Raw genomic sequence first — 72,089 nt, forward strand, 5'->3', positions numbered from 1 at the left:
CTCTGTCACTCTTGGGATCACATTATTTATATCCACCTACATTCTATACGTTACATCTCTATCTGACCTTTTACTGTGATGTCTAAGCTTATCAAACCTGATGTCAGCTGTGTCAGAAATAGAAATGGTTAGGACATATTTCAAGATGTAACTGACTAGGTGCTTCATTACAGGCTTAAGTAAACACTGGAAAAGATTTAAAAGTCCCCAATTTCTTGTATAAAACATTAAGAACTTGGCACTTACTCTGTAATTGTAAATAGAAAAATGAATAATGTAGGTAGGTTGTTCTTTCCAAATCTGCTTGCTGTTCACTGCCTTTAGGTCTTCAGTGGAAGCAAAAGATAATTATGGTTCAGAAGATGGAGTTTGGGGCTTTAGCATTTTATTTGTTTGTTTGGCTTTGCATAAAAACAGTACAAGACCTTTGCAAATGGTGCCATGGTAGCCTACATAGAAACTTTAGAAAGTTCTGGAACTGGTTACTTAGTGTTTTTATATAGCTCAAGAACTGTTTTCTACTATAAAACCACTTTAATTTTGTCCCTCTGTTTTCTCTGATATTAAGTGTTTTTATTCATAGACATACAAAAGTATATCGTATAACCTATCTCTAGTGAAGAATTATTTTGTTTACAAAGAGAAATAAGTACCGATAAATAAGACATTCAATCAGGCCTACCAAACACAGCTGTCTTGACAGAAGACTCAACACTAGGTTTTTTAGTTTCCCAATAAATTCTACTGAAAATAGTACGGAAACTAACTTTAAATACAATGAGAATTTGTGCCTACTGATAAATGCTTTGCTGAAAATGTTCCTCCTCCCACAGCGTACAAAACTAGTGAATATATAGTCAGACTGCAAAATATGTCTGGTCAGCGACTCATTAAATGCTGCAATGGATTCAAGGAAAGATTATGGTAACATTCACAGGAGGCTTGGGTCTAGGAAGATGCACACATCTAAATTCTGATGGCGCTCAACTGTTTCAGTGCTTTATTAATCTGCTTGCGTGTTACTGACTTTGAGTCTGCAGCAGAGAAAAATATGATTGATTGTGCTGCAGGATATATGCGTTTTGCATTTCTGTTAACTATAAAACAAGCAGCATTTTAATTAAACTGCTTCCAAGCAGTTCAGGTGCTCCATAAAAATATAATGAAGCAATTAAGAGGCGTGCTACAAGTGAATGAGATAGCCCACTTCATTTAAAAATATGAAAGAAAAAGTCAGTGTGTGTTTTTTTTCTTTACTCATCCTCAAAGATTTTAAATGTATTATTTTGATTGAGCAGTCTTTCCTAAATTTGAAATAGGAAGAATTCTTTTTTTTTCTTTCCACCATTCTTCATGCTGGCCTCCATGTATGCTCTACACACAGCCTTTTGTAGTTATTATTCAAGTAGGACATCACTGACATTGCTCAGCTGGCATTGAACTTTCTTTGTAACCCACACAAGCTTTCTTTGATCTTCCTGGCCTAGTCTTGTGAGTAGATGGGGTTACTTGCTCTATCACTTTGACCTTTTCAACTGAAGAATAGCTACTCACCTGTAAAATTGATTACAATTCCTGTTCTATGGGTTTTCTAAATAATTTCATACATAATGCTACATTACATTATGGAAATGAATTGCATGCTTTCAACATCCTAATTTAAAAATCTATGACATTTATTGAACACTCATTAGGATCCTCTCCCATACTGCAGAAAAACACATAGAAGTCATAAAATATAGTAAAACCCTGAATCCCCTATGCATTTATCTTATGCAGTGAGCACATAGAGTTTGTGGTCACTGACTTCATTACAGATCCTCACCCAAAATAAAATAAAACAATAGCACATGAAAGGGGGAAAGAAAGGAAAAGGGAAAGGGATAAATCCAGCGTGTATGTGTGAAAGGTCTTGGAAAGGAAATAGACTATTGGTGGAAATTGGATTATTCAATAATTTATTGATAAAGGAAGAAAAATAATCATATTTTGGTACAGTCTCTTTGAGTTCAAATAAGTTTGATATTTTTGCCCTGATGCAACCAAATTAGGTTAAAAGATGCATGGACTGGTAAATATTGTGAAATGAGGAAATGTTTGCACAGCAAATTAACTTTAGTCTGAGAATTAAAGCTATAAGTGATATAGTTGGAAGACAGATGTAAAAAAAAATTAAATGTTGATAACATCAGTGGAGTGGAAATAATATTTATTAAGTAAAGTGATTAGTTCTCATTGACTTGAACTGTTTTCTTCTTTAAACTTTGAAAATTATTGAAATCTATCAAGTCTGGAGATGATAAAAATTGCCTACAAAACACCCTCATACATACAGAAAGATAACCCAGGAGGCTTCCTGTTGAATGTCTCCTTTACAGGTGGCTTCATACATGGGAAGTATACCTGAGGGTGAGAAGACGCAGGGGATCCCTGCTCATTGGACAGGCTGTAGAATTTGCCATCTGATTTCAGTGCTCAATTGGTCATGTACTGACTCCAATGACCATTGACATCTAATTGCATATATCTCTAGGCTTATTTTTTCCAACCCTATTTTGTTAAGTGTACTTAGATGCTTTAATCTACCTTCAAGCTTACCACCCACCATAGGTAGTGGAACGGAAAGGTTAATGGGGCAAAGGAGAATGTGAACCTGGAAATAGTTCTTTGCAGTGAATCAAATCTGCATTGCCAGGATATCAGCTGTTCAGTTCACACTAATCAGCAGCAGCAGCAGCTCTATACACCAAATAAACACCATTCTGGAGTCAGCAATTGAAGTTTGATCCAGAAGAAATCTCGAGGCTTTGCCAATCAGCTGAATCCTCGAAAGTGGCAAGAAGCCACCAGAACACTACCAGGTGCATTTCCCTCTAAGAGGACATAACAAAAATGACCAGCAAGGAATAGTAATGTAAACCAATACCACACAGTGTCATCCACTGCCTGTGGGACATAATTATACCCTTTCCAAACATCACATGTTTTCAGGAGTCCACTCTAGCAAAACATTACATTCCCTTTTTCCAGGCTGCTTCCAGTAAAACACCACATGTCTGTTCTCAGCAAAACATCTTCCCATGTGTCTGCTTCAGCAAAAACATCCTATTATTAGTTTCTAGAAAAATGTCACATGACACAACTGAGTCTCCAAAGAAACCAGAAATTTCCACTTCACATATATATGACTACATTTCTTTACTTTAAAGGGGAAAAAATGTTTATTAACTAAGGAAATCTTAGCCATTTAGCAAGAATATGGACTTACTAGTTCATAGATAGTTATTGTATTGGATTCCTAGTATATTTCAGTACATTGCAAATACTCAAGGATATAGATAAATAAAACAGTCTCTGCTATTGGAGACCTTGTATTATATTGATTTATTTGACATTATTGTTATTGTCGTTATTATTTCTCTAGCTATAATAATCTTTACAAAGCCTAGACATGTATAGAACAACCAAAAGTATCTTGAATGAGTATTCCATGTAAACTGTGTGAATGTCAAATATCACCAAGGAGGAAGTAGAATAAAGGTGGACAGAGAGGTAATGCTACTTCAAAACAAAACTTGAGAGCATAAAACTTTTTTACTGCGAAATTTACAGGAAGAGTATCTTTATTAGAATAGAATTCTACTTCTTGTTGGCAGATCCTACCTTCAGTATTGCTTTCATAAAGGCAGAAACATCTGACTCAGAGATGTTTTGCATTTTGTATAGTTGTTAAAATATGTCTTGCTTCTTTTTTACTTTATTGTTTGAAACTCATCCAGATTATTAGAAGGGCACATGTTCCTATTTTACAATCTGGCAGAGTAACAAATTAGATGTTGGTTTACTTTTTGCTAACTCACAAGTGCTAGAAGCAGTTAACCAGAAGATACTCCCAATTTAAAAATGTATTAGTGTTAGTCATCTTCAGGCAGACATTTCAGAATGAATTAAGAAATAGCAGCTCACAGTGTTAAGTGTGTCTAATACTATTAGTAAAAAGACAGAAACACTGCTTAATGGATCAATTCATTAGGGAATAAAAGCAAAAATCACAGGTGATTTTCTTGCAGAAATATAACAGCAAAAGTCAGTCACCCGCCTTGAAAGTTCTCTCCCTCCCTCCAAATGCTGTTTTTGTTCTGTCAGCATCATCAATATTTGCAGCTTCTGTGTTGTGGAAAGTAATTCTATTATATGGCAGACAAAACAAGGGGGTATGCATCAGATTATGAATAACTTAATTTTGCAAAGGAATTTTACATCTTAATCTGCAGGATGATCACTTTCACTTAGACTCTGAAACCAAATTATGTTATTGTGTTCTGTGATATAATTTAATAACTTACCCATAAGGAAATGTCAGGTCGCATTTGCAACAATCCAGGGACCATTAAGCCAGATGGAAGGTCATTCTGTTTGAGGATTGTAAATGAACCTGTCCAACAAAGTTTTGGTTAGGGACAGCCAAGGACTCATTATATAGTCAATTTACCCAACTGCTTGCAAGAACCAAGCCAACACCAAGGCTGTTCTGTCCTTTGAAGTTTAAAATGGATTTAAACATGCAGGGATTTTTTTTTTTTTTTACTTTGATCAGGCCAAAAAAGAAATTGCTTCTGCCAAAAGAAGTAATTTCCATATATTGGTTAGAAGACGAGAATAAAAATTAAATACATTGTTGGCATGCTATGTTTGAATTTTTAAAATTTCTTATTAACCTCCCATTCTCTTCTAAGCCTTGCATTTTTCTGGGTGGTAAAAGATAAACACACACACATACTCCCTGCTTCTTTTATACACACACACACACACACACACACACACACACACAAACTCCCTCTTTTATACACATATATACACACACAACACAAAATAAAATATAAAGAGCTCTCTATGATTACAAAAACTAACGATATATATATATATGTGTGTGTGTGTGTGTGTGTGTGTGTGTGTGTGTATTTCAAATACTTTCAATTACCCTATTTCACTAACATTCAGTTTTTTTATTCCACATGAGCTGAACATTTTTGATATGCTTTATTCTGTAATTTTTCCCTAGGTTTAAATTTTATAAATATAAAACATTTAAAATAATAGTGTCTCTACTACAGAAAATTTTAGTTTTTTTCTTTACTAAAATGCACAGGTAGAGAGAATTAGATATTCTGCTGAACCTTTATTTTAAAATTAGTGTATTGACATTTTGCATTACCTGTGGATTCTGTCCCTGTGAACATGTTTACATACTAATGCTCCCTTCTGCTGTCAGAATCAACACAAGTGGACCTTCTAAAGCAATTTGCAGACACAGGAGCAGCATGAAACATTTGAGTCAATTGTTTTATAAATTCCCACATGGAGTAGAAAAAGTTTTCCTGTCCTCATTCTCTGTGGGGATGACCAGAGGTTTGGAAAGGTAGAGGGCAAACCAGTGCTGGACAGGAAACTTTAGCCGGTGGCCAGCTGGAGAGTACAACAGGGTATAATCTCCACAATGCCCTCTCTTGGGAGCCAACATCACTGAAGCAATTTCACACTTCTGAGTCTCATTTTCTCTTGTGTAAAACAGAAAATACACTTTCCCAGAATTACTTGCTTTTGGATTGAAGATTATAAACTTACATATTTATTTGTTTGTGGTTTAGCATTTCCTGATTCAGACTAGTGTGTGTGTGTGTGTGTGTGTGTGTGTGTGTGTGTATGTGTGTGTGTGTTTTGTGTGTGTGTGTGTGTGTGTGTGTGTGTGTGAAACATGCCTATGTATTGCTCTGTAGAAACATTTAAGTTAAGAGTGCTAATTCCCACATGATAAAAGAGGTCCTGTATTTAAAAGACAGCAATCAGGTATAGGAAAGGGGTTGGAGGGAGGAATAAGAGAAAAAATAATGTAATTAGATTTTAATTGTGATAAAATAAATAAAATAGAAAAAGAGTATATGAGTAAAACTATTAGAATTAATTTGATTAAACAAAAAAATGTAATAAGTATACTTAAAAGTTACCTATATCCATCATTGTTCAACCAGAGATAATAAAGGTTATTAGGCATTAACAATGTGGTAGAAATTCTTGTTATGGTTTTTAACATCTTAATTCAGCAATGATCTAATGCCTCTTAGAAACTTTGTAAGGTAGCTAATTGGTGTTCAGTTCACCTTTCCAGTTTTTTTTTTTTATTTACTCCATGGGATGGTGCCATTCACACTCAGGGTATACCCTGGATTCTCAGGTAAAGCTCTTCATACATAGCTGCATAGACATGACCAGAGCTGTGAGTTCTAGACAAATAGACAGTTAGCAACTAGAAAGAGCTTGTTAGACAATTCTCCACCCATAAATGACTATGAAGAGGAATGTATTTCTATGAGCCCAGTGTCAATAGGCGACAATGCTATGAATTTATGATTTCCTTACCTGGGACATGTTTAGAAAAAACACTCAAATTATTTCTCTCTACCTTTTGACTGTTTTATTCTCTTTGTCCTTTTTCCTTTAATGTTGATGGAGCCTCAAGGGTTGATATGTCTTATTAAGGGATGAGCCTTCAAACATTCTTTATTCTCAGCATCTTGTGTAGCTATATCTTTGCATTATAATTTACTTACAAGGAATGGCTTCTTTGATTAAGGTTGAGAGAAACCTTTGTTTGGGGGCTAAAGTGGATAATTAAATGTTAGTGGATGACATATAAGTTCAGCTAAAATAAAGTAACAGGCTCCCTATTCCCCAGCCATGATTGGATCAACTTGCCTGACTAGTTGATACTGTAGTTTACAAAGTTCACAGCTTGATAAAACTGTTGATCTGTTGATGCCTTTACTTTACAAGAAGCAGCCTACATAGCACCATCTGGTACTATGAAAATGAACAGCAGGGAAGAAACTTCCAGCTAAGTCCCAGTTTGATTTCTCTATACTTTGCATCCAAGGTATGTGCTTTTTTCAGCAATAGGGAACTTACAGAATTGTTCTGGTGGAAAAATAAGAGGGATAGTAAAGCCTACAATAATTTGAATGCTTCTGTGTCATCTTTGACCAACAACCTTTCCATCCCACATGCAGTAGTGAGAGTTTGCTTTAGTGATCTGGTTCTTCTAGACTGTAACTATCCCATCTTATGCAGCATCTACCTTCAAATTCTGTCTTGTATTGTTTATTCAAATCACCAGATAGTAGAATTCTAAATGGTTTTTCTCTTATTCCACCATGATTTTGCTCCTTCCCATCCCCCTTGTTACTTCTATCACACAACTTCTCTTCCAGTTTGAACTTATTTAACTCTAATATTTCTCTTTTTGATCTTCATTTTGCCCATTATTAGTAAAAATAGTATTTCCCAAATAGTGAAATTTTTTTCAGCACATGCAGTTCAGAAGAGGAAGTCAGGTTTCCTGTATCATTTCCTTTGTACTAATTTTAGACAAGGTCATTGCCAGTACTTTTAGTTTGTCTCTCAATCTGGAGCTTTTGTTTTCTCAGAGAGCTGTGACAATAGCGAGATCCAGCTTTCCTCTTTCTCCTTGTGTCCACCCTCAGATCTGAGATTGCTGACATGAAGGGAGGCCTGACTTGTTACATGGCTATTTGTATTCATATTCTAGTTCTAATGCCTATCTAGCAGTGAACACTATTAAAACATGGTAGCTCTCTTCAGCACTTTTTGATAGAGTAATAGTGGTTTGATGTATTATGTATGGCTTCTTTAAAAGGCAGATTAATGGAGAAAAAGATTATTTGGTTCATATCTGGAGGTTACAGTCTATTAATATAGGGATGTTAATACAGAAGGAATTTGAGAGCAATGATTTACATTACATACCCAGGTTACAGTAGAGAACAATAAATTAATGTATGTATACCAAAGATTAATTTATTTTCTTATTTTCTTGCTTTTATTTAGTCCAGAGTCCAGCCAGTGATATGATATGGTACTGCCCACATTTAGGATGGATTTAGCAACCTAAATTAACTATAAATCAATAAATCTTTAAGCCCATCTAACCTAGTCAATTCTACACTGAAAGTTCTTTCTCAAGTGGTTGAAAACTGTGTCAATTTGACATTCAAAACTAGCCACCTCAGGTTCTTAATTCAGTTTATATCTGTGTATTCTTTCAATAACTTGTATAGCAAATGCAGTAAAGCCAAAAGAACATTGGTACCAATGACAACACTTGTAGATCATGAGGCTCACTGATCAGACCCATTTTCAATTTTAAATGAATAAAGAATAAAAAAATAAAGCCATATATTTCCTTTAAAAATATCTACTTAAACACTAAAATTTAGCCTAATCAAAGACTGAAAATAAAACAACATTCTCTTTGTCCAGAACTGGTAAGATTGGGATAACAGGAACCGAAGAAGAAAACACCCATTCAGTAAAGGTTAGACCATTTATGTATTTATACAAAGAAGCACCACAAATATTATACTTCCAGGTATCTAGATATCAGTGCAAAAACACAAATATGTACAACTCAGAAAATGTGCCTACTTAAGACATCTTATTGTACTAGGTCCTGAGAAAACCAATTTAGCTATAGCATTAGTAAAAAACTTTAAAACAGCAATTATGACTATGTATAAGGACTTCAAGGTGGAGATGAATAAATGTCTCTGTGATTATCAAACAGAATTGAATAAAATAAGGAAAGCAAATCAAGAAAAGATAGTGGAATTTAACCAAAAAAGGGAGGATGAGTATTATAGAAGAGTCAAACTGATATAATGCTTGAAATGGGAAACTCAGGAAGTCAAACAAAAGTTTGGAGGTATCAACAAACTGAAAAAATATTAAAAAGGAGAATTTCAGGTTTGAAGATAACGAAGAAAAAATGTATAGCATAGTCAAAATTTACATACACACACACACACAAACACACATATACACACACACTCACACCAGATGTACACACCTCCTCAAAACCATAAAACAAGTCTACACAGACACACACACAGACACACACACACACACACACACAAATTGCAGGAAATATAGAAGACTATAAAAAAGATTAAGCCTATAATTAATAGGTATAAAGAAGAAGAAACTAAGATTAAAGGTACAGAAATAATTTTTAACACAATCAGAGAAGGAAATTTTCTGAATAAAAAAATTGCCTATTAAAGTGCAAGGGTCATACAGAACATCAGTTAGGCACGGCAAAAAAAAAAAAAAGAAGTAGCCCATGACACATAATAATTTAAACACCAAATATACAAAGAAAAGAAAATATATTAAAAGGTCTAAAGGAAAAAGACCAACTCACACATTAAGGCAAGCAAATTAGAATAAAACTTGACTTTCAAGAGACTTTGGGAATCATAAGAACCTGGACAGATGTTTTACAAACTCTAAGAGACCACTAGTGCCAGGCCAGATTACTATACCCAACAAAACTATCAATTTTAGTCAATTAATGGAGAAAGAAACATTCCACAATAAAAACAAAATTTAAGCAATCTTTGTCTGCAAAATTAACTCTACAGGAATAAAAGGAAAATTTCAGTTTGAAGAAAAAGTTAACTACTTACACAAAAGCAACAGAATAAATAATCCGAGAACAGTTAATACAAAGAGGGAAGAAAAGCACCACAACAACAAAATAATAAGAATTAATAATCTGTGTTCAATATTAATTCATTATTAATGGTCTCAATTCCACATTAAAAAGATGCAAATTAGAAGATTGGATAAGAAACATGATCTATCATTCTGTTGCATCCAAAAAACACATGTCACAAACAAGCACAGATATTACATTAGAACAAAAGATGGAAAAAGATTTTCTAAAAAAAAGGAATCAAGAAGCAAGCAAGCATAGCCATTTTAATATTTAACAAGATATACTCTAACCCAACCAATCAAAATAGATGGGTAAGGACACTGTAAACACATTAAAGGAAAATTCACCAAGAGGATATTACAGTCCTAAATATTTTTAGACCCAAGGCATAGGAACTCAATTTCATAAAAGACACACTTCTTTTCCTAAAATCAGAAATTGATTCCTAAATAGAGATAGCGAGTTACATCAATATCACATTATCAGAAAAAACCTAAACAGAAAAATGCTGGAGTTAAATAACATCATATATCAAATAGACCTGAAAGACATATAAAAACCATAATTTTATGAACATATAATTTTCATTCTTTTGATAATACCATCATTGGCTATGCCACTCTAGTATTTTTGACACTTGCATTTGAATTTTAATTAAAAAGAAGCACAGTATATAAAAATAAATGCTGTCACACTTAAATCATGCTGAAAAATTTTTATTGTTTCCTTGAGTTTTACTGAAATTTCTGTAGTTATTTGCACATTTGTCAAGTTACATCCCAAGAAGATGTTTCAACTTGGAGCTTTATGGGTAGTAAATAAAAGGGAATGTTTTGTCTAAGGGTTTCAAACACATTAAATTATTTTAAATATCTCATGCTTAAATTTTTCATTCCTGTGATACAACAAATTTATTTTGTGGCTTATTTCTAGGTACATTTTAATGAAATGACTTTCAGATTTTATGAATTTTCTGAACAAATAGCCAGGTAGTTTGAAGTCTACATTCTGTTTCTAAACTGCTAGGCACAGTCTCCAACACTGAAAGAAAAAATATAAGCAACACATTTTGCTTATGTTGTAATATTACCTTAAGCTTAATTAGCCTTATTATGAAGTGAAAATTGCTCTTTCAGAAATAATTGAAAGTAATGAGAAAAAGAAACAAAAGGCTAAAAGACAACCAGTGCCATCATTTGGACTGTATCTCTGAGTGTGATTTTTTGTTATATACCTTAAATTACAATGCACCTATAATTTTGTGTCCTAACCAATCTCAAAATATAACCATAACATTGTGCCTTATGTACTCTTTGAACAATCTTGTTTATGTAATTAAACAGTAGAAAATATAAATTAAAAAATTCAAAATTGTAAAATCATATGTGTTTATAAGCATATATACACAATACAATATGCATATATGATGCATATATATTTATATCATATATATGATATATATGTATATATATGGAGAGAGAACTACATTTGTATATGCTCTTACTATAATTCAATCTGTTATTGAAAACAATCTCTACAAATTACTTGCTTGTTTCTCAGACCATAAAATCTTTTAAAGTCTTGGGTTTTGAAAATTACCCATATTTGTGAGTTAAGTTATTATGAAATACTTTTTCTGGATTGTTTTTGTTTAAAAATTATCTCTTTTAAACAGACCAAACACTTTCTTCTTCTTGATTTACAATCTTTCACAAAATAGAATTTCTCTTCTTTATTCACTTCTACATTCCAGTTTGTACCATATAAAAGAAATTAAAAGATTTAATTTAGTTAATTTTTAAGTTTAATCTTATAGTTTTGAGCTAATAATTAAGTAATATGAATTATTTTCCAGAAGTTTGCTTGGTTGCCTCTTCTTTTCCTTGAAAAATAAACTTCAAAATGTAAAACAAGTAGTCTTCTAAATGCTAGTTTCCTCCACTCACATAAGTTTCATTCCAAATTATTGTTTCTAGGATACTGAAGAGTTAAATGATTTTTTTCTAATGTTTTCTATTTATTAATTAGCATTATAGTCAACTACAGTTCAGAAAAATCTCATGGATTTTCTCTAAATCCCATGCAATTAATTCCAAATTTATTATTTTCATATGATAGCGCCTGGGCACTTGTGGTTCTAAGCTCTTCAACTGCTTCTGTTCTACACTGAGTTGTGTTGCATGTCTAACACATATATCATTTTAATTGTTGTTGTTGTGTTGTTTGCTTGTTAGAAGCCTTAAAAGGAACACTGTAATTTGCATGTGTGTATATATATACACACACACATATATATACACAAACATATATATGTATGTATATATAATAGTATATATATGTGTATATATTAGATATATTTCTATTATATAATATATATTTTTATTATATATGTATATATGTATTTATAACATTGATATAGATGAACACATTATTGTTTGTTCTTGTTTGCTCATTTTTAGAGTTTTCCATTGGTTAGGCTGACATTTAGCTTGCTGTGTAGCTGAGAATGACCTTGATCTCAGAAACCTCTCCTGTACATCTCTGAATCATAGTCATGCAACAGAATGGGTGGCTGAGCATCTGTTTTGATATAAAAAAAAAAAAAAACCCAAGTATACTTTAACATGCCAGAATCCTTAAATTAAGTTACTTTTTCTCATGATCCACTTGAAAAAGAGTATAACTAGTCAAACCCGGAGCCTAGACACCTTAACAGAGTAAAGCCTGCCATGGAAATTGGAAGCCTGCTGCTTGTTCTAGCTGCACACACTGATTTTTCAGTGCAGCAATAACGTCTTGGTTGACAATTTTCCCTAGAAGTTTCTGACAAATAGCACACACAGTTGTTTACATTTTGTGATTTAACGTCTCACTTAAATTACACAGGTGCACATAAATGTGTTCATTTGATCACAGTAATTCCACTGCCACTAACATTAGTAAGTAACTCAATATAAGAAACAAGCTGGAGCTAAATTTATTACTCTCTCCATGGCTAATGCATTTGAATGACTGTGCAGTGATTGGTAGTTATAGTTAATATTGCATTTTAGTATGGAAAGGAACAACAGCTGTATAATGCTTCTTTAAATAGCTTCAGATTTTCTTTTATCAATTTTATTCAGCTTTATTTCTCCACTTTTTTGTTGTTAGTTTTTATGTAAAGGTTGTTCCTAAAGAGCTACTTCTCATATGTCTGGACTTCTTTGTTTTCTTTACACTATTGAATGTACATAACAAAGTTTATATTATTTCAATTTTAGGATCATAAACAGTGTTTTCTATGCCCACCTACATAAATAGTTGTTATGAAAACAAAGAGGGGCAACACAGAGGATTTAAGTATTTAAATTAATCTACACTGTAATAATTTCTTACATGTATATAATACAGCACTAAAACAATTATCCATTTTTACTCTCTCTTACCTTTCTCCCATTCCTACCACCCACCCACCCATTCACTTGCTTCTCCTATTAAGTTCTCATCCCATTGTTGTCATCTCATTTTATGATATATGTGTATGTGTGTGTTTGTGTGTGTGTATGTGTATGTGTGTGTACTTTGCGACCCACTGAATTTAAGCATGGCTTCTGAGAAAAATATAAATGTGAAGCTATCTACCAGATTATAGGTGTCTTAGGGTTTCCATTGCTATGAGGAAACAACACGACCAATGTACCTTTTACAAAGGCAAGCATTTCACTGGGGCTGGGTTTTAATTTCAAAGGTTCAGTCCATTATCACTAAGTTGGATACCATGGCATTATGTGGCAGACTTGACTTTGTAGGAGCTGAGAGTACAACATCTTGATCCAAAGGCAGTCAGAAGGAGACTGTCTCCTTTAGGCATCCAGGGGGAGAATCTGGATCACACTAGACAGACTTGAGCACAGAGACCTCAAAGCCCACTCCTTCTGTGACATACTTTCTCTAATAAGGCCACACCTACTTAAATAAGGGCACATTTCCTAATAGTGCCACTCCCCAAGGGCCAAGCATGAGTTTATGTGGTTAAACCTATTCAAATCACCACAATGGGTAACTTACCAGGGGCTACATCACTATAGATCAGTAGTTATCAACCTTCTTAATGCTTCAACTCTTTAATATACTTCCTCATGCTGCGGTGACCCCCAACAGTTAATTATTTTGTTTATACTTCATAATTGTAGTTTTGCTACAGTTATTAATTATAATGAAAATATATGGTATTCAGGATATTTAATATGTGACTTCCAATGCTGTCACAGCCCACAGGTTAAGAAACATGGCTGCAGACAATGACTGCCTCTGTCTCTGGCAGCTCTTGACTGCAATCTACATCCCATGAGGGTGGGTTTCCATGATCCACTCTCCCATCTGTGACTGAGTGTTTACTGGCTTAGCCTTGTGCCAGCCCTATTCATGCTGAGGTAATTTTGTAAACCTTTAATTCCAGGACAACAATGAGAAGGAAGAATGTGTTAGGCTTGAAAGCTAAACTTTCAAGTTAGGCTTGAAAGCTAAACCAGACTTTGTTCCATTATGAGCCTCAAAGAGAGCCAAATCCACTACTCTTTCAGAGCCCAATAAGGAGTTGGGGACTCATGTACCAAGAACCCACGTATCCTGACCTTGATTCCTTTAAAGCATTATGTTTTTAGTATTTTTATTTTTATTTCATGTTTGTTATATTTTTTATTTTTAATTGCATGTATATGTTCTGTATTGATATCACCCCTATTTCTTACAATTTCTTCCAATCAGATTCTACCCATTCTGTGCTCAATTTCCTATCCTTTATCAAAGTTTGTTCCAAGAAAAATTGCTTTGGGTTTTAGTTGCTCACCTCACATGTGACCTTTAGTTGCAGGAAGGAAGTGGTCAAAAAGAGAATAATGACCCCAAGCAGTGATTAGCTGTCCTCAGAACATTCACTCCATGGATCAGCAAGGGTTAGAGCATGAGACTGAATATCTGTGAAGAACTTGACTCTGAGAACAGCAGTGGAGTAGACAAGTGGTCAATCAGTTGATGTGTCTGATAATCCCAGCAGATAATACAGGGAGCCAGATGGGAGAACTTCAGCTAAAATTCAGCAGTGAGGATGCTACCATTTCATACTCACATTCATATTCTCCCAATCTTTCTCTTCTTAATATTAATATATGCTATTAATCTGTCTTCTACTTAATAATTTTTGAATGTGAAAATATCTTATAAATACAGTGGACTATCAAGGATACAGCATTTTAACAGTGCAGTTTTACTGTAAATAATTCTCCTGTGTGTCTTGCATTTCTTCTCTTCTATTGAGTAGTAACATATGTTGTGACATTCACATTTTGCCTAACTACCTATTTGTAGGTGTTCTTTTCAAATTGGAGGAGATGTCATTAACAAAGGCACCTAATGTCCATATTTTGAGGTTAGTCTAAGTTTTCATTTCACTGTTATAAATGATTTGGTATACGTGTAATTGCCTGCTAAATTAATTGCGTGTTTGCATATCACTCCCAGCAGCTATTACTAATAGTCCCTCGGCTAAGGTTGGGGCTTGGTTCTTACTCTCACCCCCTTCTACTCTGGAATTTAGTCTGACTTGAGCTTATGTTATCATAACAAATGCGACTTCATATATTGCTCTGCTGTATCAGAAAGACATGATTTTTTTTTTGGTCATCTGCCTCTTTCTTTTAGATTCTTTTTTTTGGGGGGGGTTATTTACTTATGTACTTTATTGTGGGTGCAGTGAATGTTCTTGATCGTATACACAAGAAAAGGGCTCCCTAATCCCCTCGCATTTTTGTAGGGGTCTGGGATGGAAACTATGAGGGAGATGCTCAGTGTTGGGGACATTGTTGGGATAGGGACTCCTCAGCAGCAGAAGGCCTCTCTCTTGCTTTCCAGTCCTTGCAAAGGTGGGTGTTCTGGGACTTCTTATTTTTTGAAATCCATATAGGCCATGAGGCCCACCACCCGTTGCTGTAGTTATTTTCACTGCCATAACAGGAAGTAAGCTTTATGAAGTTGTCATTAAGAGCAATGCCAGTCACAGCATCTAAGGTAGAGGAGTAGAAGCTACTTTTGAAGTTGCAGAAGACAACCTGTTCCTCAGTGTAGCTAACGATCCCCTTCCATGAGTCCTCAGTTGTCTGTGTCAGCACAACCTTCTTGATGTAATCATGCTTGTCAAGTTTCTCCAGGTAGTATGTCAGATCCACCATGAATTTATTGGAGGGGGGTGGTTAGGAACACAAAAGCCATGTCAGTGAGCTTCATGTTCAGCTCTGAGATGATCTTGCCCACAGCCTTGACAGCACCAGTGTATTCTGTAAAGGTGTTCTGAGTAGCCTCAGGGCCATCACAACACAGCTTTCCAGAGGGGCCATCCACTGTCTTCTGAATGGTAGTGATGGCAGGGACTGCTAGGTCATGAGTCCTTACACGATGTCACGATGTCACAGTTGTCCTGGATGAACTTGGCTGGGGCGAGGGGCCTAAGCAGTTGATGCAGGAAGCATTGCTGACAATTTTGAGTGAGTCATCATACTTCTTGTGGTTCACACCTTTCACAAACCTGAAGATATTGGCAGTAAAGGCCGAAATGATAACCCTTTTAGTCCTAATCTTCAAGTGGACCCAGACTTCTTCATAGAAGTAAAGATGCTAGAAGACTCCACGATATACTGAGCACCAGCATCACCCCATTTGATGTTAGCGGGATCTCCCTCTTGGAAGATGGTGACAGGCATCCTGTTGATGAAAAGTTTCCTATTCTCAGCCTTGACTGTGCAGTTCAACTTGGCAAGGGGAGAGTCATAGTAGAGCATGTAGACAATGTAATTGTGGTCAATGAAGGAGTCACTGATGGCAACAATCTTCAGTTTGCCAGATATAGATGAGAAGGCAGCCTTGGTAAACAGGTACCCAATACGGACAAACCCTTTCACTCCAAACTTCCCCATCATGTCTAAAGAATGTGGCTGGCACTGTAGGAGCAGGAGCAGGAGCAACTGTCTCTGAAACAGAGAGCTGGGTTTATCTAATATATATATATATATATATATATATATATATATATATATATATATATATGTTTTCGCCTGAATGTATGTGTGTATATCATATCTTTGTGGAAGTCAGAAGAAGTCATCTGATTCCGTGGGGTTACAGATGTTGGGGAAATACCATGTGAACTCAGTACTCTGGAAAAACAGCCAGCTCTCTTAACCTTGAGACATGTCTCCAGCCCTGGCTCTTGCAATATTTTTAGCTCCATTTCTGTAAGAATCCATTAGCTGTAAGAGGGAGGTTATTATATTTGCATTTCATATCCCATTTAGAACTGGGCCACTATACAGTCTCTTAGTCTCTGCACCTTTAATAGTAATGGGCTTCTGTGTTAACCATTTTCTATTCTAAAAATTGACAAATTCACTTTGATATAACAATAATACCACATCCATTTAATCAAATAACCACAATAAATTCTCCCCTAGGGCCTATGGCAATAACTGGCAGACTATTGGCTTAATAATTTTGGGACATACGGGTTTCATCTTGTGGATTGTAACTTAAATCCACCCATAAGCTGTTGTTTTCTTCCATAATGTTTATACCACTACTGTACCAGTAATATGTCTTCCCATCTTACTCATCATATCCGGCACGTTTCAAGCTCAGTAGAATTGTTGATTTTCTCGTGATCACCCCTTCTGGTAGTATGCAAAGCACCTTTCAGCACTATGACTACTAACCAATAAAATTAAAGCTTGCAGATGCACACTAACTTGTTGCCTCCATGATCCATGACTGGAGTATACATCATCTCAATAACAGGTCCTTACTGTCAAGTTATGAAAGATAATTTGTACTATTGACAACAGTTTGTAATTTTCTTGGCTTATTATGTGGTGAATAAGTTCTAGTATAAGAATGAATAAAAATGTGGAGAAAGCATATTTTTGGTGTCTGTTCTGATTTTACATGGGAAAGTTTCAGGCTTTCATTAGTGTCAAGGATAACTGGGGTATTGTATTTATTATTAAATTTATGAAGTTTGCTTCTAATGTCACTTTTTAGGGTTAAGCATACATATTTTATATCTAAAATCACATTTTCCTTCATGATTTCTTTCTTCATATTTCTAATATGGTTTTATTATGACCTTGTTTTTAGTTTTCTATATAGAGAGTTCTACAATCATAAATCCCCCTTCTTTGCTATAGAAAATAAATAAATAAAATTTATAATAATACTTTAATAGGTATTTGTTACTAATCCCAATACCAATTTCTGGACAGATTTTTCATTGAAAAATTATGAATTAATATTTTTAATATTTATACATGTATTAAAAACTTTAGGCTTATGTTAAGTAAGTGTGATAGCATTTTCATTAAGGAATTGGTTTGTTTCTTATACTCAGGTTTATGCTGTGCTGAGGATTGGATTACAGGACTTGAGCATTCAGAGACAGGTATTTTACCAAGTCACAGTTTCAGACTTTACTGATGTATAAAGAAAAGCTATATTTTAGCCTAATGTCAGATTCCTGCCTGCAGCCCATTTCCTTGTCCTTGGACAATGTCATATTCTTGACAAGCAGCCCATTTTCTTGTCCTTGGCCCATGTCAGTTTCTTGCCAAGTAGCCCCAAAAGCACTCCAACTCTTCCTTTTTTTTTTAATTTCATTAACAAAACTGAGCCTATCTTAGGTTGTTCTGACAAAAATACCTTCCTTACCCATCATGGAATATACATTATCAAAAGCAATGCACTTTTGTCTTAGGTTGGTAAGGCTCTGTGCAGAATCTTACCTGCCCTTGGCTTGCCAGCCTGTTAATGTAATAATTCTGTCTGGGGGTCCATTTTCAGGTTCAAGCCATGTACTTTGGCTGCCAACATGGTGATGTTGTTAGAGACAAGCTTTAACATGATGGACAGGAATAAAAATATTCCCAGTACAAAAAAGGCTAGCATGGTCAACTATATATGCCATTCTTGAAGCTTGACCAAAACAAAAGTACTGACCTCAAACCATGGATAATTTTATCAGCATTATCTGTAGCATCAAAGCTCAGCAGAGCAGCATTCTTTAAATTCATAATCTCACTATGAAAAGTTAAAACATCTAGAGAGATGTTAGAATTATGTCAAATGCCCTACAAGTGTCTTTAAACTTTTTTCTAATTATAATAACTATCATTGTAAATTTTGGAAGTAACACACCTCTGTTGGTATTTGGCATGACACTCAATGGCTCCTGATGTTAGGCTAGAACAATGAAGTAATTTCAGGCAAGAATCTAAATCTTAGGCTAGAACAAAGGACTAATTTCTGGCAAAAATATAAATCTTAGTTTAAAATAAAGAAGTAGGCTTCAGACATGAAAATAACTTTGGACTAGGGCAGGGAAGTAGGCTGTCATATATTTTGTCAGATATTTTGGTCATCCTGATAAGCCCTTAGAAATAATGATCACGGGAGTGATCACAGGACTCTGTTTACTGCTATGCTTGTTCTTTGATTATTTGCATCTATTGTATTACTAGTTCCTCAATCTATAACTGACCTTAATACTTGCATGAAATTAAAATGGTATAAAATCAAAAAGGAGGAGGAGGGATGGGATAGGGGATTTATGTGTGGGAGGGGGTAATGGGAAAGAGGGATAACATCTGAAATGTAAATAAATAATATATACAATAAAAAGGTATGAAATGGACTAATTCCCCCAGCTTTTTAAGCTAAAATATTTATTCCATATAGTTGTTTGAATGAGAATGACCCCATAACCTAATATGTTTCAGTGTTTCTCTCACAATTGGAGAAGCTGTTTTAGAAGAATTAGGAGGTGTAGCCTCATTGAAAGAAGTATTTCACTGGGATAGGCTTTGAAGTATTAAAAACCAAAGTCATTACCAGTTGGCTCTTTTTGCCAAATGCTTGAGGATAAGGATGTGAGATCTCATCCCCTGTTTTAGAATCATGCATGCCTACCTGTTGCCATGTTCCCCACCATAATGTTCATGAACTCTAACTCTCTTAAACCATAAACAAGTACCCAATAAACTCTTTCTTCTATATATTGCTTTGATCATGTAGTTTCTTCACAGCAATAGAAAAGTAACAAAGATTCTGTAGAATGTTTGTCTCTGAACTCAGGAAACACCAGCAGTTTTCACCAGTGACAATCACTCAGTTGTAGCGCTGTGCTTGCCAGTGAGATCCAATGACATGAAAGGTTGTTTTAACTACTCATCTCAAATTTGCCTGTTTTCTATTTTGTTTTTAATGATTTTGGCTTGAATTTTACTTATGTGCTTTTTATGTAAAACTATTCTGCAGGAATCACAGTTTTAAAGTTTACTTTCATTTATTTTGCCTTATTGATTTTGTTGAGACAGGATGTCCTGATAGAGACCTGATTGGCATCAAACTTGCTATGTTGCCTAGATATGCTAGGGATTTCCACTAACCCTCTCCATTCTGCCTCTTGAGGACTGCAGAAATAGAGATATGTGTCTTTGCTTCTACTCTTGGCTAAATTTTACTTTTAAGTGATAAGATATGTGATGTACAATATAGTGTATGAATATACATCTATGAGTGTGCAATGAGTACATAATTCAAGTGACTTAACATATGCTATATATTCTTTATGGGGAGAATGCTTAAAATCTATTAGCAGTTTTCAGATACATCATTCAACTTTACTAGTCACTAGACTGTACAATAAGTCTCTTGAATTTGTTTTTCATTTAACTGCAGTTTCGTACCCTTCTCAAAACCTTACAAATTATTTCTGTCACTCACCAGTTCCAGCATTGCACTTGTGGGTTTGAAGTCTGAATATTTCCTGTATAACATGCCATTTATCTTTTAGTGCCTGGCTTTTACTACATAACATAACAGTGCATTGCCATTTCTGCATTTCCTCAAGTTTTTTTCTTTCAGTGTTCCATGAAGGGATGTCTGGACAGATGGAGACTGTAAGGATAAATGAAGAAGTAAAGAGTTGGGATGGACAGTGCTTTTTACTTGTTGATTTCTCCTTATAAGATGGGTCACCTAGTTTTTCACTTGTTTTTCTGGTTTCAACAACTCCCATGGCAGATGAATAACAAATATGCTCTTCTACAATTGCCTTTCTTGGCTAGTCTGCCAGAATGGTCTTCTGAATGAATCATTACCACGGAATATGTGAAAGTGCAGAGGGTTGGCTTTAAGGAATTTTGTAGGCATTCCTCTCAAAAAAATAAAAATAAAAGATCGAGTACAAGTGATGAGTAACCTCTGCTTGTGTAGCAGAATGGTCAGCATGAAAATTCCAGGTAGCCCTTAAATATGATGTATGTATTTCCTGGAGCAGTTTCCAGGGTTGAAGGACAAATGATCTTAACAACTCAGAGAGTACTTTTATATATTAAAGAATATATGCAGTATAGTTTATAGTCCTTTAAAAATGAACAAAATGCAAAATAAGAATTTCTGTGAGATAACACAATCTATATGAAATCAATTGTACTTCACGCATAGTTGTTTCTTCTCTAGGAATCTTAGACAGAGAATATTTGTGTTAATTGATATCTTTATCTCTGGTGCCATGGAATGTGGTTACAGCACAAGAGAAGAGATCCCTTTTATTGAGATTAATAGCCTTACAATAATAAACTTCCATTTATTTGTTACCATTCTACCATTGATGTTATGACAATAAGATCCATCAACAAGAAGCAAGATCTTCATAAAGACATATCTGCCAGAGTCATTCTGGGCATCCTAGTTTCTAAAACCGCAAGAAACACAATTGTTCATAAGCCACCCAATCTATATTTTTTATACTAATTCTTATGGGATAAAATATTAACTTAGTTAGTATCACAAAATAAATTCCTACTTAAAAATATTAGAGATCGTGTGTTTCATTTTAATGCTACAGCCCCAATTGTACATACTTTACATACCCCTTCATCGCTACTTTCATCCTCTTTGCAAGATTCAGCTATTGAGGCGAAAAACTCAGTAACTCACAGGTAGGATGTGGTACTGGCTTCTGTTTTGGGATCATTTCCCCTGATATATATTTTTTCTTTCTGAACCAATAACAGATATGAATTTTGTTTAAATGTAAGGTACTACAGAATAAAATCTGTATTTCCCAACTTCTTTAACCCTTAAATGAAGCCATATTCTTGAGGCCAATTTTATTGGTATAATATCTAACCAGAAATTGTATGCATTAGAGGATATATTCTTCAAGTTGAAGGCATTATACTGATTTTCTTCCTTTTACTTCACTTCATTATCTGTCTCTCTCTTTCTCCTGTCTCTGTCTAGTTCCCATCTTTTCTCTCTTTTACTGCCCCTTCTTCCTTCCTTCTTTTCTTTCTGTCTTTCTTCTGTTTAAAATTCAAATGCAAGGCATATAAATGAAACAATTATTTTATATAATAAAAGAAAGTCTTATGGCTTAAAGTGGTAAAGCAACAGTATAGAAGATTCTTCGTCATTGCCAGTTCCTCGGGCATTTTGATGAGACTAGACTGAAAATATTTAAGCATACTTACATTAAAATTACTATTGGCTTGGTTCTTCATTTGCAGCTTAATTAAACCATAAAATCCAAAGCCCTGATTCTTATTTCTATCTAGAATAGAGATGTTAGTGGGGACTATACTTTTATAAATTTAAATGCTATCCTGATACCCTTGAGTTTAACAATGATCACCTACACAAAACTCAGAAGTATTAGTACTTATTTCCTTTGCTTGGCTAGAAGGTTCTGAAGCACATTCATTCTACCCTGTAGCAATTTGAACTTACTTATTTTCTAAACAAGGGATGCTGTCATTTTTAACTAATTGTATCCCTAAAGCAGGAGCCTAGAAATGTGCTTTCCATATACCATGTATTCCCCAAATTACTAGTGACTAATTTTTCGATATCCATATTAATTTCTTGCCATAAGTACCTAATGATATAATGTCTTTGCCATCCAAAGCATATAAACATTGTACATTCAGGACAACTGATATTTAAATATTTGCAAGAATATTATTAAGGTGCAGTTGTAAATGAAATCTAAAATCATATATAATTACTAAAGAATTTTTTTAGGCATCATTACCCAGGGATAATAATAGGTTTTCCTCTGAAATGATCTTGTATTCTAGATCCCGGAGAGGCAATGTGATGTTCATGAAAGGCTGTCTTCATGTTTATTGTTGATGCTGTCTTTACAAGGGAATGAATGTGCATTTCATATCTGAAACTGTACAAGCAGTTTTCTAACTTAACATTGTGTTTTGGTTTCACTTATTCTCTTTCTGCACTGGAAAAGCCAATGTAGGATACTAGTAGCTATTTAAGACTGTTAAGCATCCTACTGTTTATGCCATTATTTACATATTTATGTATATAATATCCTATAATATCTATATATACACACACACATACACACACTGGGTTTTCCTAAACATGTTTGGTTGACTAGCTAGGTAATGTATCAGTAAGTACTTGTATCAGTTAGGGATATTTCAGTTCATGTGACAGAAAACACAAAAGTTAATCAGTAAAAGTAAAGTGATTATATAATGTCATGTTCTCAGAATTATGTCGGGATTTTTTTTGTGCACATACTTTCCTTGTTATAGAACAGCTATATGATGAAGCTGGCTGATCTCATAGTTGTAACAGTACTCAGAATCATGTTTAGATTAATAAAGTTCTTTGACCTTGTTCTTTAAGAAAAAGACCCCCCTGTGATAGTAGATAGAAAGCACAAATGGCATCTTTCTTTCTGTGCATGGGAGAAAGGGAAATATTTCTATACCTTCTCTGTGGTTGGTTAACTTAAATCACAGTAATATCCTTGGAGTAAAGGAGATAGCACAATCTACCTGGTCCTGATCAGTGTACTTCCTACAGACAGATATGATATTTAAAAACATGGAAGAATTAGTTTTCTTGAAAGAAAAAAAATGATGAATGTTGAAACAATCAATATTAATTAAGCAGTCTATAGTGCTCACTACGCATACTCTGACTTTCAGATCTATTTGTTCAATGAATGATCATTGAATGCTGCTCATTCCCAAAAGCTTGTAAATATTCAAGTTGAGGCTTGTAGAAAATAATACAAAATATTGATACTGCATAAGAGCCTCTTTCAGATAATCTTTAATCTCTTTATACATTTTCCAGCTATCTTTTGGAAACTAATACAGTCATTTTAATATTAAGTTATTTTTTTATTATTGTTTCAAGAACTACTCATCATCCCATCTAAAACTAAAGACTTTACAACTTATTTTGCCCCTTTTTGGGGAATTTGAGATACATTTAAAGCCATGCTTGTCTCTGAACCCACTTACGGAGTTTGAACAGTACTCTTACTATCCAATGACACCTCACATTGGAACATCTTGAAAGTCTTGTAATAGCATCCTTCACTATAGCACTATATCTTTATTCTCTCAGAAGAAATATTTTCTGCCTATGGCAATGCCTTGATGATCATAGACTCTGTTGCTACTAACTTTGTGTTTGGGGGGATCTTGCCTGCATTGAGGTAAATATCACCTTATGGCTTCTCATCATGATCTGGGATATATTTTATTTTCATTAAGACTATATAATTCCCTGGTCTTGTTGTTTTTCCTGACCCGAATGCACATCTCAAGATAACACAGCTTCCTTATAATTATGTAATTAGTGTGCTTCTTTGGGATTCCTTCTTTCAATTCACCTATATAATACATCTCTGATCACTTGCAGTCAATTACAAATGAAATGTCCAGTCTGTTCTTTTATGAGATTTACAATGAAAAATAACAACTAAAATATAATAAAATGAATCATGTGCTTATCAGTATCTATATGACCTAAAAAAACTTAAGTTATTTTTATTTTGACATGTTAGAATATACTCTGAATTATCTCTGAAATAGTATTCTGTAATGGGATGTTGATTGCTTGCAAACAATCAATATTACTAAGGTATGTGTCATTCAATATTATAACACAGAACACTGTAGTGATACACAAAATTGCTTGAGCTCAAAATACATAATGGCGTTTGTTCCCTATGTTAGTGAATGAGGTATTGAGTCTCATATCAAGACCATTGATTTGGCTATGGTAAGTATTAGAAATAAATCTTAGAGAAGACAGAAACAGCATATAGCCCACAGTAGGGAGATCAAAAACAATTTTAACGCAGAACTCTTACTAGAGTTTTATTTTGATTTGATCAAGTTCAAAGGCTTTGTGGAGTGTAACAGAGGAGTAATCGAGCAGAATACTGAAATTCTTATTGCAGATGTCTCTCCAGTAATACAGTCTAGGGGTCTTGTATAATTTATTTTCTCTGTCAGTTAAATTATTAAATGAATGGGGGGCAATCTGGAGCCCAGCAAGTAGGATCTGGGAAAGCTCAAACACTGCAAACAGGAGAGACAGAATCAGTAGGTGGAAAAGGTCATTTGTTGGGGGGTAAGTTGGAGACCTGGAGGTTTCAAGTGTCTGAAGAGTTCTCCTCCAATAATTCAGGTTTAGTAAGTTTGAAGAAAAATAGGATGATTAATTGGTTCATAATATGTTGTATAACCTGTCCTGATCTGGTCTGGAACTTGTTGAACCAGTCTCTCAACAGGGGGCTTCCTGGCAGGAGAAAAGAACATCTATAAGTACCATGTTTTAAGCTGTCTCATATCAGGAGAGTGAGAAAGACTCTGGCCATCTAGTTATGACTCCTATCCTCATCTGTCTGCCTTCCAGGGAGTTGGTCTAACTCTTATTCCATCATCCACCCATGCTTAGATAAATACATAAATGTAACATATATCTTATTTTTAGTGAAAACACTAGGAATCTGACAGAGGATACAACTATAGTATTTTTTTTTCATTTTAGGAAATCAAATTTGTTATAAAGAAAATACCTTCCAGGTATTTTCAAAATGTAATAGAGCAGTAGAACACAAACACAGAAACATGGAAAATACTGTACCATTATAGTATGTGTAGGAAATTAAAGTGGAAGAATATTGTCTTGCTTAGTTTTCGATTGTACTAAGACACCACCATCAAAAGCAGTGTGTGTGTGTGTGTGTGTGTGTGTGTGTGTGTGTGTGTGTGTAGGGGGGGTGGTGGTTTATTTAGCTTATTTACCCTGCTCAGGTGATAGCCTAGTGAGGGAAGCCAAGGCAGGAAGTCAAGGTAGGAACCTGGAGGTAGGGCCTGAAGCAGAAGTTATAGAAAATGCTTCTTACTGACATGCTTCTCACAGTTTGCTCAGGTTGTCTCTCACACACCTTCCTAAAAGTGGCACTTCCCTAAGGGGGCTAGGCCTTGATGAATCAATTATCAATCAAGAAAATAGCCATAGATTTGCCCACAGACAGGCCAATCTGATATATTTTTTTTTAATCTTCCTTTTAAGATGTCTCTGGCTTGTGTCAGGTTGACAAAATCCCAGACAAATACAGATACCCAGATAATTTTTCACTTAAAAGTGATCAAGTGATCGATAATCAGAAATGACATAAGTTTCAACCCAAAATGATGAATAAAGTATGGAGCCTTTAATATGGGAAGCGTACAGCAGCTTTGACATTAGCAAGTATGCTAATTAATTTTACCTGTTTGCTGACATTAACCCAATGAATCCAGCCTCCAGGGCGATCAGTAAGTGAATTAGAATGTTTGAGGAAGCAGTCTAGGCAGGACAAATGTCTTTTATATTACTTGTTTTGTATCACCCATGTTTAGTCTCTGTCCTTTGAAATTCATATATGCATATATGAATATTTATTCCAATTAAAAATTCTATAATTGAAAGTTTGCTGTCTTACGCCAGGCATAATGATAAAATGAAAAATATTTCTTTACTTGAGTGAATTTTCAAATCTGAACTTATGTATTTTTGAGCTCAATTTGCTCAGTTCACTCATCTCTGTCTTTAGCCATCATTTTATCCCTTCCTTCATTTTACCCTTACATGTTTTGCTTCAATACAAAAAAAAGAGGGAGAATATCCATACAAAAAATGCAACTCTTACTAAGAAGAATGTGTGATATTTTTTATTGTTGAAACAAATATGAGTAAATGTGCCTAGTGAATATGGATTAAGGTTACCTGAAATAATATGTCTAATATAGAAATGTCAGAAAAGGAAAATACAAATCAAGACATTTCTCAAATGCTTTGATGAAATAGGTGGGTTACAAAAAATAAAGAAGTCTGTTAGAAGTTTCAATTCTGCTCAGTAATACTTCCAATGTTCGTATTGAGGAAAGAAGACTAATTTATTACATACCCAAAAGCCTTTACCATACTGTCCCAAGGATACAGATGTTTCCCATCTTTACACTCCTAGTAAGGAGTGAGCAAGTTTTCCTTTAAATAGAACTCTCAGAACAAATGGTATTTTTCATGTTTGCTCGTTATTCTTTTTATTTGTATTGAAAGAGCACACAATGCTAAAACGTCTTTTGTTTCTCAACTTCCTGGAATCAAGAGGAAGGGCTGACATTTACAGCTCTAAGCGATCCAAGTGCCACATTAGCATCTATTTATTAAAGATGATCTTTCATGTACAGTACAGCTAGAGCGTTTGGCCTAATTTACTGTACTAACGTTTCCAATTTGGCTCAGAGTAGGGAGTTGTGCCAGCAGCGCTCTGTCCTATGGTGAAATAGTGCCTAATCAGTATTTATGAATAGGGTTTTAGAAGTCGCTAAAGAGCACAGGAAGAGATTTTACCTTCTTAAAGCACAAATATTGCTGAGCACTGGGAATCTGTAAGGCACATTAGGATGCAATAGCTTGCTTTTTTTTTATTTTTTTTAAACTTGCAGTTAAAAATGTGTAATGTAATACTGTCAGTAATTTAAATGGAGTGTACCTCTTTCTTTCAGACATTAATGCTATTTGTTAAACTTTGTAATTACTATGCAAATGAAGTGCTGTACTTAAAAAATGGCAGTGCCAAGAGTACAACAGAGAAAAACAGTTTGAAATTCAAACTAATACAATAACCTTCAAGCCTTTTAGAACTCAAATATTCTCTCTCTCTGTGTGTGTGTGTGTGTGTGTGTGTGTGTGTGTGTGTGTGTGTGTTCCTCTTCCTTTCAATGCAGCATTTAGGTGAAAGCAATGGAGATGTGTCTTTGTTCTAAATATGTTGATAGCAAAAGGCTTAGAGCCAGAGGCTTGAAAGCTTTGGAGACATTAGCTCCCTGATCTTCACAACAGGTGGCTGGTATTTTTATCCCTCCTTTAGAGATGAAAAAAAATCCAGTCCCAGAGCTGCTTAACTCATTTGCTTGGGGTCACTTAAACAAGCCAGTGACAGCCAGGGAAGGATCTGAGCATTTTCAAACTGAAGGCAGCTATGAGAATCCCCAGACAGCAATCACTTGAAGGGAACAGAGTTTATGGCTCGAATAATGATTTCAGAATATTAAACACCGTTTGAACCAGTGCAATCTAGTTTCTTTTCAAGCCAGGTAGATATGTGAGAAGCAAAGGAGCAAGTCTGCTTTCCTGAGAATTAGCTTCTGACAGGGAAATGTCTGTGAGCTTCTGAGCAGCTCATAGGTGACAAACGCCAGCTGATGAAGAATGGAACCACTGTATATTCTCTTGTGTCTCCAGGACTAGTGCTGTAGCTGACAGCCCTCTCACATGTGTTGGCTCAAACATCCGTAGGACCGTTTGTTATTTATGGGACTTACAGTCACAGTGGCCCTTTTTCCTGTCAAGTCATATTCTTACTATGAATTCCCAGCTCTGCAAAACAGACAAATGAGCAACAACAAAGGTTTTCCCTCCCTCCAGTTCTTCTCCTGGAGTGTCTCTTTCTACAACTGAACCTGAATTAATGGCCTTTTCCTTTCATAGCGTATCTTTACAACTCTGATCTTTTCTTGACTTAATATTATAACATAGTAGACTCAAGGAAATGGCCCTGTTGATGGGAAGGTGTTAGCCTCTTTAGGTTATGCTATTTGCATTTTCAAATGAAATCTATAGACTTGTAAGTCAGAAGAATGAGAAATTGAAGTCCAGATTTATCCTTGACAATTGTCTGTGGCAAAAGGAAAGCAGGTGCTAACCTGAGTTTTGGTGAGAGGCAGCTACAGTCAATTTGCAATGACAGAAGCACAGAGTGACCAGATTCTTGCTGGCTGTTGCAGTGTGCCCATCACCATAGTCAGGATATGTAACATGGGCTAAGCCAGTTGGCTCTCTGACCTCTTTCAACCTTGAAATCCAAAGACTTATTGAAGACCACACATTGGGGAAGGTGTGTTGCTGGGAAGGCAGGTACTTCAGATTTAAGGCAGTAAGAGTTTGAGATTGGTTTAGATAGGAAAGCTGCTTTCTAAAAGGGTGGAGTTCTAACTGGCAAGTGAGAGAAGCTTAAATAGGAATCCTGTGTGACTGAGTCATTTTACTGATTGCTTCCTGGCATGACTGTGGTTCTCCTGAGGGGCAAGGGAAACAAGCCTTCTTGCCTGGATATATTCTGTATATCAGCATGATTATACTCTTCTCATTTTCTTCAATTCTTGAAGGTTATTCTCTTCAATTTGTGAAGGCTCAAGAATTCTAGTGCATACAGCTGTATAATTAGAAAGATGTTAACTTTCAGGGCTCTGTACTCTTCATTACTAAAACGGACATTATATTTTCTCACTGAGGTTGATGCAAGAATTAAAGGAGATTGTACCTACACCTGCTTCTGAGTGCATCTGGCTCACTGTTTTGAAAATAGCTGCACTCAAAGAGTAAGTTGCTCTTTTTACTTCAGTCAAAAATGTATATTCACAGAGAATTGAGAATCAGGTCACATTATTTCTGCACGACAAGTTTCTTCAGAGATATGTTTGCCAAATCTACCAGCTGTCTTCACATCTTGTTCCCAGGAGGTTTCTGCATATTTTCCCTGCCCCTTTGGTGACTCCTGGGAAGCAAACTCCCTCAGGAAAGTATCAGGGTGTAGGCAGATGCTCCATTAATCTTTTTGTTGGCATTTTACAGCCAGTGGTGTGGATGACCCAAGGGAAGTCAGGAAGAGAGTCAGCTAGATAGAGCCTGAAGGCCACTGTAGAATACTCTATCGGAGTACAGTGAATGCCAAAACTTTTAAATAGCATTGTGATTTACAGGGAGTGAGGGAGGGGAAGGAGAGAGAAAGAGAGAAAGAGAGAGAGAGAGAGAGAGAGAGAGAGAGAGAGAGAGAGAGACAGAGACAGAGACAGAGACAGAGACAGAGACAGACAGAGGCAGAGAGACAGAGCGACAGATAGGCAGAGACAGATAGAGATAGAGATTGAGAGAGACAGGGTTTACATGTATAGACTGTGCCACTGGATGAGTCTGGGAGATGAAAGAAAGGACAGCTAAACAAAAGTCAGGCAACATTACAGAATTTTCCTAGGGGAAATTTTATTGTGCAATTCCAATACAAAATTTGAAATTTTAGGATTATATAACATTTAAATTTTTGGAGAAATGTATGAAATAAACAACATTCAATTTTTGACCCAGATACAACATGTGTTTTGATTTTGCATTTCTAGAAAAGATAGCTTAGATGTTAGATATTAGTACTCTTTGATTAAAATAGAGTTCACGGTTATTTCTTTTAAGTCTTTGGTTTTCATTTGTGCCACATGAATTTCATTAGTGTTACTTTGTGTTTGCCGTGACTCAAGGTCTCCTTATGTAACAGCCTGGGCTGGCATTTCAGTTCCTACTTACTTTTTAAGTACTAGATACTGCTTATGTATTGGAACTTGCAGCTAAGTGCAACTGTCACTATGCCCAGAAAGCATCATCTTTTATGGCTCAAAATATATTTTATAAATAATAGAAATATATTTCATTGATAACCAAATATCTATTTCTGGATAATATCTTTCCAGGTGCTTCTTATTACAAATAACCTTTGAATGATTCCTTTAAAGCAAATTCATCTGAGTTGATATTAGGCAAGTACAGAGATATTTTAAGTATATTGAACATAACGTTATGAAATTATGTTAATTTTAAGCCCACTCAATTTTCTTAGAAAATATTAGGAAACTTTATGTGTATGAAGTAGCCTTAAACGGTAAGAACATAGCAAATGTACAGCGTCTGTCTTGTACAAACGGAGACTCCCAAGTGTAGCATATTTAAATGATCTGCTTGAAGTGATACCCTGGAGTCATTCAGGGTAATGTTCCAAGGCCAACTCTAAGTGTCCACTAGTTTCAGATCAGTTCATTTGCCTTAGTCCACAGGATGGCTTTTGCAAACAGCTTGACTTCATTGCTCACAATCCATATACAGGACACATATAGCTGTCTCACAATACACTGCCAAACCCAAACCCTAAGGTGATATTTGTTCTGGAAACACTTCAACAGTCTCCAGGTCTGGAAAATGTCAACACCTTCTTAGCTGCACCGAATATGAACTAAAATACAGAAAGCCTAAAGAAATATGTTCTAGCATGATGGTTATGTAGCTGACTTCATTTATGTAGGCAATTCATGTTTGTCCCAACTACTTTATTGTCCATGCATTAGTTCAAATAAGCTAAAGGAGAACAGCAATTTGAGAGTTAAACTCTCTTGTTCTTCCTTTGATCAGCATCACTGGGATCATTTCAAATCATAGAGGCCTGAGCTAGTGCCTTCTTTACTGTTATCCCATAGAGGAGGTGTCATTAAGATTTTTAGCTCTCTGGCCTCCAGCAGCCCCACTATCTGCTTATGGGTCAGTTTCTTTTTTAACCTTGTAAGTAGTTCATTAGGACCTCTCACTTCCCAAGTGTAGTCTCATTAAACTTTTCTCAAACATGTAAGTTTGTTTCATTAGGCTTCTAGGCTCTATAGCCCAGACAAGTCTTGAACTAATTAGCCTCCTGATATACCTTGTCAGGACTCAGATATATATGCATAAACACATATATGCATACACACACACACACACACACACACATATATATATATTTGATCTCTATCCTTTCAATGACATATGCAGCTCATCTCAGTGACAACTGAAGTAAAAAATCTTTTTTATAGTTGCTCCTTCAGATACTCTTAGTATGGTGAGCAAGGAGGTCAGCAAAGACATCCACATCCCAGAACTCATGATTGTGTCTTAATTTACATGCAAAAGACACTGTGGAAGGGGTTTAGTTAAAGATTTTGGCATTTAATAAGGAGACTTTCCTAAATGTCTAAGTGGAAAGCAAAAAAAAAAAAAAAAAAAAAAGAAAAGAAAAGGAAAGAAATATCATGAGAGATACAGCAGAGACTGGAGTTCTGTGGCCACAAGACAACATATGCCAATAGCTTCTACACACAGGGGAAGAAGTGGACAGTTTTGTTTTTTTTTTTTTCTTGAAGTCTTCAGAGTAAATCAGCCCTGTTGACATGTTCACAAGGCTCATTTTGGAATTCTGACTCCCAGAAGATTAAGTGGGTTTTCATTTTATTTATATGTAGCCTCTAATGTTATGGCAATTAGATTTGTTACAAATAAACAAATTAGTAACAGATCTGGTAACAGATTAGTAATAGCTACATAACCCTCACTTTAGAACACATTTCTCTAGGCTTTGTGTTTCTTGGTTCATATTGAGTGCAGCCAAGAAAAAGGTGTTGACGTTTCCCAGATTTGTTACAAATAACAAATACATTTTCTTACAAAACAACAAATTTGTTACAGCAGGGACAATAAGCTAAATTTTAGGAGATTGTGCTTAGTATCTGCACGGTGCTGTCCATTTTAATATCCAGTATGTACTACCCCAGATCTGATGGCTGCCCTGGAGCTATTGTTTCTATATATTTGTAAGTATCACTTGTTCTAGGTAGGAATAAATAGAGAGTGTTTTAAACATGTAGTACCAGATGAAATTGTGATTTTATTATTAGAGAAGTACTCAGGTATAAGCAAGAACATGATTAAAAGATCTGAAAGCCAGCTTGGAATGCAGCTACCACCTGGGTAAATTCCTCAGCATCTCTGTAGTGCACATTTATACTTTTTGAAACTAGAGGTAAGGACTTAGGAGGTTTATGAAGATTAAATTACTCAGTACCCACAAATTCATTTAATGATAAGTGGGGCAAATTAATTTTGTCTAGCATGGATTAATATGGTTTTCTGAAATATTAATTACAATTTTATCTCTTAGATCAGTGTTTATTAAGTTCCCAGTGTTCAGGGCTGCACAGGTGCACGGCAATCCAAACAACAAATAACAATTTCCTCGAGATGCCCCAAACTAAAAAGTAGGAACACAATATGGCAGGGAAGTTATGCATATGTATTTGAATCTCTGTGTATATGTGTAAAATTGTATATGAGTTAAGGTGTACATGTGGTGATCAGAGGACAACCTCAGATGTGTACTCTCCTCCCACCTTCTTTGAGACAGGACTTCTCTTGTTCCCTGCCATATTCACCAGGCTAGCTGGCCTGAGAGCCTCGGTGTATTGTTTCCACCTTTCATCTTACTGAAGCACTGAAATTACAGATGTGCTGCTGCTCTTAGCAGCTTAACATGTGTTCTAGGAATCTGAAATCAGACCTTTCACTAGCAACAATACTTAGTGAACTTTCTTCCCTCTCCCCCACGTTATTTATTTAATAAGTAACCAGGCGAATCCTATATACAAGGATGTTTAGGAAAATCCACTCTAGAGCCGACAGTGTTGTTACCACACATACACACTTTGATATGTGAAAATACACGATATAATATTACTTTCCAAATATTTTATATTTTATATATTGATAATATCACTTATAATAAAAATAGCAACTATCTTTTTATAGACTAAAACTATGAACTTTGTACATGCATAGACTTGTAAAATTTCATATCAAGTTCAATTAAATTCAAGAAATGCCATCAGAACCATCTAAGTTCAGACTTTTTTTTGTTATACCCTTTTCCTTAACATATTTATTTCTTTAGGAAATGTACTTATGCTAGAAAACGTTAAAGATATGGGCTACACTCTGCATATCACAATAGTTCTTTCCTTAATCCATAATTTTGTTCATTTATCTCTGATATTTCTATATTCATTGATGGATCTACAGCATCACAACAGAGTTTGCATATACAATGAGCACAATTTAGGCCATAAAAAATGAATGAGGCTGCTGTCATTTGTCCCTCAATAATCTTTACTATATAAATAACTATCCTGTGCTAACTATTAGGTAGTATGAACACAATGTCCCCGGGTATGTAATGATGTGGAAATGACAGAAACATCAGAAGCAATCAGCTTGTTATTGTGCTTTAAGCATAATTGTTCCTTGGTGCTTATAAAATGACACTTTCCTCAATGATATTAAAGACAAATTATCAGCCAATTTGTGGGTACATTTATGCTTATAGTTAGAAGATCAGTGAAGAAACTCAATAAGTGTGTGGTTGAAATATTAAATTGACCAGCACTGAGTTTGCAAAGATTTGTTCTCACTCCTCTTAGTATCATTTCCGGATAATGCATCACAATGTATGTACATGCTATCTTCCTTTCTGTTTGTCACCTTGTGGTAATTTGGATGAACAAATGTTCCCCATAAGCTCAACTTTTTGGGTACATGGTGCGCTGTTTGGGGAGGTTGTGGAAATTTTAGGAGGTAGAGCTTTCCTGGAGGAAGTGTAACCTGGGAAAGGTCATTGAGAATTTAATAGGCTTACCTCAGTTCTTGTTTATGCTCTGCTTTTTCCATGTGTCTGAAGATGTGAGTTTTTATATCCATTCTCTGGCTGCCGTACCTGTAGCTTGTTACAATGTCCCCCCTGCTAACATAGATTTTTATCCCAATGCTCTTATAAGACAAAATAAACTTATTCTTTGATAAATGGCATTGTATCATGGGGTTTCACAACTACAGCGTCTCTGTTGTGTTTAGAATGAGAATGGCCCCCAAAAATTCATGTGATTGAATACTTGTTCCAGAGTTGGTCAAGCTATTTGGGGGAGTATCACAAGGTGTGTCCATGCTGGATGAGGTGTGTCACTGGAGTTGGTTTTGAGGTTAAGTAACTCATATTATTTTCAGTTAACTCTCTCCCTCTCCCTGATTCCAACTTGTGGATCAGTATGTAAGTTCTCAGGTCCAGCGTTATACCTGCCTGCTGGCTGCCATTCTCTCCACAATGATCATGGAACCATGAGCCCTAATTAAATGCTTTCAACTATAATTTTTGTCACTGTGCTTTGTCATAACAATAGGAAAGTAACTGAGACACCTTCATTTGACAACTGTTCTGCAGCAATTACCATATGCCAAGGCTTGAACTCAACTCAGCTATATATTTGGAACATATGCCAAAATAATATTTCAATGGGATGATTGTCATCCATTTGCAATTTGACTACTGTCTCTTTCCAAGTAAAGTAGGTTTGTGTTCAGAGGCTATCCCTCAAAAAGATCAATGGAAAACTTAATGACCAAGAAAACCAAGTTATTATGAGTGTATGTAATAAGAGGGAGCACTGCTCTAGTAAAACATCACCAGTGCCCTGGAAGGGTAAATTCCAAGCAAATTTTGTAGGGTTTATAATGCAGCCTGGGTGACTTTAGTACATCTTGCAAAGAGAGAGTCGAGATCAGATAGCGTTATGTTATAATAGCTTAGGTTGGTGGAAACATCACAGTGAGAATCTTGATGCCAGTTTTCAGAACTGTTTTGAATTTTCTTTTATTTTATAAGCAATTATGTCATTGGTAGGCAAATAATTCTACAGCTGCCAACACAATAATTTTTGTGTACTTTTCAATATTATTCTCTTGTTGTTAAGGAACCCAAATGAAGACCAAGCTGTATATCTGTTATGTATGTGTATGGGGCCTAGGTTCATCCTACGAATGCTCTCTGGCATTCACTTAGACATGCCAGAATGTGTAGACAGGAAACTTTAAGAATCAATACACCTCTCATCATATAACATTTTTTTTCCTCTTGTCCCACATGTCTGGCATATTGTAGTCATACTGAGTGTTCTATCAGTATGGATTCCATGGGAGAGGTAGCATCATGACAATCAGATTCCTCTATAATCCTCTCACCTTCAAAGAATTTGAGTGTAATCTGTACGTTTTAATTGTTAGAATTCCTTCACATTAGACTGATTTTGTATAGTCCTAATGAAATAGATGTTAACTATATGTCTATTGACTATATAATAATAAATGGCTAAGCCAATGAATATCGAACTAATAAGTAGTCCATTAAATATTAATTTATTTATTTTTAATTTAGATTTTTCATGCATGTGCCTTTTTATAACAAAAATAGCACCATGTTGAAATATGAGCATAAGTATTAAGTAAAAACATGATAATTTACTTTGAAAAAAATTACCAGTTTAACTCATTTAAAATAATCATTGGCCTTTTCTGTGTATTTGACTTAAACACAGATATTTTTATTTAAAAACACAATCAGAGGTTCAACAAGATTTCAATTGCAGAGTTAGGAAAAGCTTAGCAATATTTATTGTTAAACATAATTCTCTTTTTTTTTCATTAATTAATTTGCTTCTTTACTTTTATCCCTGATTCTAGCTTCTTCTCCCAATCCCACACTCTTTTCTTGTCCCTCCAATTCTTTTCCCCTTTCTCGTCAGAGAAGAGGAGGCTTCCCATACATATCAACATGTCTTAGATATAAAATTACAGTAGGACCAGGTGTATTTCTTCTATTGAGACTCAACAAAGTAGCCCAGTTACAGGAAAGGGATCCAAGAGAGGCAAGCAGTAGAGTAAAAAATAGTCCATTCACTTGTTGTTAAGGAACCCAAATGAAGACCAAGGTGTATATCTGTTCCATCTGTGTACAGGGCCTAGGTTCATCTTTTTTTTTTTTTTTTTTTTTTTAATTTACATTTCCCCGATGACGGGTAATTTTTTTTTTCTTTTTTTATGTTGAGGTCTTTGATCCACATGGACTTGAGTTTTCTGCAGGATAATAGATACACATCTACTCACATTTTTCAACAGCAGACATCCAGTTAGAGCAGCACTATTTGCTGAAGATGCTTTCTTTTTTTTTTTTTTTTTTTTCATTGTTTTGACTTTGTCAAAACAAAGCAACTATAGGTGTGTGGGTTTATTTCTGGCTCTTCCATTTGATTCTATTAATCAACTTGTCTGTTGTAGGGCAATGCCAAGCAGTTTTTATTACTATTTCTCTGTACTACAGCTTGAAATCAGGAATGGTGATACCTTCAAAAGTTCTTTTATTATACAGGATTTTAGCCATCCTTGATTTTTTTTTGTTTGTTTGTTTTTCCATATGAAGTGGAGTATTGCTCTTTTAATATCTGTAAAGAATTGTGTTAGAATTTTTATAGGAATTGTGTTGAATCTGTAGAACACTTTTGGTAAAATGACTGTTTTTACCATGTTAATCCGAATCATCCATGAGCTTGAGTGGACTATCTATCAAGAGAATGATACATTTCATTTACATTTTCCAATATTATGCCATGCAGGTTTTTGAAGTAAGGCCTTTTTATTTTCTGACTTTCTTCCTTGTTTACTGTTGTTTCCCCTTTTCATTTCTCCTTTTGCTAATTTTGATATTATATGAGGAACTTAGAGGCCCAGCTGCAGTGCTGGTACATGTGCCACTGATATTTCCTGCCCAAGTCAACCTAGAATCTGCTCGCATGGCTAGAGACTGCTGATGCGGCATCAGGCAATGGAGCAAGGCAATGAGAAATGGAGAGCATTACATCTGGCTACTTCCAAGCCAATGAGATGCTGGGAAAGGAATCTAAAGGTTTGCCTAGTTTCTGCTATAAGTGAGCCTGCTTTTGCCACTTGCCTGACTCCCAGAGTCTGTGTCATCGACTCTGTGTCTTCTGAACCAGGTCTTAAGGATCTTGGTATGGGTCACAAGCATGAAGATATTCTCTCTCTCTGCCTTTTAGTTAGTTTGGCTAAGAGTTTGACTCTCTTGTTGATTTCTGCAAAGAAACAGCTCTTGGTTTTTAAATTCTTAGTATTCTCTTAGTTTCTAACTGACTGATTTCTGAACTGAGTTTGGTTATTTCCTGCAATCTAATCCTCTTGTGTGTGTTTGCTTCGTTTTGTTCTAGAATGTTCAGGTGTGTTATTAAGGTGCTAGTGTGTGATCTCTCCAATTTCTTTATGAAGGCACTCAGTGCTAGGAAATTTCCTCTTAGTACTGCTTTCATTGTGTCCCAAAAGTTTGGGTATGTTTTTTTTCCTTCATCTTTTTTTTTTTTTTTGAGTTCTTAAAGATCTTTAATTTCTTCCCTGACCCAATTATTACTGAGTAGAGATTTGTTCAGTTTTCATGAGTTTGTAGTGTTTCTGTTGTTTCTGTTGTTGTTCAAGTCCAGCTTTAATCCATCATAGTCTAATAAGATACAGGAGGTTATTTCAATTTTCTTGTATCTGGTGAGGCTTCCTTTATGACCAAGTATATGGTCAATATTGGAAAAAATCTGAGAGTATCTGAGAAGAGTGTATAATCTTTTGTGGCTGGGTGAGATGTTCTACAGATATTAGGGTCCATTTGATTCATAACCATTGTTAGCTTTATTATTACTCTGTTCAGTTTCTGTCTGGATGTCCTGTCTATTGGTGAGTCTGGGTAATTGAAATCTCCCACTATTAATATTTGGGGGTTTGATGTGTGATTTAAGGGTAATTGAAATCTCCCACTATTAATATTTGGGGGTTTGATGTGTGATTTAAGCTTCAGTATTTTTTTGTTTTTACATTTGTGTGTGTCCTTGCATTTGGGCATTTGGGCCATACATATTTGAAATTTACTCATCACCTTAGTAGATTTTTCCTTTGAAGGATATGGCATGTCCTTTCTCATCTCCTTTAATTAACTCTGGTGCAAAGTTTATTTTACTAGATATTATAATGGCTAATCCAGCTTGCTACTTGGGCCCATTTGCTAGGAAAATATTTTCCCACGTTTTACTCTAAGGTAATGTCCATCTTTGTTGCTGAGGTATGTTTCCTGTATGCACAAGAATGGTGGATCTTTTTTTTTTTTTTTTTTTTTTCTCATCTACTATGTTAGCCTGTGTCTTTTTATTGGGAGATTGAGTTTATTGATGCTATGCAATATTAATTACCAATCATTGTCAAATCATGTTTTTTGACATTGTTGGTGTTTTTGTGTTTGTGTGTGTGTGTGTGTGTGTGCGTGTGTGTGTGTGTTACATCTTTTAGTTTTGCTGGTTTGGAATTATTTATCTCCTGCATTTTCTCAGATGTAGTTAATCTCCTTGGTTTGGAGCTTTTCTTCTAGTATCATCTCTAGGGTTGGATCCATTGATAGATATTGTTTAACTTGGTTTTGTCATGGAATATCTTGTTTTTCACTATCTATGGTGATAACAAGTTTTGCTAGGTGTACTAATCAGGCCAGTATCTGTGGTCTCTTAGAGACTTCAAGACATCTAACCAGGCCCTTCTGGCTTTAGGTTTTCTGTTGTGTAGTTTGGTACATTTGTGGTAGGTTTGTCTTTATATGTTTCTTGCCCCTTTTACCTGGTAGCTTTTCATATTCTATCTTTGTTCTGTATATTTAGTGTTTTTCTAAGTATGTGGTGGGGCAGGTATCAATCTGTTTGGTGTTCTGTAAGCTTCTTGTATGTTTATTGGAATCTCTTTCTTTAGGTTGGAGAAATTTTTTTCAACAATTTTGTGGAAAATATTTTCTGGGCCTTTAAGCAGATAATCTCCTCCTACTTCTCCTCCTTTTCCTCTTTCTCTGTCATCTTCTTCTTCTAGTTCTATTATCTTAGAAGTATTCTCTTCATAGCGTCTCATATTTCCTGGATGTTCTGTGTTGGAAACTTTTTAGATTTAACATTTTTAACTGTTTTATCAATATCTCTTATGATATCTTTTATGCCTGAGATTCTCTCTTCCAGTTTTTGTATTTTGTTGGTGACGGTTGCATCTGTAGTTCTTGTTCTTTTTCCTAAATTTTCTATCTCCAGGATTTCTTCAGTTTATGTTTTCTTTATTACTTTTATTTTTATTTTCATGTCTGAATTGTTTTATTCATTTCCTTTGCCTGTTTGATTGTATTTTTCCTATATTATTTTAGGAGTTTATTCAGTTCCTCATTAAAAACTTCTATCATAATCACAGTATTGGACTCAAGGTCATTTTCCTGTGCTTTAGCTATATTAGGATATCCAGGGCTTGCTGTATTAGTCTACCTGGGATTTGGTGGTGCTGTGTTGCCCAAGCTCTTGTTCTTATTCTGGCCTCTAAGCATCTGGTTGTCCCTGGAGTGGGTAGGCATTGGGGAACACAGTCAAAGTTCAGGGATGTAAATCTGACTGTGTTCCCCATGGGCATCTTTGAATTAACACAGAGCTCTGGTAGTGCCTTCTGGTAGGGGAATTTGCAGGGAGGGCTTTGGCAGGGGAGGGAACACCTTGTTGTTCTTTGTGCAAGCAGGCTTCCAAAAGTGCAAACATTCTTGTAGGATGGAAACTGTGGTTTAGGAACAGGGTGCAGCTAACTTTTGCTGGGTGTGGTTCAGGGGGAACTGGCAAACCAACTGTTGACTTTTTACTTCTATATTTATGATCTAAATATGCATAACATTATTTCTTCAGTTTTGTGAAGAATATCTAATAGGCTTTTGATAGTTGCATTTGTCACAAATAACTTAATGAAGCTATATTTGCAACTTACCAGGATATCGTATTTTCTATGGTAGTCTGTCTAGATAGACTTTGAGATGAACTATTAAGGTACGTAATTCTTTGATGATTAAGTTCAGTAGAATGGGTACTTCTATCATTCTTCATTTGAAATAGCATTCCTACACTTGTATGACTTTCTAATATTATAGAAAATTGTTACCATAATTATGTATCTTGCTAATGTCTGTATAATTCTAGAATGAATTAAGAGTAATGTTGCATGGGAAGATTGAGTGAATAACTTTGAGCGGTACTTATGTCTCTGCCAGAAAATCTTTCAGTTATTCATGACGTAATTAGTACAATACTTTGTCATTTATAATGACTTGCTGAATAGCAAGGCATCATTAAAATGAGAATCAAAAATTCAATGAAAAAACAAGTAGCAATAGCTAAGCAGAGAGTTCATCTTCATCCATAACTCTATGCAGCATGTCCCAAATTTAACAGTCCTTTGTAAGATTGCCTGGATGATACTGCATAACATTATTTCTCTATACTATTCATGGATTTCACATTATAACTTGTAACTTTTATATGATTTTAATTTAAGTATTGTTGAGGATTATTATCAAGTAAACTACAAAACAAATATATCACACCGTCCATTACGTCTTACCAACCCTAGCCTGATCGCCATGCTCAGCACCCCAAATCTCATATTCTCATTCAAATATTTTGATAAGCAATGAAAATTATTGAAGTAGTTAAGACTATGAGAGAAGAGCAGCCTATGCTATACTGCATACAAAATATGAGCCTGAGCTTTTACTCCAGCTAGAAATACAAGAAAAGTTCTTTCACATTCACAGAGAAATATTCCATGCATATTTTCCGCTTTAAAACTTTAAATGCCATAACATACTTGCTATATAAGAGAGGTAGACTTAATATATTTACTTTGAAACCCTTGCAATTGACAATACTTTATTTACATTTTTGCACAGTGGATTAACTGAAGAATGTAATTAACTTCTTTGCTGATAATTTGCATTGAAATATAAATGATACAAATTTTGTTGTGACATTTAAGAAGTCGTGTGATCCCATTTCCATCAACTGGTCTACTTTTCCCATATATATCCCTTCTCATTATATATATTAAAATATATCTGAAGTAGTGAGAAGTTAAGAAGTTAAGAAGTTCATTCATGTAGCACTAATGTTACATGTAAGAAAACAGAAATCTAGAGAAAGAGAAAAATGTAAGGGCATAAAGACAGGGTTTGCTGTTGTGGTATTAAAGTCTGTTGATTTAAATAAAAATTATTTTATGAGAAATATTAGCTTTCATTATACTGCCAATGGGACCAACTGCCTTAGAGTTAGGAATTTTCTTGATGTCAATTATTATTCTAACCCTGTGATAAATTAGTACAATTTGAATTTATACAGCTGTATTTGTAATTCAGTTTACTTTGAAAAAAGTCTTGTTGGTGAAATCATTTTCTATGTTGGGAGTCCACTTGAGAAACTCTATTGGCATCAATATCTATTCTGAAACTTACTTTATATTTAGTCTGAGAGATCAGCCTGTATAATGGTGCCACCCATTTTTACTGTGAATCTTGTCACGTAAACTTGTCCGATCTATATGATTCATGCAAGATAGGCACAGAGTCTAGTCTTTTATCTGATTCTGATAATTAGCTTATAGTTATGATCACATTTGCTTAGGAAGTTTGTTTTTAATTTTCCGTACATTTTTCTCTCACGAATACAATGACAGAGTTTGGATCATCTGAATGAAATTCAAGTGTAGGATAGCCTGGTAACAAAGTGATGCTCAGCCTCCCTCCAGAGCAATACAAATTCAGGCCTAACTTCTTTTATATTGTGCCAGTAGTTCACTGCTTAAAAGGTGAGATAAGAGACAATCATGCATGAAGGTAACAAGCCTAAAATGTTGCTTCCTTCCTTCCTTCTTTCCTTTCTTTCTTTCTTTCTTTCTTTCTTTCTTTCTTTCTTTCTTTCTTCTTTCTTTCTTTCTTTCTTTCTTTCTTTCTTCCTTTCTTTTTTTCTAAAGAACATAATATATTTTGTATAATAAAGATGTTGATAGCTGAAAAAGTCAGATGCAGATTATTTATATGCAACCAATGGACAGAAGCTGCTGAACCCTGTGGTTGAATAAGGAAAAGACTGGAAGAAGCTGAAGAGGAGGGCAACCCTGTAGGAGGACCAGCAGTCTCAATTAACCCAGATCTCTGAAATTTCTCAGACACTGGACCACCAACCAGGCTGCATATACCAACTGATATGAGGCCCCCAATACATAGAGTAGAGGACTGCTGGGTCTGGGTTCAGTCGGAGAAGATGCACCTAACCCTCAGGAGACTGGAGCCCTCAGGAAGTTGGTGGTCTGTTGTGGTGTGGATGAAGGGTGAGGACATCCTGCTGTAAATGGAAGGTGGGAGTTGATATGTGATGTGGAATGGTCAGAGGATGGACTGGGAAAAGGATAAAATATGGAGTGTAAAATAAGATTAAATAAAATTTTTAAAAGGAAGTTGATAGTGATAGTGACGAAGGTCTCATGAAGGCTCCACTATGTCCCATGGGAAACAACAATATTAACAACTATTTTCTATCCATATTTTCTTATCCCATTTTCCAGTCATTTAAAAATCAACCAAGAAATTAATAAGGGCATATATTCTTGAAAGTAAAATATCTCATATTTTAAAGGATATATAGACCTTGAGAAGAAAAAATAGTAAACCATGTGTTAGCATTTGCTCATTCATTAAAACTGTATTTTGGAGAGCTTCAGATATTTTAAAATTCTGAACAATTTATTTTAAACCTATGACTTTCCTCCATACTTCTTTAATAATTCAGAAAATAGTATAGGAGCACAAGGCATGGGAGATCTGGAAGTTAGGGTTCCTCTAACTCTATCAGTAACTGAGAATGGGCCATCTGTATGGCTCTGGTCCTAGTAGACAGTGTCACCTTCACCGGAGATTTTCTTGTTCCTGTTTGTTTCTGTAAAGTGTGACACTACTTTGAGGAAGAAAGAGATAAATGGAAAGTTTATGTCAACAGTTTTAGCCCAAATTTTGGACAAAGTCATTTTTCCATTTCTTATTATATTATGCCTTGTACTTTTATGCTAGAAAAATGTTTCTGAGGAGAAGACTATATCCTAAAGAATACAGTAATAGCAGTACAGTCTCTCAAAAACCCAAAATTTAGACTCAAATGAGTCAGAAGTGTAAATATATATTATGTTATATATCATATAATATATACAATATATCATATATCATATAAATTGTGAATCATTGATCATAGATCATATCATATGTTATATATTATATTTTGCATACTACATTATGTTATATATAATGTATGTTTTATATAATCTATTATATGTTATATACTTTATATTATATAGTATATGTTATATACTATATCATATATTTTATTATATATTACATAGTACACATTACACATTGCATATTACACATTACATATTATATTATATATTTAATATATATTATACAGTATACAGCATACAGTAGACATTGTACACTGTACATTATACATTATACATTATTCATTATATATTAAATATTATATATCATATATCATACATCATACATTGTACATCGTATATTGTATATTACATATTATATATTATATATCATACATTATATATCATACATTATATATAATATATCATAAATCGTAAATCATATCTCATATATCATATGTCATACGTCGTATATCATATATCATATCTCACATATCATATATCACATATTATACATTATATCTTATATTATATCTTATATAGTTAATATTATGTAGTACATATTATATGTTTGTATAAATTTATATATATTATATAAAATATATATTTAAATAATATAATATATGTATTTTAAAATTTATATTTATATAAACACTATGTATTTTATAAATATTAATATATAATGTGTATAATATATATTATATAAAATACTTGTATCTTTTCTATTTAGGGTAACAAAATTTCAGACTCATGAAATAATTATAATCTAAAACAGGCACACTTTCTCTAGGTTTTGAAGTATTTGATACTTGAGCACATGCAGCATCTTTCCCAGTTACTTTTCTGTTGCTGTGAATAAATACCAAGGCCAAGGCAACTGTAAGTCAATTTTGGGATGCTAGGATAAATAGGGAATCTGAATTTATTGGGTGGAAAATTTATATTTTGTAAGTTGAGAGGAATGTTGAATGAACTTAACATTATATAATTGTACAATTGAAAATATGTCATAAAATTTTATTTTACCAAAATTAAAAATAACAATTTTAAAAGAAAACAATATGAATTTGTCAAATAATTCAAAATTTTATATAACTAATCTCACAGAACTTTAACTTTTCTTTTATTTGAGTTATTGGAGTAAAACTGAATTACTATTATTATTCAGCCTATAATGAATACTCTCAATTTAATGTGTACTTTGGTAATAACATGGTATCTGATATCATAACATGGGTTTAAACACTGCCTGAAGTGTTTGAAAGTTAGAAACCACTAAAAATCTATACATGAATTTATTTATTTATTTATTTATTTATTTATTTATTTATTTATTTATTTGCAGGAGAGTATGCACATCTTCACTGTATTCTACTATCTCAGATTTCAGAGAAACCCCATGTAGGGACATAGATACTGACGTTGATGTTTATCAATTTCTTTATTCCACAACTCTACCCACATGGTAGTTTCATGTACTTTGGTAAATCAGATTGTTCCTACAAATAAGAATCTCAAGGCATATTGATGATTATAGCTGCTTTTCTGATGATGTGAATATTATAAACATGCCAAACTCTTTGTTTCTTTCAGTTCATGATTTCATATATCCCCCGAATAAGCTCTGCACCTTCAGATGGGCCCACAGAGTCATGATTATTTTATCACTAATGTATATTCAACATTGGCACTGGTTATTGACACAGTAGTGGCCTTTCGTCTGCACTTTTCCCTTTACAACTGTTGACATTGTTTAATCTATGTACTTTATATTAACTGGTAGGGTGCATCCAGATGTATTGTTTTGGGTAAGTAGCAATTTAGAAGAAACAACTGCATTTTGAAAATGTTTTGTTTTTGAATATACTGGATATTTGAGTACTTTGGAACCTATTGGAATCCAAGAGCCTGGTGGTCTTTATTTGAAGTCCTGTCTATCAACGACAAGTGATAGCCATTTTTACAATGCAATCAATGCATCTTATGATGATTATAGGCTGTCCAAACATGGTTAAGGACTCTTTGAAACTCTGACCTTTTAGCTGTTTTTCATCTAGCAGTCAGGTTTGTTTTCTATTTTTAAATAATTTCTTTACCATTTCCAAACAGAATTATTACCAATGTGCATTTATAACAGCTTTGTGCCACTCTAAGAAAAATTTTTCTTAGTGCCACTGAATATTCCCAGTCATTTTCTGGGAATAAAATCAGCCCATGCATCTCTTCTTTTTTTACACATTCACCATAAACTTCGTTTTGCAAGACATTTCTAGGCCACTTTAAATGTAATAGTTAAGGTAATTTTCTATGTACCATCTTGCAGCTCTAACTTAACATTTGAATCTGACATATTTTCTCTATAGTACAGAATAGATTTTTATAAAGGAATCATATCTCCTTCTACTTATAATGTCGCCAGAAACAGTGTCTTTTTTTAACACTTCAAATAAAGTGTAATAGGAGTTTAAAGTAGAATTACTGAAAGAAATCCATTTTATTACCAATAACCAATCTGAGTATCACACTTGGAGTGGTAATGATCACCTTGTAAACTACTTCTATTAAGAAATTAATTTCTGCTGTTCCCATGGACAATAATCAGATGATATCTTTGTCAGGTATAAATTTCTCCCTGCTTCTCCTCCCCAAAGAGTATCTGATAAAGTTTCTACATAGAAATATCAATATGTTTGCCTCATGCTTCAATATGACATTTAAAATAGTAGCTGAGTCCATAAAAATGAATATTAGCTACTTTGTGTAAGTGACAACCAAAGGCTGCATCCTATGTATATGACAGACATAAGTTGCTTTATTTCATCTAGGGATATTTGTAGACTTGATACAAATAAACAAAAAAAGCAAAACAACAAATTATATATATATATATATATATATATATATATATATATATATATATATATTTCTAATAAGTATGGAAAGGAAACCCTGAGATTTCAGAGATGTTAAATAAATGTACATGACATTCAAATAGTAAATTGGGAATTTGAATTAAAACATTTTCAGTTCCACAATCAAATGTTTATCAGAACAAATTATAATACTGTCGCAAACTCTGAATATTGAATTGAGACTTTACTTTTCCTACACTGTGCCTGTGGAATGAAATTGTGAGTCATTTGTTTATCTGAACAGATGTGATAGTTAGTCTTTCATGACAATTCATTATTAAATATAATTAATAACTAAGTCCAGTAAATGATGTTTTAATATTTTGAAGATATTAAAAAATGCTGATATTCTCACAAATATGTATTCTAGTTTTAATTATTTTCATAATTTTGAATTACAAATAATAAAATTTCTTAAATCATTTATTTAGTATTTTTAATGAATGCAAGGTTTTTACAAGCTTGATATATTTTGAAGTTTATACTAATTTAATTTCTATAATCTCTCATATAATCTAATAATAATCTACTAATCCATTGATATTTACTAAGTTTGGTTGAATATTGCCTCTGCATCCTTTTAAGTTTGTCTAGGTGTGTGTCTTGGTTAGGGTTTTACAGCTGTGAGCAGACACCATGACCAAGGCAACTCTTATAAAGAAATTTAATTTGGCTGGCTTACAGGTTCAGAGGTTCAATCCATTATCATCAAGGTAGGAGCATGGCAGCATTCTGGCTGGCATTGTACAAAAGGAGCTGAGAGTTCTACATCTTCATCTGCTCCAGGTTGGAGAAGAATACTCTCACCTGGTTAGGAGGAGGGTCCCATTGCCCCCACCCACAGTAACACACTTCCTCTAACAAAGCCACTCCTACTCTTATAAGGTCACACCTCCAAATAGTGCCAGTCAGTGAGCCAAGCAGATTCAACCCTCCACAGTGGTTTTGTGTGTTTGTTTATTTGTTTTATGTTTTTTGGATGTTTTTCCCTATAGATAGTGAAATGTAAGTTGACTTGATGGGGTTATATACTTCAGCTCATTCTTGTAACAAGTGCCACATCTATGAAAATTAAAAGCATATAGCTGTTCTATTCAAATAAAACACATAGGAATGGTAACAAATTAGACTGTCTTTGCTGTACTTCCATGTTCTCTATAATACATTTCTGTATTTTCTACCTTTGAGATATATGTGATAGAGTGGAGTTTTCTACAGTGTGTGTGTGTGTGTGTGTGTGTGTGTAAGCTACTACTCAATTCCAGAATTTTAAATAGTTGTGGTTTAGATCAGCAGTAACAACAATTAATGAAAAATAGGACATGAATTTGGAAAAAGCAAGGAGGCTCACTTTTGGGGAGGGATTTGATGGAGGGAAGGGATGAGAAAAATTATTTAATTATATTATAGTCTTAAAAACAAGGAAATGATAAAAGATCTGCAAAGGCAGCTTTCTAATTTTGTATCTTATCACATGAAAAATATAATTAATAGAAAAGATAATGATGAAAAGAGTGATGGATTAAAACATATTTTTAGCTACATAAATTCTCATCTTTTAATTGATTTCAACTCAATTTTCTTGATTTGGGGAAAGGTCATTAGTGACATAGGTCACTTCTGTGACAGAGAAAGCCACCATTTACATATGAACACACACAGACATTTGATGAAGGCTGAAATTCAGCTAAGATAGGGCCCCATCTCTCAGATAACAGAGCTTGTCAGAAATATCTAGAAAGAACTAAGGTGTTTGCATCACGAAATCAGAGGACAGAACTTGAATATTTAAACACGTCATATGACTTAATCCAGCCTTGTACAGTAATGACCTCAATTGAAACATTCTTTCTGGAGAAACGCTCCTAAGACTCAGAAACTAGAAAAAGCTGAAACTTGCAATATTCACAGTATCCTGCTCCAAAGTTATAGATGTCATAATCAGTTACTGTGAGAGGCGACTGTCTTGTCCTGCTGCCTTTAATGTTTCCGAGAGCTCCAGGGTTACAGCAGCCATAGTGTGATAGACTTGAATGATACATGTACTTTTCAATTAACCATAGTTAACTCTTACTCATATTCTTCTAAACAACTTTAATTCATTAGTTCACCACTATGGACTTTGGTAAAATTATTAGTTTTGGTCTGTTATTCATTTTGCTTCTGAGGCAGATACACTTGAATAAATATTAAGAAGAATTCCATTTCAAATGAGTTATGCAGCAACTTTTTCCTCTATTTTACAAATAACAAAGACAGATGCCTAACATTAGAGAACATAGTGGTAAAGATTAGATTCTATTTTTTTTTCTGTCCCAAAGTACTTGAAAAAAAAAATCCATTAATACTGTTATGAGGAGGGTAAAGCCCAGCCTAGACTGGTGCTGTTGGAAAAATCTTGGTGTCGAGAAATGTTTTCTGGCATCTAAATAATACTGATCATCACAGGGTTTGGCCTGACAGAGGCATGATTTTGGTATGTTATAGGTTGGGTGACAAGAAGAAAAATTTATAGGCAAGTAGAGAATCAGAAACAAGAAGACCCTTTCAAAGCTGTATTGCTTTATTTATTGACCTATGAAGTGATAGAGAAAATAATTCATTCGGCCCAGGTGACTAAAGGGCTAGACGAATTCTCTAACAGTAAATGAAGTAGGTAGTACAATATAGATCATAACCAATTAAGAACCACAAGCTTCTTCAGCAGAAGTATTATTACTTTTAGCCACTGAATAATTTCTGATACCCCATTCATCATTTTTCTAGGCCTCAGTATGCTAGATTTATCTTACGTTTTCCCATACTCCCATCTTATATGAAAACGAGGCACAGAAAATTCAATGGTAGTAGTCTCTAGATTTACCAAATGCATATGGTTACCAAATTCATACCAAATGCAGTAAAACCAGCTCTGTTTACCAAACCCAAGGTTCTTGCTGTCAGATTCTCTGCTAAAACTTAAGAGACAAATTTATTAGGAGTCAGTAGGTTTATTGAAGCCTAGTGCTAAGGAAAATAGAGAAGACAGGTTACTATCAAATACCATCTTGAGGATTGGTGCTAACTATACTGAGTGTCTGTATTAGGCTGCATGGTGCTAAGGAGTGAAACGTTTTAATTGATGACAGTCTATCTCTCTTGAGTAGTCTTTTTCCTATTCTTGAGAATTCAATCAGATTAGGCATCTTAACCTCTTGGGCAGTAACTGTATTTTCTTTTCAGACATAACCATTTCAATCTGTACATCAGTTTACATAAACTGAAGAAAGGGAGATATTACAGGAGCATTGTTTGGAATAGAGAATTCCTTGTGAAAAGAGTCTAGTTACTTTTCCTGTGGTTGTGACTAAACAGCTGAAAGGCAAGCTAAATGAAGTGTCTGTTTTGCTTCACAATGTTACATCACAATTCACAGTGGAGGGGAAAGCATGGCAGCAGTTGTCATATTGCATCTTAAGTCAGGAATCAGAGTGAAGATTGCTGGTGCTCAACTTGTTCTTGCCCTCAATGTCCTCAGCCTTAGAACTGTGCCACACACATCTAATTTGAGAATATCTATTTCAGTTGACCCCATATAAACATTCCTTCAGACCATGCCCAAAGCAAAGAGTTGTCTCTGAGGTGTTACTAGATCATCTCTAGTTGACAGTTAATAGTAACCATGACAGGCAGGTGGTCTGGAAGCCTCAGAAGTTTGGAAAGACTTACAGAAGTCAACAGAAATAATACCTTACTGTACAATCACAAGTAGAAAGGCTGGACTGGCCTTGCTTCTGGAACAACACTCCTCAATTGCATAATTTTCTCAGTTCTCATGTGGCCTCTACACATTATGCTAACAGTTCAAGTTGACATCTTGCTCTGCACCTTAACTCGTATTCTTTTTATTTTTTTGTTTTTATTTATTTTTTAATTTATTTTTTAACCATTAAGATGTATTTTATTTTTTTCTTTCCAACTTGTTTTATTGGATATTTTATTTATTTACCTTTCAGATGTCATCCCCTTTCCCCATTTCCCCTCCCTAGAAACTTCTATCTCATCCCCCTTCTCCTTTTTGCTTTTATACCATTTTAATTATATGGAAATATTCAGGCTAGTTCTTGGTTAAAGAACTAGAATTACAGTAGATGCAAATAGTCAAGGAACAAGCAAGACAATAAAATTTCTTGAACACTCCCTGATCGCCGTTTCTAAGGGCTTATCAGGATGACCCAAATATCTGAGCTAACTTTTCTGTCTTTAGCCCAAAGTAATTTTTATGTCTGAAGCCTACTTTCTCATTCTAGCCTAAAATTTAGATTCCTGCCTGAAATTACTTCTTTCTTCTAGCCTAATATTTATATTCCTGCGTGAAATTCTCTTCAAATCGTGTAAATCTTTCACCTTTTAACTCCTATTCTTTTCAAGTCAACTCACATTTTAGCCTACTTACCAATCTCAGCTAATGTGATTTTCTCTCATGACCAAGGCGGGAAAAGCAAACATCAAGTGGAGTAAGTTCTGGTAGCCATTATCAGTCAGTAAAGAACAGCCTAAAAACAACAGTTAATGGAGTTTCCCAAACATACCTAAAATTCATAGATTCATTTCAAAATTCTAACTTCATGTATATGTAATGAGCAATTTCCTTGGTACTGACATGAAAATGTATACAAATATTCATAGGGAAAGAGATATGGATAATTTTTGAATACAGTTGAATAGGCCCTTTACATATACCATAGAAGGTAATTTCATACTAAGTATATGAAGAATCTGGTACCATTACATTATTTGTAGAAAATGATTCTGATACTTAAGAAAGTTAAATAAGTATTCTAGATCACAATAGTGGTAAATTTCATATTCAGTTCTTTCTTTCCTTATATGTAGTAACCACTTGCCATAATGGTTATTTTTGTAATAAGCTCAAGTATTTCTTTGACTCTTACAGGTTAACACGTTTCTTCAAATGCCAAAGGATAAACATAAACATTTTTTAAAAATAAAAAACTTAAGGATTTAAGTTTTCTTTTATTTCTAATTTCTAATAGAATAAATTCTAATAGAATAAATTCTAATAGAATAAATTCTGTTTAGATCTACAAATCAGTAAGTAATTTAAACCCAATTAAAATACATTGTCATTAAAGATAATAATTTATTAATAATTAATTTTTAAATATTTGGTGAATGTCATAAGTTAAAATTTTCATAATTGAGATCCTTGAATGAAAGACATTTACAATCTAAAAGTACTGACTTTCACTGAACTCCTCATTTGGGAATATATGACATCTCTAGGCTGTCATTTCAAGTAGTTCACATCATCATTTCAGCATCAAAGCTTCACTATAATCATGAGATATTTTGGGCCTTCTTTTAATGGTTGCCACAATTATAGTTTTTCTTTTGATTACAAATATTTAATCTAAGTTTATACATAAAACTATTCCTCATTTTTCTAAAAATACCCCAATATATAAGTGAGCTACAGTACCTTTGACTATCATAAGGAATTGTCTTCCTCACTCACTTTTGCAGGCAGCAAAGGTGACACAGGGACAGTGTAACCAGAGTCAACCACATTTTACATTGAAAAAATGAGGATGCTAGCTAGCAGTTACTGGCTATGACAATTTTAAGATTTTTTTTTGTTTTGTTTTGTTTTTTCGAGACAAGGTTTCTCTTTGTAGTCCTGGCTGTCCTGGAACTCACTTTGTAGACCAGGCTGGCCTCGAACACAGAAATTCACCTGTCTAATTTTAAGATTTCATAGGATTATACTCACTTTTATATTTCTTAAGAAACTTGTTATTTTGCTTTAAAAATGTACAAGGGATGGTTCTTAATCATTCCAGAAGATGAAACAAAAATTTTTGGAGTCAAAACTTGATTGGTCTTTGTTCAGAAGTCATGTTACTATAAAACAGAGAACACTCGTGTGTATCCACTTCTCATTGGACTGTCAAAAAGAGAAATACCAGTATCTAGCAGACAAACAAGGCTTTATTCAAAACTATTGGACTAAAGAGATAACTCAATCAATAATGTGTTTGCCTCACAAACGTGAGGACTTGTACTAAGATCTCCAGCATCATTACATCACATCATTACATTACATAGAAAGCATAGTTGCAGCAGCACTCTGCAATCACAGCCTGTGGGAAGTAAAACAGAAAGCCAGCTAGTTTAGACAACTAGAAGCTCCAAATTCAGATGCCCTCTTCTATTTCAAAACATAAAGTAGACAACAATTGAGGAAGATACCCAATAGTAACCTGTGGCCTACACACATACACAAACACACACACACACACACACACACACACACACACACACACACACACTAGAGAGAGAGAAGAGAGAGAGAGACACAGAGAGAGGAAAGAGAGAGAGAGAGAGAGATACAGACAGACAGACAGACAGACAGACAGACACAGAAACTATTTATGAAAAAGTAAAACAAAAAAATAAAACTAAACCAAAAACCAACAACAAACAAACAAAAACCCTTAACCTGTTGGAAATGGATATTCTTTGAGAAGATGTTATACAAGCAAATCTATAATATAGTATTTTGAAGTGGCTTTTAATTGCTAATCTGTTATAAAGGAGATAGTGAAAGATAGAGGTGATGCCTTTCATGCAATGTATTTTATGTTCTTTGTCTTGTCTGTGGTACTTTAAATAGGAATGGCTGCCATAGACTCATGTGTATTGACTGCTTTGTCATAAAGAGTGGTAATACTAGGAAGTGAGGCCTTGTTGGAGTAGATGTGGCCTTGTTTGAGGAAATGTGTCACCGTGGAAATGGGCTTTGAGATCTTATTTGCTGAAGCTATACCCAATGTGACACAGACTCACTCCATGTTCCTTGAAGATTAAGATGTAAAAATCCTTCCCCAGCACCATGTCTGCCTGCTTGATACCATGCTTTTTACCTTGACAATGATTGACTAAACCTCTGAAACTGCAAGCAACCCCAATTAAATGTTTTTCTTTGTAACAATTGCTGAGATACTAGTGTCACTTCACAGCAATAAATTCCCAACTAGTGCATTCCCAATTCCAGATACTCCTCTCTCCTTACTCACTGAATTTCATCTCATTTCTCTATCATAAAACAAAACCTAAAACAGCAGCAACAATAAAAGCTCACCAAAACAAAATCAATGCAAAAAAAAAAAAAAAAAAAAAAAAACCACATAGAAAAATGGCATCCGTTTTGTATGGGCCATCTTCTCCTAAGCAGAGGGTTTGTCCCTTGAGTATGGTTAATATATCTAGTGACAATCCATTTGAGAAAACTCATTTTCTCTCTCCTAGCAGGAAACAACTTCCAGCAGCTTCAATCTGTTGTTATCATGAAAATATAATATTTTTATTTTTATGTCTATTTTCTTTTTGTATATATTATTTATTTATTTACATTTCAAATGTTGTCAACCTCCACAAGCTCCCAACCCCTTACTCCTCCCTTTGCCTCTAAGAGGGTGCTCCCACCTAACCCCTCTAGTATTTTTCTTTACTGGGGCAACAAGCCTTTACAGGACCAAACACCTCCCCTACCATTGATGCCAGACAAGGCAGTATGCTGCTACATATGTAGCAGGAACCATTGACTGACTTATGTACATTCTTTGGTTTCTGGTTAGTTCCTGGGAGCTTTAAGGGATACCATTAATTGATATTGTTGTTCTTCCTGTAGGGTTGAAATCCCTTCAGCTCCTTCAGTCCTTTCCCTAACTTTTCCATTGGGGTCCCAGGGCTCATTCCAATGGTTGGCTGTGAATATCTGTAACTGCTTTGGGGCTAATATCTACTAATTAGTGAGTACATACCATGTGTGTTGTTTTGTGTCTGGTTTACCTCACTCAGGATGATATTTTTTAGTTCCATCCATTTGCCTACAAATTTCATGAAGTCATTGTTTTTAACAGCTGAGTAGCACACCATTGTGTAAATGTACCACATTTTTGTAAATAAAGATTTGGGTTGTTTACAGGTTCTGGCTATTATGAATAATGCTGCTATGAACATAGTGGAACATGTGTCCTTGTTATATATATATATATATATATATATATATATATATATATATATATATATATATATTGGGTATATGCCCAGGAAAGGTATAGCTGGGTCTTCAGGTAGAATTATTTCCAATTTTCTGAGGAACCACCAGATTGTTTTCCTAAGTGGTTTTACCAGGTTGCATTCCTAAAACAATGGAGGAGTGTTCCTCTTTCTCCACATCCTTGCCAGCATCTACTGTCATCTGAGTTTTTGATCTTAGCCATTCTGATTGGTGTTCGGTAGCATCTCAGGTTCAGTTTGATTTGCATTTCCCTGATGACTAAGGATGGTGAACATTTCTTTAGGTGCTTCCAGGCCATTAGAGATTTCTCAGTTGAGAATTTTTTTTTGCTCTGTACCCCATTTTTAATATGGTTATTTGGTTCTCTAAAGTCTAACTTCTTGAATTCTTTGTATATTTTTGACATTAGCTTTCTATTGGATGTAGAGTTGGTAAAGATCTTTTTGTAATCTCTAGGTTGCCATTTTTCCTATTGACAGTGTCCTTTACATGGCAGAAGCTTTTCAATTTTATGAGATCCCATTTGTCTATAGTTGATCTTAGAGCCTGAGCCATTGGTGTTCTGTTCAAAACGTTTTCCCCCATGTCAATGTGTTCGAGGTTCCTCCACACTTTCTCTTTTATTGGATTTAGCATATCTCGTTTTATGTGCAAGTCAGTGATCCACTTGAACTTGAGCTTTGTTCAAGGGGATAACAATGGATCAATTTGCATTCTTCTACAATCCCACTGCCAGTTGAACCAGGACCATTTGTTGAAAATGCTGTCTTTTTTACATTGTATGGTTTTGGCTTCTTTGTCAAAGATCAAGTGACCATAGGTATGTGGGTTTATTCCTGGTTATTCAATTATATTCCATTGGTCTACCTATATGTCTCTGTGCAAATACCATGGGTGTTTTGTTGATTTTATTTAATCACTACTGCTTTGTAGTACAGCTTGAGGTCAAGGATAATCCATCCCATCTGCAGTCACCAAATCCCTGTACAATACTATTGCTAATGATAAGAAATGCTTGAAGACACGAGCCTGGTACAACTGTCCTTTGAGGCTCTGCCAGCACCTGACTAAGACAGAGGCAGATACTCACAGCCAATAATTAGATTGAGCTCTGGGACCCCAATGGAAGAGTTAGGGGAAGGACTGAAGGAGCCGAAGGGGTTTGAAACCTCATATTTCTATGAACAATAATATCAACTCACTGAAGTCCTCAGAAAAACCCAGGGACTAAACTAGCAACCAAAGTGTATCTATGGCTCATGCTACATATTGAACAGAGGACTGCCCCATCCAACATCAATGGGAGGGGAGGTGCTTGGTCCAGTGGAGGGTTGTTGGCCCAGTGAAGTGGGATACTAGAAAGGTGAGGCAGGAGTGAGTGGAAAGAGCATGTTTTTAAAGGCAAAGGGAAAGGGAGATGAGGTGTGAGGTTTTCAAAAAGAGACTGAGAAGGGAGACAACATTTGAAATGTAAGTAAGTAAATATTATACACAAAATAGAAAATGGAAGAAGAAATGTTATAGTTTCATAATAATGGCAGATTGAAAAATTTTCAACGACTTTGCCAGATCTACAAAGGATACCGGAAGTAATATCAGTTTGAAGACAAGGCTAACTATACCTAAGAGTTCACAAGAAATAAACAAAATAGTCAAAAATTTTCACAAACAAAAATTATAAAAGAAAAATTAATTATCTTAATAATTAATTATCTTAATATTTGCATTTAATATACTTATCTTAATAAATATCATGAAACACTATCTTAAAGATGGACAAAGTTTTGTTATACCATAAAACAAACAGATGTAGACATTTTATCACTCAACAAAATGGACTTCAAATCAAAGCTAGTCAGAAGAGTGTCACTTCATATTCAATAGAGGTACAGTCCATGATAAGAATATATTCTGAGTTCTAAACATATGTAAGAACAGAAGCACCAAATTTCATTTAAAAATACCTCTAGATATAAAATCACAGATTAACTGCAACACAGTTATTGTAGATGAGTTTAATATTCCACTATCACCCAAAATATATAATATGGACAAAAACTACAAAGAAATTTTGGAACTAAATAATATCATAAATCATCTGGATGTAACAGGTATCCACAAAGCATCCTATTCAAATATTAAAGAATCATCTTTCTTCTCCATAATCCAAAATTACCCACATATTGGGTCTCAATAAATATTGTAAATTTATAAAAGAGCCTACTTTCTTCCTTACCACAGTGGCTGGCCCTACATGGAGAAGGACGCAAATAGATGAGTGGGTAAGTGGACCTTGGACAATCGGGTGCCTGTGGCAAGAGTTAAGAAAAGTTGGGATTGAATATGATTAATAAAATTTATAGAGAATTAATAAAATGTCTATTTAAACAAATCAAAAAGATACCAAAGTTGGAACATTTTTGTTCAGTTCCCCGACTCAGCATATTATATCAGCTCATATTGTTACATCGATGGCCAATGAGTTTGAACGTAGCCTTCATGAACTGCTTTGGACCACATTCCCTGGTTCCCTGGTAACTCTACGATATGTATGGACTTGGTTGAGACCTATTAATAAACATCTACTACCTTCTCCTAGCCTGGGTGTGTCCGAAGTGAAATCTAACTTTTGTGGAGGATAAAGCATTGCTCTCTGATCCAAAGACTAAAGCATTACTCATTAATTATTATCTTTTTTCTGAAGAGTTAATGGAGCTGGGTCGTCACTTATCAGGCCAGGTGCCTATTTCCCAGTAAATTTGAATCACCAGAAGGCAAGCCAAGGAAAGGGAAGGAATAATTATCCTTTTGTAGGATAAAATACTTACTTTCCCAGCAGCCCTTCTCCCAAGGCTGCCTGTATAACTTCTGCCATGTGGTTCAAGAAGCTTCCTGTTTTCTGAGTTTCAACATTAAAATTCAAGTCAGCATAACTTTGTCTTTTTCTTTTCAAAAAGTACTTATTTGTGAGTGAGTGTGTGTGTGTGTTTCTGCATATACACATGCACATATGCATGCCAGACAACAACTCGAGGGCACCAGTTTTTTTTTTTGCCCTCTATCTTTCTGGCATAGAACTCAGTTTGTCAGTCTTAGAAGAAATTCCCTTTCCTTACTGGACCATCATGTTATTCCCCTCATTTCAACTCTTTATATCTTTCTTTCTTACAGATTTTTACCTAAGCATGCTTTCCTGACACCCAGGGCTTACTCACTGCTTCTCTGAAGCTCATCTCGCTTATAGAATGCAGCTTCTTGTTGACTCCATTGCTGAACATGCTTGCTTGTTTTGACTCAAAGTAAAATAACTTTTCAGTGTATTTTTATATTATTTTTATCAAGGAAATTACTAATGCAAAATGGAATCCCCATATCCTCTGGTAATATTGTGACTCAGCATATATCTATGTAGTTAGGAAAGTTCCAAGGTTTCCCTTCTTAATCTGCTTCTGAACCACTCTTCAATCAATGATTATCATACTAAGGACCCTTTTTATCCCTGTTTAAAATTTGCCTCCATAGACTATAGGAATATTGTATCATCAGCTTAATAAGTTAGTGAATCACAGCTTTAAAGGAGCAGAAATTGCACCATGAAAGTTTAAAGTGTAGGACTAGATTTTCTGGAGTACTTTTAGTGATGTTGAGTAGACTTCCAAAGCTTGAACTGGCTTGCATATTCCAGGCATCATTTTTCTCTGGACTGGTGGGTGGCACTCAGTCTCATCACTCTGAGCATTTGTGGTGACAGGATGCCATTCACACATGTCCTCATCTTTTTTGCTTCACATATTTAAATATTTTAAAAACTAGATTGAGTTCTCTAGGCAGTATTCTTGTAGGAAGCTTACTATTGTATCTGTACACATCCACTACTCCAAACACATGGTTAATAAACAGCCATTTGTTCTACCACAGAGAAGTAGAGGAACCAGAACGTTATGAGGGACTATTCATCACATTCCAAGGAAACAATCTTTGTGTTTACACTAACATATATAGGATAAAATCCAGGCTGAATGAAATTAGACACTTATGACCTCCTCTTTTATTCTTAAATGTCATAAAATCTGGCAGTTTGAATAACAGATACTCATTTCTTTGTTTAATAAATTATTAAGTCATTGTACTGTTTCCCTCTACAGAGATTTCAGAAATGACCTCCCGTGGAATTTCTGATATTTTAATAAGACCATTGAATACATTGGTTTTTTTTTTTTTTCTTACTTCTGACCTCAGTACATACACCTTTGTGGAATATCACTAGCTTCTTGAATCAAGAATACATATATATTTAAACTTCTATTAATGTACCTTTATTGAGTGTGTCAGTGCATGACCTTAAGGTGTCTATACAGCACTTTAGAGCTTGTTTTAGGCTCCTTGCTTTTATCCACTGCCAGAAAGCTTGGAGTGTCACTTATACATCACATGCTTTTCGTATAATTCATCACTCTGGTAAGCTTCCTCCTTATGTCTTCATTTCAGAAAAGGCATTATAGAAATGAACTGGCTGTTTCTATCTAAAGTGCACACTGATCAAAAAAGATGGAAAGAACAGAACTGTTCCATCATAAAAAGAAATATCCTATAAAGCTTTTTGCCAGATGCCCCCAAAACAGCAACTTATACATTTCTAGTGACAGGGACTTCAGAAATGTACAAAAATATATTTTATTTTAGTTGAAACTATGTTCTTCTCTTATAAAATGCATCCCAAACACAATTTCCCTCCCTTCACTCCTCTCAGTTCCCCCATCCCCATCTTCACTCTCCCCCAAACCCATTCCCACTCTGTTTCTATTCAGGAAGGAACAGGATTCTAAGAAACAACAACCTAACACTACAAAACAATCTTTTCATTCTGTTTAAAACAAGCACTACATTATTTTGTCTTTAGAGCATAATATGTATTTCTATGCCTTATATTTCAAAATCATGGCCAAAGCTGAAAATTGTGTTTATGGTACTTTTCATTTTGTTTTGTGATAATTTCCGAAGACAGTCCTAATAAGTTGTGAGGTGTATTTTGATATATAAATGCTCTCAGTCTAAAGAGAAGAAAAGTATAATTTAATAAATATAAGCAAGACACTGTGACACATGCCTATATTCCTGGCATGTGGGAGACAGAGACAGAAGGATCAAATTTAGGAGTCCAGTTAGGACATCATAACCATTTCTCAAATGATGAAATAATGTCCATAATACTATAAAGAAGAAGATAAAGAAGATGAAGAAGATAAAAATGAAGAAGAAGAAGAAGAAGAAGAAGAAGAAGAAGAAGAAGAGGAGGAGGAGGAGGAGGAGGAGGAGGAGGAGGAGGAGGAGGAGGAGGAGGAGGAGGAGGAGGAGGAGGAGGAGAAAAAAGAAGAAAATAAAAAGAATAAGGGCAGGAGGAGGAAGAGAAAAAGAGCAGGAAGTAGAAAAGAAAAGTAGACAGGATCTTTTAGATTTTTTATTATCATTCTAAAGGAAAGTAATGTTATAGTACATATTGCAAAGGCAAGCAGAAAATAACCATAATATGAAACACAGTGAATGGGATGCTATAATACAAACTACTTTGTTAAACTTGTGATAAATACTTTACACATCGTAAATAAGTACATGCATTTGAGAAAACTGGGTTTAACAATCATTCTGGGATTCAAATCTAATAATTACAATATAAACGATTGGTATGTGTTTCATTTCAACATATACTTGTGTACTTTAAATATCTGTGCTGTTAGGTTTTAGGACTATAATACAAATAATGAGAATTGTATGAAGAATTTGGCATTGGAAGCTCAATAGATGTATAAGGTGCATTAATCTTTTAGGGATGTATGTATTTATAAATATTAGCTTCAATATTTTCTTCCAATAGAAACATTTATCTCTTATGTTCATGCTACTTTTTAGTATCATATTAAAACTCACCAGGGTGGAATAGAGACTATGATATACAGGGATTGTTTTATCTTGCCTATGGCTTCTCAAAAGGAGAAATGCCCTGCTATGGTGAGCTAATGTCAAGTGAACTGTAGATTTGTTTCTTAGCAGAGTGAGTTTTTAATTTGGAGCCCACAAAATTAATAAGCTAGAACTGTTTGTAAATAATGAACTGTTTTGCTCTCTTATGTGACTTTCAGACCCAGACACTCAGTATTTTCTGAAAGCTTCTCCTTCAATAAAAGATCCTTTCTTGTGAGTACAGGGCTGGGTATAAAAGTATATTGAAATGCTGTTGGGAATTAAGTTGGTTCAAAATTGCTCCATTGCTCCTCTCCTTTAACAGCTTGTCTGTCCTATGGATTAATCCTTTCATGTTTGATAATCATGAAGAGGTCAGAGTCAGTTACACAGTTTAAGCCAGAACCTTACAGCACCTCTTGATAGTCTTCTCTTTCTCCTCAAGCCTGACAGCAGTTTCTATTCTATATGCCACTGAGATGTGCAGACTTACTTAACATATCAGCTCCTGTTTCCCTAGTGATAGCATTGTTCAGGTTTTCACAGTGATGGAACCTGAAAACTAGATTAGAAGTTATTTTTTTAATCCTGATCAGCTTTTCTCCCTGGAATAAGCAATAACATATTATTTTTTCATCCACCATTGTGAGTAAAGCAAGACATTTGTTCATAGATGATCTCTATTGCTCATTGTTTAAATGTGTTTAAACGTGTGAGAGAGAGAGAGAGAGAGAGAGAGAGAGAGAGACAGACAGAGAGAGACAGAGAGACAGAGATGGAAAGAGATACATCAAGAGGAATAGAGTGAGACAAAGCAACAGAGAAAAAGCATATAATACTATTTATTTATTTATTTATTTATTTATTTATTTATTTATTTGAACATGTATTTATAGAAACTACAATAATGTCATTATCTTCATCTCAGTTTTTTTGTTTTGTAAAACTTTCACTTTTACCTCTGGGTTTATGACCTAGAGTTTACTTTGTGTTTTTTCCTCTTGTACATATATCAACAGACTTTCATATATGTATAGTTTTATGGTCCCAATATATCAATTTTTGTTCTACAACCTTCAATTTCTATAAAGGTTTATAGTAGACATTGATTACAAAACATAAAGTTTTATGAAGGGCATGGATGAAAAGTCTAATGCTTTAACCGACTGAGTTAGACACTATCAGTGAATAAAATTTAAAATTATTCCTACAACAGGCTTTTTCCTAAAGAATTTGGTAATGATGATACAAAGGAAATAGGATTCTGTGATGGGCTCTGAAGATCTAAGATTTAGTATTCATTGATAGAGCAATAGAATGATAACAATGAAATATATAAAGAAAAATGTGTCTGTAAAATTATTCAACTTGACAATGATTTAAAATTGGATCATAGTAAAACACCAACACTTTGAATTGCTTATTTATAAATGCTGCCCCATCATCACCTCTCTATCTTCTGTATCCCATCAGTGGCATAGCAACTTCTTAAGTTAGAAAACTGTAATAGATCTCTATATCATACAGAGTTTGGAGGACTTATTCATTTTTCCTGTAAAAGTTAAATAAAGAGCAAAACTTTCAGCCCATCAATCCTTTAGCAAGCTGTCCAAGGTGACATTTCATTAGCACATTTTGTCAGTGGATAAATTGTATAGCATGCTCTGAAGGGAAGGTGGAAAACATCTAGTCTTTTTTCATTAGATCCATCTGAACTTGAACCATTGGAGATTACATACAAAAAGCACATGAGACAGAGAAAACACTATCCTGTCTATAAACTGCATTAATCATTCATTCCCTTCAGAGTGTCTTAAGTTAGTGCCATGTCTCTGGTTAAGGTCCAAACTGGCTACTCAATTTTGAGTTGCATGACAGATACATTTCAAGGAAAATCAGAGACATTATGACTCCTGCCAGGCTTGATAAAGTCCTCATTCATCAATTAAGAAGTTCCAATAAACTATGATGGATACAGAGTAATAAGAGAAATTGCATGATAACACTTGGTGATTTTCTTGCTTCTTTCTACTTGTGTAGAATTTGAGGCAATAGGTATTAAAAGGCTCATTAGGACATGTTGAATCTGAGTGAGTCCTGTCATATGAAGAAAAGCTTGCTTTATGGCCATGTGTAGGTCATCAGGTTATCCCTGGAATTATTTTCCAATGTTTTGTGGGTAGCTATAGACTCTCTAGTGACTAAATTTTAATTTACTTTGGAAAATTCTCTTAAATGAACATGAGAGTCTGTGAACATAGAATCTATTGCATAGACATATATTTTTAAATTTTATGTATAAAAAGTGTTCTATAAATGGTTCAACAGTTTAAATAGCTATGGTATCAAGATGTTTCTAGAAGATTGTTTTTATACATTTTGTCCTATAATACTGTTCAGTATATACTTCAACCAGCATTTTTCCTTCATCTACAAAATTGGGAAATTATATCTTTATAAAACAGAGTATTTCATTACACAATTTATTAAAATGAATGAAAGCTAATTATAAATAAGACTATTATTTACTAAACAAGACATATAGTTTTTAACTATACTTGTCAAAAAAGTGATATCACTAAAGAATATTTGACATTGTTGAGGTAATAATAAAAGCAGGATTTTGGTATAAGAACCAAAATTTGCATTACTTATTATCATAAAACCATATAGCTAATTAATCAATAGAAACATACAGGTTCTTGTTTGTGCCAAAGGCAACATTTGGCAATGTTGTGAATGATTCAACATTATTTCAAATTACTTCAAAGTGTTTTGTTTTCAGTAAGTTAATGGTTTTCAAACTGTTCTCTTGAGAGCATCATGTAGCTACTCCTCAGGTGTTTCTGTAACCATATAGGCAGAAGGGATTATGACTGTTTGTAGGGAGTCTTCCAACTTCAACAGAGCTACTGAGTTTTATATATTTTACATGCATGATTTCATAGGATGATTTCTTTGAATAAATTTTCTGGAGCTAAATAGTAGATAACTCTATAATAAATAAAACAGAGGATTTCATTTTTACCAATTATTTTAGTCACATTTTTCTTTCAAAATAGCCTGGAATTTTCTAGTTTGCTTCATACATTCATTCATGTAGTAATGTCATCATTTGCTATGGTTAGCTTATTTTTCTTCAAGCTTGCAATCTGAAAATAGAAACATCTTCATTTGACATTTTAGGCAAAATGGCACCAGGATATAAGCTCAATAAGTATTAAATTATATTAGTCTTGAATATTTTGGGGGCATTCTTATGCATTTTGGCAGATTTCTGCTTTAATTTATTTATAGTTGACAAAAATTAGGCTAAAGGCAATTTATTCGCATCAGAATACAGGTTCATTATGTTTAATTTAATGCCATAGATCCCTTCAAAGTTGACTAACAAAGAATTATCTTTTACATTTACCAAAAGTGTCATTTTTTTCTATTAATAATACATTGGGCATTTGCACACACACAACAGAGGAATGGAAAGAATGGTGGTTAAAAACAACTTCCACATCCTCTGAGTGGAAGAACTCATGTAACTCATAATATGAATAGGCTATTCTTTAATCCTCTCACAGAAATGATTTTATTACAATTGTTTACAGAACTTGTATAAGAGTTACAAAAGGATGAGTAACCCACCAACAACTATAATAATGAAGGCAGGAGTTAAATATAGGGCAGGTTGTGTCTTGTTATTCCTGGAAAACTCACCCATCACTACCATGAGTTTATCACTTACCTATATCTTTCCCTTTCCCTTTCCCTCTCCCTCTTCTTTTTCCTTCCTCCCTCCCTCCTTTCCCCCTCTCTGTGTTTGTGTGAGTCTGTGTATATGTGTGTGTGTGCATGTGCATGCACCTGAATGCTTGTGTGCGTGATGTATGTGTGTGCATGTGCTTTACAGAGAGAAAGGGAGGGAGAAGGAAAGGGAGACATAAAGTAGAAAATACTAAGACAGTAAGTATAGACTGACCAGATCAATTAACCATTGCTATTTAAAAGACAACAGATACCGAGAACTTTTTGATGTTTTATCTTAAAAGCAATATAAAATACTTGCTATATTAATTGCTGGTTTTAGCTCATATCCTTTCTTTCTATTTAATCTGAGCCTGTAACCCATAGAATGGTGCATTGCACAGAAAGTAGTACATTTGAAATTGATCTGGGACTTAAAAGATCACTCAGTGGGTAAAGAATTTGCTCTGCAAGTATGGAGAATTGAATTTGGATCTCTTGCATACACATCAAGCTGAATGCAGTAGCACAAGGTTTGATCTTAGATCTCTTATGTCAAGATAAGAGTTGGACACATGAGAATCCTCCAAAATGGAACATGTAATCTGTCTAATAAGGTGGAAAAGGAGCACCAATACTCAAGGTTGTCCTCTCACCTTCATATATGTTTTGTGATGCACGATTATTGAAAAACCACATTTGAACACACACACACACACTCCAAAAACAGACAGACAGACAAACAGGCAGACAGCAGACAAACAGAGAGAAAGAGAGACACAGAGAGAGATTTTTAAAAGAAGAAAAATAATTCAAAATAGAGAAAGATTTATGTTTAGAAAGTAGGAACCCCAAGGAGGTACTGGCAAATTTTGTGATCAAGTTAATTGCTCAGACCATTAAAGCCTGAGGAGGGAGATTGATCGAAGTGGCAGAGACATAGGAGTATTATCAATGGAGCTTTTGCTGATCCAAACTGCAGACTAGTAACAACATTTTTCAGTTGTTGAGAATTACAATTATTCCACTGATTCTTTCATGTGAAAGAAAGACTTTTAAAAAGACATAACAAAATAAATAAACACACCCCACCCAAATATTTGGGCATTTGCAGATCTGTGGTAACCACTGAGTTAATGTAATTCTCACACTGAATTGAGTAATGGCCCTAGGTAAGTAAAACTACCAGTGACTGCTCATATATTGTAGGAATTAATGTCTTAATCTGTAAACCAGGCTCATAATTCTTTAAGTTTATTTTTACTGCATAATTATATTTGCCTCATACATGTTGCAATAAAACTGTGGCAGTTCTTCAAACAGTATTCTTCTGAAATCCTTTTTTTGCTTCAATCGGATTATTATGGCTATGGTTTGGGAAGATTTATTATTATTGTAGATATGAATAAACTATACTGGAGTTTTATGGAAGTCTCTGTATTTTCACAATAATTTACACCAAGCACTATACATCTCACTAAAATAGAATAATAAAAGTATAGTAAAACATCGCTGCAGTACTTTTTCTTTATAGCAGATATTTAGCTAGTCATATGTACATGATACAAGTAGAAACTTTATTTTCAAATATTTTTAGACTCACTAAATTAAAAGGCTATTTTAAAGGTAAGATTTAACTGTAAAATGGATTTATATACAAAATGTTGATGAACAAATGACATAAGTGTTAATAAAAGTTCATTGAAAAGCAAAAAAAAAAAAAAAAAAAAAAAGAGGAAAGTACAGTATCTCGCATCTATAATCCCATCACTTAAAAGGCTGATGTAGGAGGATTGCTCCCCCTCAGCTACAAAGTGAAGTAGAATGACAGAGAGTTTTATACACAATATATTTTGGAGGTTGAGAAACATATGTAGTGGAAATTTCTGATTACCTTGGGTTAGTGTTCAGCCAAGTGAGCGTCCAAATATTTGCTTGGAGCTATACAGTCACCTTCATTTGTATCATGTGATGTTTTTCTGAAAACTGTCTTATAAGAGGATGTTTGTTTGAAGCAGACACTTGAGAGGACACATGATATTTGGAAAGACTATAAGTAGAGCCCAGTAGGCAGTGAACAGTGCTCTTGCATATTGGTACACCTTGATACCCTTCACTAGTCTTCACTGATCTTTGCTTGTCATGACTTCATAGAAAGAAACCATCAAATAAATTCTCATGGTGTTTCAGCTGCTTCTTGTCAATTTCATGGACTCATTTCAATTCAGCAGAGCCTAGTTGTTTCTTCTGGATCAAGCCACTACCACAAATGCATTTTTGGTGTTTGCTAATTGGACTGGCCTGCCACTACTGATTTGTGTTTGATGTTTTAGATTGGACTCCTGATATCCTGACAACAAAAATTTCAATTACTCCAATGACCTACCTCTAAACAGGTTTATATGCCTCTCATCCTATTATCTTTCTCCCCTACCTTTGGTTGGTGGGCTAGAAGGGAGGTTGAAGCATTTAAGGCCTCTTGTTAAAAAGTAAGTTTTAAAAATATCCAACCTTATAGGTGGTGCTCAATGTAGCTTAGGCATAATGATTAATTGATTCTAATGCGGTAGAAGAAAAGGCAGGTTCTGGTGGGTTGGAAATGTTGTTTAAGAAGGTTGGCAAAAAAAAAAAAAAAAATGCTGCTGTCACTGGGTGGTATCCTGCCTTGCTCCCAGTCTTCATGTATACCATTTTGGAAAAGATTGGGTGGTGGGAGCTGAAAATTTAGAAGGTTCACTCAATTCCCTTGTGTTAGAGAAGATTGCAGAGTTAGCTATGTATTTAGAGAGTTTGTGAATAGAGGTTAAAGTGCTTAGAAGGCAGAAAGCCGAGTGGGAGAGAAACAACAGGGTTCAGGCTTGGTGGCTGAGATAGAGAATTTACCACACAATCAAAGAGGGAAGCAAACTAGGCTAGAAGGCAAACTGACTCCCTTTCCTGCTCCATGAAATTTCACTGCCAGGTGCCCAGAGAACCTTATTGAGACAAGGGGCCAGAAAAAGATGGAGTCAGTATAGAGACAATAGGTTAGTATTCAGCCAGTGTACCTCCAGAAGATTTGCTTTGGGATACACAAGCATGTTCAGCCTTCCAAATCTTTGTGCAGTAAATGCCTGCTAATGATGATGGTTATGCTTATAGTGAGTTGACATGGCATCCAATAGAAATGTTAGATTTAAAGCATTTTAAAGAGGCTATTGTATTGCATAGCTTGCATTCTCCATTTGTTAAAAAATGTTAGGTAACTTGGCTATACTACATAAAGTTATTCTCCAAGATTGGAAGGGATTGGTTTCATCTATACTATAAGCTGGTCCACAATTACAAAGCCACAAAATAGAACAATGTAATATAGTAAGGATGATAAATGTTACTAAAGTACAACTGCTTGGTGAAGGACATTATGCTAACCTACAAGAACAAATCTGATCTGATGATGTAATTGAAAAATGTTGTGTAGTGGCTTTAAAAGCATGCAATGTGATTGTGGAGCAGAGTAGACTTGGTCATTTGCTAAGGTAATCCAGGATCCTGCAGAAGCATTTAATCATTTCTAACAGATTGTGTTCAGCTGTACTTAGAGCCATATTAAACTCTGTAACCCAATAGTCATTGATAGAAAACTTGGCATTTCAAAATGCAGATACTGAAAGTAAGAGAGCAGTGAGACCATTGAAAGCACAATGAGCCATAATAGAACCATGGATATGAGTGACAATTGGTATTGGTTTTCAGAAGTGTCATGTCAACATCATAGGGCAGATCATAGCTTGAAGTCTCAGGAATCAAAATGCATGATCCTATAATCACAGTGAATTTGGTTATTTCCAAAGAAATTTTAAGACTAGAAGACTCACAGTCCAAAATAGCAGGCACATCACCTCTGAACAATATGGTATTTGTAGAAGAGAACAGACATGTTTTGGCTGCTATGAACAACAAAGGCTTCTAAGCTATTGTACCTTCTATGGAAAGGGTAAACATATGTTAAAAGATTGTAGGTCCAAGAGAGACATACGGAGTAAACCTCTTGCCATTGGGAAACAAACAGAGGGGTCTCTGCTTGAAGCCCTGAAGAAAACAGTATGACCTGTCTCCCTTTGGTCAGTTAGAAGATAGTGAGCAGGCAAAAAGTAAACCTAAATATTTCTAATCTTATGCATACTACAGAAAGAAGTACAGCTTTGGATCTGACCACATATATGTCTCTTTACAATATCCCCAAAAGTTAAATATTACAAGTCTCAGAGCAGTGGCCAGTAACAAAAAAAAAAAAAAAAAAAAATCAGGCACTTGACAACTGGTACAAGACCAGCTGGAGGCTCAACATATATAAGAATGTACCAGCCATTGGAATATTCCAGAGTTTGTAGTAAAAAGATATCAGTGAGTAAATGGAGAATGATAACAGATTTATGAGCAGTTAGTAGAGTGATTCAACCAAAGGGTCTTTTACAACCTAGACTTCCTTTACCTTCTTTGTTATCGAGATCATGGCCTATAAGAATAATTGACTTGAATGATTGCTTTTTCACAATACCCTTGCATGAGCAGGATAGGGAAATGTTTGCTTTCTGAGTACTTAATTTGAGCAACAGTGGTGTACTAAGGAGATACGATTGGAAGATACTTCTACAGAAAATGTTAAATAGTATGATTTTATGTCAATATTTTGTATAATAATCACTATTATTACTTCATAAGCAATTTTCTCAATATATTATTTATCATTATATGGATAATTTATTGGCTGATTCTGATGAAGATGTTTCAGAAAATATGTTTAAGGTTACACAAAGAACTCTGTCATGTTGGGGGTTACAATTGCTCTACACAAAAAATACAAAGGGGAGATTCACTTAGTTATTTGGTTATAAAATCAATCATCAAAAAATTGACTTCAAAATGATACAGATTCATTCACTTTCCTGAAAATCTCATGATGTCCTCCTTTTTAATAGCTGAGTAGTATTCCATTATGTAAATGAACCACATTTTCTGTGTCCAATTGTCATTTGTGGGACATCTGGGTTGTTGCCAGCTTCTGATTATCACAAATAAGGCTGATATGAACATTGTAGAGCATATGTCCCTGTGGCATGGTGGGGCATATTTTATGTCCAAGAGTGTTATACCTGGGTCTTCGGGTAGATCTATTTCCAATTTTCTTAGGAATATTCAGTTTGATTTCCAGAGTGGTTGTACCAGTTTGAAACCCCACCAGCAATAGAGGAGTGTTCCTCTTTCTCCCATCCTCACCAACATGTTCTGTCACCTGAGTTTTTGATCTTAGCCTTCTGATTGGTATAAGGTGGAACCTTAGAGTCATTTAGATTTGCATTTGTCTGATCATTAGGGACTTTGAACATCATCCTGAGTGAGGTAACTCAGACCCAAAAGTACATGGATGACAGGAGCCTAGCATGAATGTCCTCCAAGAGGTTCAACAAGCAGCTTTAAGAGTCAGATCCAGATACTTACACCCAACCAATAGACAGAAGATGAGGACCACTGGGGTTGAATTAATGAAAGGCTCAAAGAAGCTGAGGATAAGGGTAATCTCATAGGAATACTAGCAGTCTCAATTAATCTAATCTCTCAGATACTGAGCCACCAACCAGGCAACATACATGAGCTGCTCTGAGGCCCAAAACAAAAATACAGCAAAGAATTGCCTGATCTGGCCTCAGGGAGAGAAGATGCACTTAACACTTAAGAGATTTGAGGCTCCAGGGAGAGAGGAGGTCTGGTCATGTAAGGGTAGGGGGATGGGGACATCCTCTTGGAGACATTGGAAGAGGAATGGATGAGGAAGAGGTAGGTGGTGGACTGGAAGGGGGATAATGACTGGACTGTGAATGAAAATAATAGTAATAATAATAATAATAATAATAATAATAATAATAATAATAATGATAATGTTACAGATACATAGGGACCAATTGAAAATTCTTAACAGTTTTAAAAAATTAATGGAAAATATTAATTGCCCGAGGCTTACAGTTGGGTTAAACATATATAAGTTAAGTAATTTGTTTCAAATATTAAAAGGAGATTCAAATTTAAAAAGTCCACTATATCTAATAGTTGAAGCAGAGAAAAAGTTAACCCTTGTAGAACAAAAATTACAAGATACATATGTACATTGAATTTATCCTAAACTTGGTTGTATTTTGATCATTTTGCCTTCACCTCATTCTTCAAGTGTGCTCATTACACAATGAGAAGATAATATTATGTAATGGACTTTCTCACCTCATAGCCAAAGCAAAATCTTGAAGACATACACAGGAAAGATTTCTCTATTAATTTTAAAAAGGTAGAATAAGACTACATCAACTGTTAGGAATAGATCTAGCCAAATTGTAGTGCATCTTACAAATGCTGATATTATGCTATTATGCATGATCAATGGATATTGGCAAAAAGCTTGCAGTAACTACTTGGGAAAATTATAACAATAATCTGAAAAGCAAATGCATATAGTTTAGAAGAAATCAAATTGCTTTCTGCTACATGTTGTAAAACTAACACCAATTCCAGAATCATCAATATTCTATACTGATGCAAATAAGATGGAGATGGCAAGTTATAAGTCAGACAAAATAAGTAAGGTGCTCAAAAGTCCATATTCCTCAGTTCAACTTTCAGAATTGTATGTAATCTTTCTGGTCTTAGTAGGTTACTCTGAAACTCTTACCATAATTACTAATTTTTATATGTAGAAGGATTTGTTTTGTACATAGAGAGTGCTGAGTTTGTACATGATTACACAGAAATAACTTTGTTGTTTGTGTAATTACAACAGGCCATCAGAAGTAGAAGCCATCTACTATATATTACTTATATTCTGTCTTATATAGGTTTACCATGTCCACTACCTCAAAGAAATAATGAAATTGACCAATTACTGATAGGAAATGTGTTAGCAACCTGAAAATTTCATGAGCAACACATTAATAGAAAATGTTTAAAAATTTTTCTATCATGTGGCAACAAGCCAAAACAAATAATAATCAAAAATATTCTATGTGTTCTTTATACAATCAAAGTCTGTTTCCTGCTGGTAGTAACTATAGTTCTTAAAGAAATGACATCTGGCTCATGGATGATTTTTCATTGTGCAGAATTTGGAAAACCAAGGTATATGCATCATACCATTGATACATTCTAAAGGTTTCAATAGGCAACTGCTTTAAGTTCTGAAAAGGCCAATTGTGTAATTACACATTTATTGTAAATAATGGCAACTATGGGAATACCTACACAAATTAAAACTGACAATTTTGCCGCATATATATCTAATAAGATGAAGCAATTCTTTGCATATTACAATATACAGCATGTTACTAGTATATCACACAATCCTACAGGATAATCAGGAAGAAAATAAAATAAAATTGGTTAATTATCTATTGATAGAAATGTAAGGTTGTTTTGCTAAACAACTGTTTGACTATATTGAACATATACTACTTATTTCAACTGTGCCATAAAGTTTTTTATGGTTCTTATAATTATTTCTATTGTGTGTAGATTGTTAAAATTAGAGAAAAAAACTTTTTTTTAAACAGAAAGGGAAATATGAAGTGGAAATTTCTGGTTTCTTTAGAAACTCAGTCACGAGATTTTCCTGGAAACTATCTTATGAGCACATATTTTGCTGAGGCAGATACTTGAGAAGACACATGATGTTTGGAAACATATAAGTAGAACCTGACAAATAGTGAATAACACTCTTGCTTTGGTTCACCTTGCAACACTTCACTGGTCTTTACTGATCTTTGCTTGCCATGACTTTGTAGAGAAAAACAGGCAAAAA

General features: G+C 34.6%; 1 pseudogene; it reads right to left on the reverse strand.

The window, feature by feature from the left end:
- Positions 1 to 15,396: 15,396 nt before the first annotated feature.
- LOC143442482 (glyceraldehyde-3-phosphate dehydrogenase pseudogene) lies at positions 15,397 to 16,521 on the reverse strand (annotated as a pseudogene).
- Positions 16,522 to 72,089: the final 55,568 nt, after the last annotated feature.

Source organism: Arvicanthis niloticus, chromosome 5 (genome assembly GCF_011762505.2).
Source record: "Arvicanthis niloticus isolate mArvNil1 chromosome 5, mArvNil1.pat.X, whole genome shotgun sequence".
Lineage (NCBI taxonomy): Eukaryota > Metazoa > Chordata > Mammalia > Rodentia > Muridae > Arvicanthis > Arvicanthis niloticus.